At 44.2% G+C, this 72,089-nt stretch overlaps 1 protein-coding gene across 1 annotated transcript; it reads right to left on the bottom strand.

Annotated features, from left to right (window-relative positions):
* Positions 1 to 15,691: 15,691 nt before the first annotated feature.
* On the bottom strand, positions 15,692 to 54,927 carry SMAD1 (SMAD family member 1). The gene is made up of 7 exons (XM_083171155.1): positions 54,657 to 54,927; positions 43,750 to 44,303; positions 30,167 to 30,421; positions 26,177 to 26,293; positions 18,492 to 18,713; positions 17,643 to 17,899; positions 15,692 to 17,026 (listed from the first exon to the last, which is right to left on the bottom strand). Exons 2-7 carry the CDS (start codon positions 44,147 to 44,149, stop codon positions 16,883 to 16,885), a joined length of 1,395 nt encoding a protein of 464 aa, XP_083027281.1. The 5' UTR covers positions 44,150 to 44,303; positions 54,657 to 54,927; the 3' UTR covers positions 15,692 to 16,882.
* Between the last annotated feature and the right edge of the window lie 17,162 nt (positions 54,928 to 72,089).

Here is a 72,089-nt window from a genome sequence, read left to right as displayed (position 1 = left end):
CACGCTGGTTAGCCAATTGAACTGTTATTGTGGCAATTATAGTAATATGGCTGCTAGGAAAACGTACGAACTCATAAAAGACATGAAGGTCACATGATTCCCCGGATCACGGGGTGTTACTAGTAGAGAGGTCTCTTGTCTCCAATATAGGAGACAGTTGTGGTCTCCTTTCAAATGGCGGCAGTGCGGAAGTCAGACTTTATTTTAATTAATCTTTCTTTGCCACATACAGACTGCCTGTAAATTTAGTCTCCAGAAAGGCATACTGTGAGTCTAAAAATTACATTTTTAAACATATATTCAACGTTGCCCGTGAACAGGTATAGCAAAATGTGTTTCTATATTTAATTGGTGAATACATTATTTGTGGATAAAACCTGCTTAACAACACGAGGCTGAAGTTAGCTTCTTATTTACTTCTTATTCAAGCTCCGTCTTTTTATTCAGAATTTTGCAATGGTTAACTAACGCATTGCCCCAACATTTTTCATAGCTGCCTACACTCCTGCATTCTGCAGCAGACTCCCTGAAATAGCAGCATAGAGAGAGACTCCCTCTCTCTCTTATTAGTCTAGCAATCTCCCTCATTTCACCTAGCCCACACCATACCTCTCAACTGTCACAATTACAGGGGGACAGTCCCGCTGTCCCACCCACGGCAGGCATTGTTCCGCTGCGGGGGGTGGCAGTTGGGAGACCCCCCAATCTAATAGAATAGACGCGGCTAATTCAGGGTTGCCGACCCTCCCGGAATTTCTGGGAGTCTCCCGAAAATCGGGTCCCCCTCCCGGCCCCCCGGTAGGGTGGGCAACCCTCCTGGATTCAGGGGGGACCCCCGCTGACCCCCGGATCGCGGCATTAAAATGCCGCAATCCTCGGGTCTCAGAGGAGGGGGCAGAGCTAAAACGGCACAATCGCGTCATTTTAGCCCCGCCCCCTCCACCGAGATCCGCGAATTAGCTCATTTAACAGCATGGGCGGGGCTTAGTGATGTCACTCACAAGCACCGCCCACTGAGTGGCTGCTGAATCTCTCCTCTCCGGGCTTCTCCCGGAGAGGAGAATCTTAAAGTCGGCAACCCTGGGCTAATTAGCATAAGCCGCACCCTCATTTGCATACGCCCCGAGTGTCCCTATTTCCCCAACACAGAAGTTGGGAGGTATGCATTACACTGGTACATTTTTAGGGAAAACAGGAATAAGAGATAGATACCATTACATTAAATCATCAGCACCATTTCCCAGCACTTTAGCAAGTATAGTATCTCTTTCTAACTGCTTTGGGGCTCATCTACATTTGAATAGAAATCATTTAAAAAGATTCCTCTCAGATGTAATAGTACACACCCACGCTTCTAGAGCTGTGTACACACGGGGGCGATAGGGGCTGAAATCGCTGGAAATATGGTCGCTGGCAACCATATTGCCAGTGATTGGAGTGTGCCCTGGCACTAAATCGCCGGGTGCGCGCTCCCATTTTCAGCCCCGTTCTAATCGCTGGTCGCAGGAGCAAGCTCCTGCGACCAGCTGATTACCTCTGCGGCTCCACCGGCAGAGGTTCCTTTTCATCAGCGACCATCTGTGGTCGCTGATGAAAAGGAGAAACTGAGCAATATATTGCTCAGCCATATATTGCTAGCAATATATGACTGAGCAATGTATCTCCCCCCGTGTGTACGCACCTTAGGTGCAACATTCACAATCTCTCCATATATGGAAATGGACACGCCCTTAGGGTGGAGCATGACACACCCCCTCAATGGGGCGCTGTGCAAAATTCGGTACTTATGTATTATCTGGGCTGCCGATTTTTTGATTGTATGCCTTAACTTAAGGCATACAATCAGATGCGATGCGATATCGCATCGCATACGACCATATCGCATGCGATGACCCGATTTTTCCATAGGATTCAATGTTAAAATGGACTGAGTCCATTTTAAAATGGAATTCAATGGGAAAAAGGGGTCCTTTTCATACCCCTACTATCCAAGTGGGCATGGAGTTGGATATAAACTTGTGGCGAGCGAAGCGAGCCCCGCGAGGGGAATGTATTCTGTGACCGCTCGCCACGCTACGCTCGCCAACTCCATGCCCACTTGGATAGTAGGGGTATGAAAAGGACCCCTTTTCCCATTGAATTCCATGTTAAAATGGACTCAGTCCATTTTAACATTGAATCCTATGTAAAAATCGGGTCCATCGCATTTCAAAATCGGCAGCCCAGTTAGTACATAAGTACCCAAAATTCTATTTCCAACAATAATCTCCCTCAAACTAGTTTTCAAAAGTGGGCAAGTATGACATTTTTGTTCTAGAAATCCGAAAACTTGTGTGGCGTGGTCTATGGCATATGGTGTATGGCCTCGCAGGGATGCTGCGGCCGCAGTCCATGCCCCCATTTCCTGTCCTGCGTAGCTTTGTTTGGGGCGCCCCCCCGCCGTTAATGGGGGGGCGCCCCCCTCTCCCCCCGCCCGGCTGCCCGTGCCCCCCATGCCGCGTCCCGGCTCCCCTCCTGGCTTCAATTAATTCTATGCAGACAGACCACGATAAAATGGACGCCCCCATACCGCAGACAGTGTCAGTGAACAGTCTGCTTTATGGGGCGGCCATTTTATCGTGGTCCGTCTCCATAGCATTGATTGAAGCCAGGAGGGGAGCCAGGACGCGCGGACACTGGACAGGTTAGCCTGCGGGGGATGGGGGTGGGGGGATTACTATAGCACCGCAGCCCCCCCCGCGCCCCCATATGCACAGCGCCCCCCCCCCCCCCCGCGACCGCAGGGGCTGCGGTGCTATAGCTATGCCACTGCCCTACGCGGGCATGGCCAGCGCTGTGTAAGTTGCATAGACGCATGTACATCTATTCCCTGCTCTGTACTGCTGCTACAGCCAGTGTGTATTCAGTGTGTATTCCCAGCTGCCCAGCCCTCCAACGTACAATAAAGGCCCCGGGCAGGACGCGAGACCGTCCCAAATAAAAGGGACGGTCCCGCAAAAAGCGTGACAGTTGGGAGGTAAGGTTAATGAGTCTTGAGCCACAAACTTGACACCTTTTGACAAAACTGGCGATTTCATACCAAATTTCTAACTTTCTGATTCTCTGATATAGTGCAGAGTATGGGGGTATATAGTGTAGCGATGTAGTGTGGAGTATAGGGGTATATAATGTGGTGATGTAGTGTGAGATATAGGTGGTATATAGTGTAATGATGTAGTGCGGAGTATAGGAGGTATATAGTGTAGTGATGTAGTGTGGAGTATAGGGGGTATAAAGTGTAATGATGTAGTGCGGAGTATAGGAGGTATATAGTGTAGTGATGTAGTGTGGAGTATAGGGGGTATATAGTGTAATGATGTAGTGCGGAGTATAGGGGTATATAGTCTAGTGATGTAGTGCGGAGTATAGGGGGTATATAGTGTAGTGACATAGTGCAGAGTATAGAGGGTATATAGTGTAATGATGTAGTGCGGAGCATAGGAGGTATATAGTGTAGTGATGTAGTGCGGAGTATAGGAGGTATATAGTGTAGTAATGTAGTGTGAAGTATAGGGGGTATATAGTGTAGTGCGGAGTATAGGGGGGTATGTAGTTCAGGAATGTAGTGTGGAGAATAGGAGATATGTACTGTAGTGATATGGTGCTTAATACAAGAGGTATATAGTGTAGTAATGTAGTTAGGAGTATAGGGGATATATAGTGTAGTAATGTAGCATGGAGTATGGTGGATATATAGGGTAGTGATGTAGTGCGGAGTATAGGGGCTATATAATGTAGTGATGTAGAACGATGTATAGGGGTATATAGTGGCACACATTGAACCCCCCCCTAGATATGTCCATGTTATTAAAATTACATTTATCCAAGATATTCAATTTGCTAAAAGGTTACTATTATGTTTATATTTTATGGAAAGTTCACTGTTAAATAAGCTCACTTTGGACCGTATAACACAGATTATTTCCAAAAAGTTGTGTTTTTATCTTGTACAATGTTAGGCAATTTCAAAATATACATTTATATATAGTGCCGGATTATACAAGGGCGACAGGGGCAGTCGTCCCAGGCCCCCACACATTAGGGGCTCCCACAGACTGCTTTATAAATTGAAGCAGTCTCTTAAAAAGCAGTCTGTGGGGGCCCTCAGGGACAGGCAGCACACTCTCAGAGGGACCGGAAGGTCCCTCTGCCTCCCAGTGCTCTCTCCCAGCATTTGCCCTGCTGCCAATCATTTCTGATTGGTCAGCACGGCAGGACCCCTGTCTCAGCGGCTGCAGACAAAAGCAGCCACTGGGGAAGTGTAAATTAACCTCCCCCAAGTCCCCCCTATGTGGTCTGTACCATGATTGTATTGTGTACCTGCAGATTGCACATTTTAGCGAACTATACCCATTACACATGACGTAATGCCAATTACACATAATGCCGCACACGTGATGCCAGTTACACATTACGCCCCACACCACAATGCTAATTACACGATACACCGCACTCTGTGATGCTAATTACACATTATGCCGCACACCTTGATACCCATTACACACTGTGATGGCAATTACCCAATGCTCCCCACACCGTAATTCCCATTACGCCTCATACAATGATACCCATTACACCGCACAATGTGATGTCCATTAAACATATGCCCCCACAGTGCAAGACACATAAGCCCCCACAGTGCCAGATATGCCCCCACAGTGCCAGAAACACATATGCCCCACAGTGCCAGAATTTCCCACCAGCAACTCACCATTGTTGCTGTTTCCATCTGCTGCTGCTGGGTAGGGGGGGGGGGGTACATGCTCCTCCGGCCCACACCCCAGTCCGGTGTCTCCCTGGCCTGCTGTCCTGTCTCCTGCAGCCGCCACGCCGCTTCAGGGGGGGGGGGAGCGCTCAGCGCAGGGCGCATATCTCCTTCCCCCTCACTATGTCTATATGAGTCTTTCCCTGTCAGCCAATTATATCTTGTGGGCTGGCTCTTGATTGGCTGCCGGCCCGCAAGCTCTGATTGGCTCACGGTCCCGCAGCCAATCAGGAGCCGGCCTGCAAGCTCTGCTTGGCTGACGACCCAGACAGGGACAGACTCATAGACATAATGAAGGGGAAGGACTAGGAAATATGCGCTCCGTGCTGAGCGCTCTCCTCCCCTCCCCTCTGAAGTGGCGAATAGTGAGGGGAAGGAGAGATGCAAAATGCACTCTTCTCTCTCACGGTCACCTCTGCTGGAAGCGGCGGCGGGTGCGGCAGCACGGCTGATGTTGGTGTCACCCCCCGCACCTGCCTAGTGATGCCACTGCCCTGGCCTACCCCTCATAGTGAGCATGGATTTGGTCCCAACACTTCCTGCATACTTGAATGTGCTCCCCACTTTCTCACAAACACCTGTACTGCTCCCATGAGTAAATAATGATTCCTAAATGTTTCCCCTTTCACCAGTCCCCTGCAAAGGTGTTTCCATCATGTGCTATTCCTGTAATGTGTATCTCCGCAAATTTCACACCCTGCCAGCGGTGACCTATGCAGTATACCAAAGATGGTTTGGGCACAATGGGGCAGATGTATTAAGCTAGGCGAAGAGATAAACTGGACATAAAGTGGAAGGAGATAACACACCAGCCAATCAGCTATGTTTGAAATATGACAGTTGGGAGTTGATTGGCTGGTGCATTATCGCCTTCCACTTTATCTCCTCGCCAGGCTTAATACATCTGCCCCAATGTGCTTTATGTCCATGCAGGGTATATCACGTTACTACACAATCTGCTTTCCCATATCTGAGCAGTGAGCTAGTGGCACTCCGTTGTCCATGCACTGATACGTACTATGCCGTGTCAAAAACCTGTCAATCCTGTACTCCTTTCTCCTCCCTATTTCTGGGATGTATGGTTTAGGTGTGTTGCACGCTAAATGGGTATTTATAGGTGTCCTTGAGGATAAAGATTGGGATTATGGGGGTTATTCCGGTCCAACATTCGCACGGGGACCGATGATGGGCGTATGCGCAGGGTCATTTCTGTGTATGTGCATACGCTGGGTTTGTGCGGCCATGGTGAACAGACTGTTCGCTGAGTGCAAGCACCCAAAGCTGCAGCCGGGGGTCGCGGGGCAGCAGATAGTCGCACCCATGGGAACGCCCAGCATGTCTTAGGCTATATGTGAATAACCTACTTACTTTAGCCCGAATATGTATTGCACGTTCCTGGAGGAGTTCTGAACCACCCTCCTATTTATCATGGGCTGCTCTAGTTAACACCACCTCACATAAACGTTTTATGTATTGCATACGTAAATGTGCTAAAAAATGTGACAAAGTATGGGCTAAACTCACACCTCTCCCTTGATCAAGCCACTTAGGACCTTATTCTGGTCCATTAGCAGCGTTGCGTGTGGATGGAACCCCGACCGCTGCTCACACGGTCACCCTCCTCTCTCGCTCCGCACATTCCCCCACAAGGCTGCAAATAGATGTTAAGCATAAACATCCATTCACAGCCTTGGGTGCGGGGACCAAATCATTCGATGGTCGCCTGCCATCGAATGACTTGGAAGGTGCACACAAAACTAAGACTCTCTGGTGTCTTAGCTTTGAGTGTTCCCTCTACGGGAATAGGGCAGGCAGCTGACATCCAGTGATGTCAGCTGCACGCCCCCGTCAACAGAATCACTGCCTTATTTCCATAGGCACAGCCCGTCGCCGTCCCTGCATGCACAGACGCTCAACGTCGCTCCCCCGTGCGAATGTGCAAGCCGACCAAAATAAGGTCCTTAATATTTCCTTTGTCTATTGGCTCTGGAATCTCTCTTTCTATGCTCTCCAGGTGTATGTCCGCCCTTCCACATGCTCACCTTTATACTTCATATTCTCTTAATTATTTATGATGTAACTTAATTTTCATTTGAACATGTGTGTATCGGAGTTGAACTGTCATACTCAAATATGTCTGCAAAATGTAAAGTATGTGATATTGTTTAAGTACTACAGTATATTGATTGCTGTTTTCCTGTTATCAATACTGGGAAATGCAGTTACCACTTCTGATATAGGCCCTTATTCAGATCTGATCGCAGTACAAATGTATTCTCAAAATGGGCAAAACCATGTGCACTGCAGGTGGGGCAGATGTAACAGGTGCAGAGAGAGTTAGATTTGTGTGAGTTATTTTGTTTCTGTGCAGAGAACTGGCTACATTATTTTTACACTGCAATTTAGATTTCAGTTTCAACACACCCCACCCTCTCTCTCCACCCTCGCCCCACCTGCAGTGCACATGGTTTTGCCCATTTTGAGAACAAATTTGTGCTGCAATTAGATCTGAATAAGGGCCATAGTGTATTCTCTATGTGTTGTTGTTCTCTTGTGTTGTAATCTCAAAGAAAACAAAACAAAAAAAAAACAGACTACTTCTGCAATGTACTTTCCCTTTGAACTGTGATAGTTTTTAGCCCACAAACTCTCCGCCCCACCACCAGTCTGCTCCTACAATCTCTTTCTTCTCAGCTCCCTCTCTCTATAGCCAGCAAGTTTGCAACAGATGAGTGTCCCTGCTAAATTTTGCTTTTACCTTTTGGCAGGGCTGGCGTCACAAATACTTTACATACTTAGGGTGTAATTAAGACTTGCTCGCAAGGCTGCATATATCCGAAGCCTAGCGAGCAGGTTAAAGCCGCCCCGCTGAACACCCCCACCAGCCAGATCCCCTCGCTGCGCTGTGAGCAGATGTGCACGCTTACACATTCGCTCACACGCACCCACACAGAGAACAAATCATTCAATTTTTGCTCATCATCAAATTACTTTTCCTCTGCTCGCAGAAGAGTAGCCAAGGACTTTTCTGTTGCATGTTGATGTCCGAATTAAGGGTGAGCGCTGACGTCATCCACCCGCCTCGTACAGCCAGGGAAACTCCTGCACTCCCTGGGGCCCATCCAGCGTCCGCCGATGAAACACCCCGTGCTGGTCAGTCAGACAGTGAGCGTCCCGGGGAATGAAAACTTTGCCAAAGCCACTCGCTGTGGAATCCGCACATGTGCAATAACGCCTATGCCACCTGTCCCCTACCTTCGTGGACGGGGCTGATTTTGGACCTGTGTGAGCAGGTCTGACTCGGCTCCATAGGACACGTCTAATCACATTCATGTCCACAGTGCTACTAAGGTAGCCAACTATTTCTCCAATTCTAGAGATCACTACACCACTGCTTGATGCATTCATTCAAACAATATTAATGGCAATGAGTTGATACTGTTTTATTACAAAGGCTACTTTTAGAGGGAAATGTAATAACCTGCAATTTGCAGGCCTCGTCGAAATTCCAGCAAGTCTGCCCAGTGGTTTAAAGTGACAATCATTTGAAAGGCAAAAGCAGATGGCCAATATAATCCATTAATGCCAGCGGTGGGCTTCAGCTAGTTCCCCCCAGTTCTGCAGAACTGATACCTAATGTACTATTGGTTCTGCAGACCAAGGTAAAGGCGTGACAGGCGGACGGAGAGCTGTGCACTTCCAGGCTATATACACAATGCAGGTCCGCGGCTATTTTGAACTCTCTCGCTGGAACACGTTCCAATAGCCGCTCACGGTCTGGTAGCCAATCAGGAGCGCCAGCAGTGGCTCCTGATTGGCTGCCAAACCGCAAGCTCCTATTGGCTCATGGTGCAGCGGAAGAATTATCCTCCTCCCCCTAAGAAATGTGCAGGTTCTGTATGATGATATTTAATGCATGGATGGTATACTTAAAATGGGCATTAGGACATAGAACCTGTTCATTTATTTGCATCCCAGGGCTGATGATTTAACACCCTATGACGATCTAAAGAACATAATTTTAAGTAAAATGAGGAATTATGAAAGAAATTATATTTTGAAATCCATGTGTTGCAACTATAACATCTGATAAAGTGGAATCGGCACACATCTGGTCTCCCTTACTCAGCAATAAGCATTTGTACAGGATGTTTGCAGCAACACAGCATCTGGAGAACAAGTGTCACATAACACATGATGTGTGATGATCCTTCTGCTCAACTGACCTGTTTGCAACTAAACTCTGGACAGTCTTTATTTTTAGTAATTAATTTCCAACAATACCTAGTGGTGTTTGCTGTCAATTCAAGACCACCACGGTAAAGCAGCCATTGCTAAGGGCTATTGGCAGGAGGGAGCTTTTTTTTTTAAAGACATACTAGAAAACACTGCCAAGCAAGCCATTGGTACCAGTGATTATGGTGCTGCAGCTCCTACAGTGCCTTGCAAAAGTATTCACCACCAGGGAATGGGAAGATACAGGTACATACTACAATTAACAGGAAAGAAAATATATATATTTTTTATACTATAAATATACCAATTGAAGGCATTTCTCCCCTCTAACTCAGTCTCACCTGCAGCATCAGATTTGACTTTCAAGTTTTAGTAACTGACAGGCCAGGTCTGCCTGTTGAGGTGCAATAAAATGTGACACATGCATCCTAGGAGGAGTGTTTGTGCGCCTAATACTCATCAGGCTGTCGCATACTGCTCTAACTCCAAGTGTGCACATACAAGGGATGGCTGGATGCAGGGGTGTAACTAGAACTATGTAGGCCCCATAGCAACATTTTGAAAGAGACCTTTTTCTACAGAGATGAGAGGCAAAGGGTGACGCACACATGGGTAGAGTGGAGGTACAGGATGACAAACACAGGAGTAGGGGGTACAGAGGTATTCTTACAGGGGTATAGAGTTATAGGGTGTATTACACTCAGGGGTAGGGGGTCTCAGAGTGCTCACCCTATAGAATAATAATCTGTGGGGAAATGAAATGGGAGAGTTATAAATAGAGCAGTGCTACCAACCCAAGGTCAGATCCCTAGGCCCGAACTACTGTCTGAGTAATGCTGCCAGGCAGTGATTCACCTGCGTCTATGGCCTCATACCCAGCAGCTCAGTGATGTTCTATACGGCCAGATTCTGCTCCCACTCAGCCAGCCGGGTCACTGCCAGACTTAGCTCCTGTTCCAGGACACTCAGGGATGGACATCAGAAGAAAACCATCAAATGACTGTGCTGCCGCCATTGAATCTTTCGATGCGATAGTAAAGGACCATCCCATCAAAAGAATTCAATAGAAATGTTTTTATATGATTTGTGAATGCGCAAAAACCAGTACTTATGTATTATCTGGGCTCCCATGTTAAATGCACCCCATTTTTTCATACCCCTACTATCCAACTACGCATGGAGTTGATTTTATATAGTGTGGCGAGCGCAGCGAGCCCCGCGGTCTCATAAGAAATACGGGAGCCCAGATATTACATAAGTACCCGAAAACCTTTTTTGTGCATGCACAGAAGCATATGGGGGGGGGGTCGGGTGAGGGGGTAGAATTGTAAAAGTGCTACCATCAAAACAAAATCATCAATTGTGAAGATGCCACACAATGCAATGTTCATATGCAGAGTACTGCCAGACCCAACTTCCACTCCGCCTGACCCAGCTCCTGCTGTCAGAAATGCACACAGGTCTTGTGCTTTTTTCGAAAGCATTCTTAAGGTGCCCATTCATGGTACAATTAGAGCAGGGATGGCCAAACCTGTCCTCAAGATCTACCAACGGTGCAGGTTTTCCAGGCAACCTGCGGATCTATAGTAAGCCCCGTACACATGGGGGGATATATCGCTCAGTGTCCCGTTTGCATCAGCAACCAGAGATGGTCGCTGATGAAAAAAAACTGCCAGGGGAGCCTGGCAGTGGTAATCAGCTGGTCGCAGGAGCATGTTCCTGCGACCAGCGATCACTACAGGGGAGAAACCGGGAGCGTGCACCCGGTGCACACTCCCATCATGGGCAATATGGTCGCTCAGCGACCATATTGCCCGCGATATTACTCAAAATCACCCCCGTGTGTACACAGCCATAGGAATGAATGCAGCATGTTTTAAAATGTGACAGTAATGACTACAGCTGTGCACCAGCTAGGTAACCTGGAAAACGTGGACCGGTTTGGCCACCCCTGAATTAGAGGGTGCAATGAGATGCACACTCCAGTCATCCATCTCATTGCATGGCTCAAAAAGTATGTGCTGCACATACTTTTTGTACTAGATCTCCTCTCATTGCATAACCTATGCGATGCGATCTAGTCCAAATTGTGTACAATAATTGTACCGTGTACGGGCACCTTTACTCTGCCTTTTTCCCCCCACACCTGCTTAAAAAAAAACACTTTTGCTCAGTATTGTATGTGTAATGATGCAACACAGTTTGAGGAGTTATGGCTATCTTAATAAGGAAAACTAAATGTGCTATCTTTGGCCCTTATTCTGATCGGTGCGGAAATTCCCGCATGCGGACGGACCGCCGATGTTGATCGTCTGCGCATGTGCAGAGGTCACTCTGCGCATGTGCAGGCGATTTCGCCGCACGGATTCTTTATACGCCGCACAGGGGGCGTAGAGGGGCGTGAGGGGCTACTTAGCCTCATTACCCTATGCATACGCCCCGCGTTTCATGGGCGTTCCCATGCAAACGCGGGGCGTATGCATGGTAATGAGGCCGTGACGCGTGGGTACGGGGCGGGCATCTGACATCGCCGGATGTCAGCTGCCCACCCCTATACATGATTTCACACGGACAAGTGTCCGTGTGGTCTTGTGTTGCGGGACCTGGTGGAGCGTGCGGCCCTGCATTCGATGTTCGGCGACCATCGAATGCAGGGGCTGCTCCCACCATGGAGGAGGCGTATCCCCGTCCAATTTCATGCGGATCGCCACATATCCGCATACGGACGGCAGGTGGCGATCCGTATGGAAGGCGGGGATTCGCCTGCACGGTTGCGGCCGCATATTCTGATCGGGCCGCACCGATCAGAATAAGGGCCTTTGTGAGGTGACGAGAGTCTATATCTATATCCTTCGGACTAGACAGCACTGACAAGGTTGTAATCGCCCTGAAGGAAGCAACAGAAAAGAAATGAGAATACACATACTGTATATACCAGAGCAAGGGCAGAAAAACACATTGGGGTAAATTTATTAAGATGGGAGTTCTACTGAAGATAGGCTGTTGCCCAAAGCAACCAACAAGATTCTATCATTTTCTAAAAGATGCTAAAATAAGTAGAATCTGATGGTTGCTATGGGCAACACTATCTTCAAAAGATGCTGGACTGGTATACAGATAATTTGATAACCTGGATGGATCGGCCAGCTCAGAGTCCAGATCTTTTTCCCAGAGGTTCTCAGTGGGGTCAAGTGCGTTCTAGGCTGACTCCATCTTCAGTGTCACAGTTTGTCCAATACCTTCCGCTGTTGTCCAGGAACTTGTGCAAAGAAGGGTGTCTGCAGTAGTCACTGCACATGGTTGAGCTACAAAGTACTAATCGTCAATAAAATCTATTTGCAGTCTGTGCCCAATTACTTTTGGTTACGCAGTCATTGCAAATTTTTTATAGAAACTCGTATTGATACCCAGACATTGTATTGTCATCAATCTCAGACCGGACTTCCTTGATTACTGAGAACAAAAAGAGAAGGAAAAGTATGTCACAACATGGTGCACCTAATTGACTCATACGAATAAAAACTAATTGACTCATACGAATAAAAACTAACTTTTATTGATATCATTTAAGATAGCGAAATATAAAAAAAACAGACAAGACAACATAAATGGTGTGTTTAAAAAACGGTGTCTCACTAAATTCACACAATTAAAGACTGTTTCGGTATAGCTGTATACAGGAATTGATTGCTGACAATTGTATTACTATATATGTTTGTGTCTACTGGCTCAATTCCCCAGCACAAAGGTGCATGGAGATGTGTGTTTTAAACAACACAGGAGTGTCTGTACAGTATAATACAGTGGAGCAGTGCCCACCTGTTCTTTACAAAGTTAGTGTAGCACATTCACACTTTCTATAATTTCTACATTTCTAGTCATTTGCGAATACGTGAGCATCACCGCTAGCGGCGCGCGCTTCGCTCTCAGCTTTTTGAAGGCCTGGCCTTCAAAAAGCTGAGAGCGAAGCGCGCGCCGGCTAGCGGTGACGCTCACGTATTCCCACATGACTAGAAATGTATTTTGATCTGTATTTCCACTTACAGGGACCCCAGTAGTATGGGACATGGAGCTTGTGTGGTACAACGCAACAGAGTGACTACTACTACCACCAGAGTCTTAGGTCTTCTATACTATTGAGCCAGTGATAGCACTCTGTTACGTGCGGTCAGTTTGCTGGGGGCGGATATACATAAACGCCTACTACCTGGCATCTGCCGCTGAACACAGAAATAGGGGCATCATATAGGATGTTAATATGAACTCAGGGAACATTAAAGTTTGGCTAGATCTAGTACATTGCAATTTTGCAACTTTATAACTATTGTACCCGAATGCCTTAACACTAACCCCTGGAACCCGGGGGAGAGATCACCACTGATCTACGCGGATAGAGCTGATCCTCTGCACGAGGGGTTCATTTAACACTGACCCTGACTATATTATCGACATGACAGTCGACAGTCTATCTTTATAAGTGCTGGAAAAGACAGACACTGACTATCTAATACCGCCCTCTTGTACTATAAAGTATAGCTAGCACCCACACGTACGTGCAGCACTATACTGAACATAGGCTTTCTTTGTAAAATCATTTATTTAGCACCACGTGATGCAATATATTTTCTGTCATTGTTTCAAAGAAAAGCCACGTATGTTGTTGCCAAATTGATTATATTTCCATTACGGTAATTGCACAAGCAACTTAGCGACCTGCTGGGACCCTCTTGATAAAATAACCAAAGGGGGTTTCCTTATGCAACTACGTTGAGCAGTCAACATGGACCGACTTGCGTGTTGACCGGTTGACAAGATACAGAAAGCACACCAGCAGCGCTGTATCAGGTTCTTCCGCACAGCAGATGATACTTAAGAACAGCCGCTCAAGTATATAAAAACCTTATCGAGTCACAAACTTTTGTGGCAGCCCAACAATAAACGTGGGGATCGTGGATAGAATTAAAGGGGCAGCTCAGTCTCACATCATATGTGATAAATCTGATACTGGTCGACATTTATGTTGACTGTCCCGCAAAAGACCCTAGTTCATGCATGAAACGCCACACAACGCGATATCCCCATAAAATATATGTTAAATACGCCATATTTTATTATGGTAATCATTGGAGCAGCCCACTAACTTTCCGAGACCTCCAAGTGACTTAAAGGGGCAACACAGATCTATACTACATGTGACAGACTGACACCGGTGTTGACTCTCCAGTAGTAAATATAAGTTGTTATTGGTGCAACAAAATAACTATAGAAAGTGTGAATGTGCTACACTAACTTTGTAAAGAACAGGTGGGCACTGCTCCACTGTATTATACTGTACAGACACTCCTGTGTTGTTTAAAACACACATCTCCATGCACCTTTGTGCTGGGGAATTGAGCCAGTAGACACAAACATATATAGTAATACAATTGTCAGCAATCAATTCCTGTATACAGCTATACCGAAACAGTCTTTAATTGTGCGAATTTAGTGAGCCACCGTTTTTTAAACACACCATTTATGTTGTCCTGTCTGTTTTTTTATATTTCGCTATCTTAAATGATATCAATAAAAGTTAGTTTTTATTCGTATGAGTCAATTAGGTGCACCATGTTGTGGCATATTTTTCCTTCTCTTTTTGTTCTATGTACAATATAATTATGTCCTATGTTAGCACACCCTCTGTAGAAACAGAATAAGGAGCAACTTGTCCATACTGTTCATTAGGGGGTCCACCTGTCATCCTCCAAAACTAATGAGGGTCCTGTGCAAACAACATATCCCTTGTGTCTACATTTCCTTGGTTACTGTACAAAGTGAGCAAGAATTAATTGAAAAATGTACTTGTTTGTGATGAACATATAAATGAAAGGACACAACCTGAATAAACCAGATAAAAGGTTTTGGAAGGAATGCTGGAACTATAGAGAGAGGATCAAGAGGTTTCTGCTGAAAGTCCCTTCATAATCATTCACCTGCAAATTCTTAGAAAATGGTTATGCAATGATACAAGAAGCAGAATTAGGCACATTGGGCATATTCAGCGGCTTGAATATATTGAAGGTTTAACGATATTTTTTGACCAGTATCAAGTATTGATGATTTGTCAAATTCCTTTTAGTGGACACCTACATTCTTAAAATGACCCATTCTAGGAGAAATGGGTCCGATTTACATTTCACAACTGATTGCGGAAGAAGATTTTTTATTCGAAAACAAAATTCTAAAAAGATCTTCAATAATAGAAAGCAGACCCCAAAAAATGGGCAGCTTTTAATTTAGTTGCAAGAAAGCTTGTGCTTTGACCAAGTACCCATGGAGAAATCCACAGTAACTGGCTTGGGTGTCTTCATTTAGTAAGGATTTTTGTTTCCCCTTAGGGTGCAGACTTTCCATTTAATCCCACTAAAATAAAGTTGATCTATCCCACCCCATTTAATGTTTTTCCACTCATAAATCACATCTATATATCTATCTATCGTCCGTTAGTCTCCGATCTGATGGCAGACAGTGACACTACATCTATATACATGTACTCGTACTTTAGAATAGTGGCTTTGTAACTATTCTAAAATGTGATAGTATTCCACGGAGCAGGTCTTTTAGCGATTTCAGCAAAAAACTAAAATTAAGAATCCACAAGATCCATACAGGTAAGCAATAATGACCGTTTATTTAAACTTCTAGTAGAACTGTCCACTAGATTTGGAATAAAAGTACTTATGAGAAGTACTACAGCTTAACTGTGAATATAAAAGAAAAACAAAATTGTACAAAAAAAAGTAACATCATAAAAAAAAGGGAAACAAGTCTGTAAGTGAGTAAACCTTGGATTTTGTCATTTCTAATGAATCCAATTTCTAATCTCAGCAGAAGTTTTGTTCAAACTGTCTGGTACTAGAGGAGGTGCAGTATTTTAGTCCTGCCTCCCATTAGAATTTAATGCAGCGACACTAAGTGTTACTACAATACACGGGAGGACAACACATTGCAAGTCCTTCAGCAGACAGTGAAACCTATTAAGCTAGGAGATTATGATCAGGAATCTTGGGCTGGTACGTCAAAGAGGAAACAGACTTACACTTCAGTTTTCCAGACCTGCAAATAGCAGAAAAGTTCTTAGACGGCAGAAAGTATAAAATGAAAGGGGGGTGCTGGAAATAGTCAGATGGTCATAAGAGGTCCTCTAGGATGCGCTCAAATGTTAGTATTACACTATAGGACCTCCTGGAAACATCAAAGACCACCTAGTTAATCTGAACTATTCTTTAGGTTTCCAAATAGAAGGAAAGGGAGAGGCAGGATGATATATACGTATATAAAAACACTGTACAAATAGCAAGGAGCATCGACTAACATCTTTATAACAGATTGGTCAGCACAATTTAAGTAGCAACAAGTTAGTTTCATGGACAACTACTATTCAAATTGTGTTTTAATGTAGCTGAAAGCCAATTATGTTTTTACTTTAATATTCCCAGTATGGAAATAACAAGTGCTGATAATGTCACCAATCTAGATCAGCCTAGTTTGTACAAAAATCTCATGTCTAGTATACAGCCAGGAGAAAATCTGCTTCAGTTAATACTTTACACAGCACGGTTTAAATTACAACGCTATACCGTGAACGCCAAATAAAAAAAAAAAAATTAGCATTAGCTGCTGTGAAGGTTTAGCCATGTCTCATAAGGGACCATCTTCCCCTTTTCAGGTTAGATGTTGGTCACAAGTATTAGAGGCTCCCAAATAGAAAAAAAATGCCTCCTTTGCCAGTATGAGTGTCTGACAAATACATCCTTCAAGTACATGCATGGCTCCGTAACATCCAGAAATGTCCGCTTTCCATTAGGAGACAGAGGAGATGGGATTATGGGGGGAACCCATCTGAGTAAGTACTTTATCCAGCCACTGAAGTGGGCCATGCAAGTGAATTTCAATCCAGCAGGGGGTGCTTGTAACATCCTGGCGATGATACTCTGCGCCCCATCCCTACAACAAAGAAATATTTTGGTAAAATTTGGCAAAATTAGAAGGGAACAATATCAGATTGCAACCAGTGGCCACATAAACATAATATCCATTTCTATCTATATTAAAACATACATTTTAAAAATTGACATGGGTCTTCTTTCACTGTATTACACCCATAGTGTTCCCTCTAAGCTTCTTTTGCAGGGTGCCGCACCCTGCCCGTTTTTTAAAACTTCAAAATGCACGCTACCCTTTTTGTGTGTGGCACTGTGTGCCCTTATGCTGCTCACCACATCGCTGACATACTGCTGAAAACTTTGGTGTGGGCCATCACGTGTAACGGGCGTTGTGTGGTATAATGTGTAAGAGGCATTACAGTGTGTGCCATAATGTGTAATTGTCATTACGATAGAATATGTAATGGACATTTTTTTTTACTCTAATGTAAATTTCTAATATGAAATGAGCCCTTCCGATTGAAAAAAAAAAGTGCCCTGTCTGGTGGTCAGCGCCCTGCCCTAAAAAAAGCCTAGAGTACACTACATTACACCCACCCCACTAGCTGGAATAGAAAGCAGCTCATCATGATCAAGTGCATCAGTTCATATCAAGCCACCCTAAAGCTTTGAGTTACCTTGACAAAACTCATCCGGATAGTGCACATCTTTGTTAATTCATAAACAGTCTCAAAACCATGGTTCACAGACTGGGCTAGAAGCTGGGCAAACTCCTGGTTGTTGAAGATCTTCAGGCTGCAACCACTGGGAATTTTACAGACTGTGGTTGGGTGAAATCCGTGGTGATAATTACAATTCCGACTCTGAACAAAAATGCTGCTGTCACTCAGACACTCTGCATACACTTCTCCCCCGACGTAGTACAAGTGAACACCTAGAAGGCAGAAATATTACTACTGTAGAAAATATAGTATGTTCAGCAAAGTACACTTAAAGTATTTTGATCCTCCTAGGCATCCCACATATTTACAGTGGTTAAAATAATTTTTTAGGTACCGCAAGGCTCTTGCAGGGGTGCCTATGGGTGACAGATACATACAGTTTAATTTTTCCCCATAGTTTTTAAATCTTTCGAGTTTTGAAATGGCTGCGGCGGACCTTCAGACGCATACAGCCACTGGATGGATTGATGAACTCTGTCTGGCTGTTACAGACAGAATCAAACAAAATCTAGTTATTGCCTGGTGCGCTTGCTGTAACAGCCAGACCGAGTTAATCAATCCACCCAGCGGCTGTATGCATCTGAAGGTCCGCCGCGGCCATTTCAAAACTCGAGCAGGCATTCGGAGCCAATTTTTTGCGCTCGGCTTTGGTGTGCATTGTCTGGCTCCTACACTTTCATCTTGGCTCCTAGATTTTAAAGAAAAATTTCAAGCCCTATTCTAAAGATATAGCTCCTTAGGTCACTGCAATAAGATATTTGAAAACAAACTTAAAAAAATATATATACATTTTAAAGTAAATACCTTTGCCAATATGCCGCCTAGTGTTTTCAATAGTAGAGTTGCGGTTAACATTGGACAAGAGCCCCAGACAAAATCTGTTCCTGTTGTTTGAAGGATCGGTGAAGCCATCTACCAACACACTAGTGGAGGAGGCATGGAACGCTTCTCCTACTCTGTTGTTCAGCTCATAATACACAATAGAACACCAGTGTTTTGGCTCCTCATAAGCAACAGCTTGAACATCTGCAACAGAAAGATGGATAAAATCAGCTGCTATAGGCAGTGAATAATACTCACATAAAAAACAAACTTTGGGTATGTATCGAAGAACTTTTGTAATAAAGCCAGAATGAAAATGGTTTATTCGATAACTATATAGCATACAAAACAATAAAAAGGCCATTCTCATTTAATAAAAAAAAACTGGTATAAGCCATGTTTTATTCCACAAATGTTTAAGAGCTATGCATCTGCCCAATATTTTACAGTGACTAATTTACCCCTTGGGGTTATTCAACCATCTGGTAGCAGACAAAGTACAGAAACTTTTCCCTGAAGGAAAGAGTGGTCTTGTTTACACTGATCAAAAATCTATTTGATTTTGCTTATAGAAGCAAAAATCAAATAGAAAAATCGAATGGGCATCGAATGGTTTTTCTACCTTCAATGCACAGTCAATCCCAAAGCGCACTCCTGTGTAGTGTAAATAGAATCAGTCAGGCAAGACTATATAGTATAGTCAAATCGAATGCATTTTGCGTAATATTCGAATCGCAAGCAAAATGGCCCTGTGTGTACCCACCATTAGACCAAACAAAATTTTTGTGCCTACCAGTAAATCCTTTTTCAAAGGGAAAAGAGGCATGAATTTCATGTGTAACCAACATACACTAATATAATAATTCAAATATCCATATATAGGTGTTGGTGGTGCTCCCCAGAGCTATAATGATAATGAATAAAGAAAAAGAAAATCGCCCTTTGCTGGGGCACTACTTTCTATTAAAATACAATTTTATGGATATGCATTAAAATACGGTTCACTAACCTAACAGAACCAAGAAATTATATATATGAAAATATACAGAATAAGGGAAAAATAAAGTGAAAAAAAAAAATATCAGAAGATCAAAGAAAAAATTGTTTATATAAATAAAGCAAAGAGTGTCAATGTGTGATTATTATATATGTCACACAGATGTTCCTGTTCCATCAGTATACACCAAGTATATATGTATCAATGAGACCTTTTAATAATTTTGCACAAATATTCGGCTAGTAAGTGGGGTGATTATCTTGGTTAAACAAAAAAATAGATCAATCTGCTGATCAATTGACCAATTATTAGTTGATCAATTGGATTGTGTCAGCCTTAGTGATGAATGATCCCCACTTGGGGACCTTTTGGGATCCACTGGGTCATTTGGCTGAAATTAATGAAATCGTAACATTTTAGAAAGTGAAAAAAAACAAAAGACATAAGAATATTAAATAGTGATTTTTCAAACCAAAAGGTGAAAATATTGTAGATGATTGTGTTGGCCACATTAGGGATACCACAATTCCTGATGCAAAGTCAGTTAATACATATATAGGTAAAGCTAATGTTTACACATAATTTTCTACCACACTTATAGCATTATTTATGTTGGAGCAGAGTTGAGAATAAAGGTATATTCCCCTGGAGTCCCAACTGCTTCTCATCTGCCTGTGTGCCACATGGGCAGTGAACGGGACAGGAGGAAATGCAGGATAAGAGATTGCTAAACTGGGAATAACTGCCAAAAGATGACTGGGATCTGCTTTTGAGAGCTAACTCCGGGATCACCCCTGTTAGTAACCCAGTGCAGGGGATCACACTCCAGCTGCCCACAATGAGCATCCCATAAATAAGATTGCAGTTATAGTGTGTATGGGAGAGAAACATAACATGCAAAGCTTGATACTATGTTCTACTTAATGTATCTCTCTCACACACATATATAGCAACATGTATATCGGTTACAGAGGAAAACTTGTTTAAACAATCAGTTCCCTGTAGTTGTCCCAGGGGATCAGGGAATACAAATATTACCGCAATGAGTATACAATAATTAGGTACAGGGTTCTACTTAGCTTCTAAAATCTGCTTGTGCTAGAGTGTGCATAGATTAGGTTCCGTCCGTGGCCGCCATGACATCTTCCAGACACGCGTTTTGCCGTTAAACAGGCTTGTTCACAAGTGTGCTAACTTCCGTCCCTAGTTCCCTAATATAACATTATAGTAATTCTAAAATTCAAATAACCTGTCGAGAGGAGGAGGGGACAAGCACCTTGACCCATCATCTGTCTAGCCCCGTATAGGGCACTCTTCCAATCACCATTCGGGTACATACGCCGGCGCCAGGCAGTCACTGGACACACACGTGACATCACTGGACCCCAAACGGGCAGCGCGGCTGGTGGTGGGCGCATTAAGTGTAAGTCTTTTGTACTATTTATATGTGCGGTATTGTACTGCTTTTTCAGGTCTTGATAAAAGGGGTTAAACCCTCAAACTTTGATCAGAAAGGCTGTGGTCAGTGTATTCTTTTTTACAAATGACATCCTTCCCTGGACATATACATTTATATTTTGATGGGCACCGGAACATGATTTTTATATTTTGAGTGCCGGACTTTTGGACAAAACACTAACATATATGTGCCATTATTTGAAAGTGCTTGGGAACATCTACTCTAGTGTATGAAAAAGAAAGTTACTTTACTGTGGAGAACAAGCTGCATTCTGCATTTAAAGGGTACAAGGCACTTTGTCAGCAGAAGAAAGTTGATCATTTGATGCCCTTCCTTAATCCTGCAATCATGAATAAAATAGTAGAGCGGACATGCACAGACAGAACGATAGCACGTTAGGGATATGCCTGCTTTTGCTTTTCAACATTTGACCCGAAAAAAAATAAAAAATAAAAAGTTACTGAACATTTATCTACAAGTAGTTGCTACCTGCCCCTCTGCAATATGCCCACATACAGATCCAGCACCTGCGTCACCACTCCTGGGCAAAACAAATGACAAATACAGGTCGGATACAGAGTTAAATTGCCTTTTGGGGACCAGACAAACAAGTATTAAATTAATAACGGCATCAACTAGCGAGATCATATAGAGCAAGACCTTTACAGTACTGCCCTGTTTATGTTAAATAATTTAAAAAAAAAGAAGGTTTGGCAGAAAATAATTGAGGGCACGCACATACTAAACATATACATGGCTGAACATTAATCTGTTTACAATGTTTTAACCCTGCCACTAGTTTCCTGTTCCAGCTGCAACTTCATATGGTGGTCAGATGTCAAAGACAAAACACTCCCCCACCCCCCACCCACACACACTCTTCAAGCAGCTGGCATCACTGACCACATGGAAGCCAAAGGCCTGATACAAACTACTCCTCACATCATGCTGCTTTGTGAAGCACCCCGACGGCAGGCATAATTAAAACGCGCCTTTCTAGTTATAAAGAAAGGGTTATTTTCACACATCAGATACCAGTAACCATCAAGGATACAGCTTTCTCAAACTTTGTAAGAAAGCCTGCCAGCTGGCAATTCTTCTGGGATGAATCATCCCTCTCTCACAGATATCTCACACCACTTCCTTACGTTTGCTGTAAGTCATGCAGAGCAGGTGCGATGAGTCTCTGTTCCCAGCAAAGGCCAACAATGGAAATCACCCAGTTCTACCTACAGGATGCAGCTTGTTACATTACATATCACAGGACAGTCAAATCTCTTGCAGAAGTGTTCGACTGGGATTTAGCTTTGCTGTTCTGCAAGCTCACGCTTATAACTGCATGTAAGCATCCAGGGAACAGAACCACTAAAGGAGATTGGGTACACGTCTATGAAGAGCCTGATGCTGGACATACTGCAATATTTGCTACGGTACAGTGAATTGGCCTAACATTTGTGATACAAAAACAAGACCTCCATGCTCAAAGCTACACTGCTAAACAAGTACAGACTAGGACAGCTAAAGGACAATTTAATGGACTAAACAGATATCAGATTTATGTGGACGGCACAATCTAGCCAGGTATTGTGAATCAAATCTATAAGGCTATAGCTGGCCGTACCATGCAGCTTCAGCAATTCAAAAAAAAAAAAAAAAAAAAAAAAACACACTAGATGATCATTTTTGTGCATATTATTTAAAAATCTCATGTTAACGTTATCATGCATATCATTTAGCGTGTACGCACTATATTGTTAACAATGCGCACTCCAAAGGGTTGTTAATGCCCCCCGTCATCTGAACATGCAGTCAAATTTGACTATGGTAAACTAATGCATGTTCAGCGGGGGGGGGGCTGGGTGACGTCACTGGACAATATTATTAATGATATTGTTCTGATTGCATTTCCTAGATAGTTTGTCGGGGAGCACCGCTGATATGGTTAACAAAATCAGCGGTGGCGCAAATGGCATAGTAGTGTGTACCCAGCTTTAGGCTGGGTACATATAGCAATGTGTTCCTGGCCAGCATATCACGCTGTCTGTACACTGCACATTACAGCAGTATGATGGCATAATCAAACACGTCTTGCTGAATTTAGCTTCTGGTTGGGCGTGAGTGGTTACAGGTGCACACTAGACAATTTAGAAGTTTTGTTCAGATAAGGCAAAGCAATCTAGTGTGTATCCTAACTTATGCTGCCATACACACTTGCCAATGGCCCCGACCCGTCAGGCATCAGCAAGTGCATACACACTTGCCGATACTTGCTCAGAGGGGAATGCCGAAAGGGGTGGGCAGCGACTGCCTTGCTGGAGCATGGCAGTAGTTATCGAGGACCTCCCTGGTCCAGACATGCTGGCTGAGGGAGGGGGGGGGGGGTGGTCGTTAACATTGCACAGGAGTGAGTGCACATCGTTAACGACAGGGAGTGCACACACTAGGCATGTGGCTCGAAGCATGGTTAGCAGATAGCCATGCCAGAGTACATGCGACACTAATTGGGGCTCTATGTGCTCAAATGTAAACAGACACCTGGGAGAAAAGTCTGCACACTATAGCACACCCCAGGTCCTCCAGTAGGTGCACTAGAATTCTCCTCAACCTATTTGGGTTACTGGCGAATGGCATACCACCCTATTGGGGGCAGCCGGATGGGAGAGAACAGTGATGCCTGCGGTACCCTCCTCATTCTGATAAGTCTGGGCTGTTTAAACAGACAGAAATGTTTCAACACTGCACTGTGTGCTGGAGCAATAATGAATATTAAAGCATTAAACACAAATCACATTGCTGGGAGCCAGAACACGATTCATCACGACACCAGGTGCACTTTACGGTGGGCTGAATTCACTGAAAAGTGCAAACACCTCCATAGGGGTGCCAGCAAATTCAGCCCCGCGAAGGGTGCAGGGGTTGGGTTTTTAGCGTGAAAACGGCACCTGAATGGCAACTCGCACCCTCAGGGGTTAATAGGATCGACCCCCAAATCTTGCTTTCATTTCTTTCCCAATAGCATTTGCTTTCCACAATTTAACAATTCCTTTCCATCAATTAAATTATTGGCGACTACCTAATAAGTCTTGTTATACTGTTCTAAAGCTGTAATTAAAGTTGAACAATATATTTTTACACTTTGATAAACCTTCATGTCCGTTACTAAAGCCTGCATGTTTCTAGTCTTATACAGACATTAATATTTGCAACCACATTTATTCTTTGAATATTGCCACCAATAGGGAAGCATGGGGCACATCCCCTTTTGTGCCCTACATATCTGCTTTCATCGTGGTCCACTAAGCCCACCTCATCCCATCCAGGAGAGGAAACAATCCATTTGTGGTTTCCAGCATTTATTTATATAAAAACATATTCTCAAAAGAGGCGTTGGATATAAGATCAGGTGTACAAAGAACTTTTAGACCATTACAGTGCTGCCATGAAGTACAGTACACAGTGTTGGGTAGCCAAAAAAAAAAGCAGTTTCACTATCTAAAATGAGGGAGAGAATGTATCCATAATCTTGCTGCATTACATTCAGTATATGTTACTTCACGTGTAATGCTGCCCATACACTTGTGCGATTGCATTCGATGCGATCTTGGGTTAAATTTTCCTTAAAGCTCAGCATTCGATAATAAGAATGCTCCTCAAATGAGGATTGATGAGTGGGTGGTGGGATTAGTCACTTGGACCCATAGGCAGGTGGCTTCCGTGCCTCTCACTGTAGGTGCAGTGTGAGGGGGGGTGGATCCTGGCCTTATGGTCCTAGAGGTCCCCTGGTTGGGAGGAGACTGGTGTGGGGGCTTGTGGTGCCTGTAGTCTAACGCGTTTCGGCCGTGTGGCCTTTATCAAGGATCCTTGATTAAGGCCACAGGGAGTTGAGTGCACTGACGGACCAGTGACGCGGCCGGAAGCGCCCGACCACGCTGATCGGAGCACCACAGGAGTCAGTGGGGGCATCCGCAGACATTGCCAGACGAGGACGGCAACTTCGGCGAGCAGGGACCGGGCCGGACCAGTGAACTGCAGAAACAAGGGTAAAAGACAAGGAATGGGACGCCGCTCCTTGTCCCACGCACGCACATACCACCCCCCCCCCCCCCGCACAGCAGGCACCCGGGACACAGCCTGCACAGTACTCAAGACCCCGACCCCGCTGCACACAGGGGGAGACATAAGCACCCCTTGCATCTTATGGTAGAAGGGGGATCTGTTGATCAACCCCATCCCCACAAGGGCTCCCCCTGCACACAGCAGCGGTCCAACCACAACGGGACATTGTACCACAAAACTCTAGGACCATAAGGCCAGGATCCCCCCACCTCACACTGCACCTACAGCGAGAGGCACGGAAGCCACCTGCCTATGGGTCCAAGTGACTAATCCCACCACCCACTCATCAATCCTCATTTAAGGAGCATTCTTATTATTACCCTTGACAAAATAAAAACACGTTTTTTTTTCAGCACATATACCTGCCTCCCTGACTTTACTTATTACATCCCACCCTCAACCACGACACATACCCCACACTCCCAACCGAACCTGAGTGCGCAATCAATACACCTCAAACAGCAATCTCCCGGGGTCTCGGACAGACCCAGGATCTGCAGCACTGCCCAACCATCCCCAGTGGAGCGAGATACATCCCCCACCAATTCTCTTCAGCATTCGATAAATCGCATGATGCGGTCGAAATCGAAGGATTGTATACAAGATCTCACAAGTGTATGGGCAGCATAAAAGTCCACGGAACTTTATGGGAGTAATGTGTATTAACATGTTCACTCTTGCAGTTTGCCAGGCTTAGGAAATTCTGCTGTGAAGATTTGTAAGGGACTCGAAGGCCAAAAACAGGAAGGAGTGAAGGAAAAATCTCAGCTGGTTAAGATGTTGCAGTGCATATTTGTGCAGCTCTTACAGGAAAAGGAGGAACCGTAGGATTTTTATTTAACTCGTTACTTGTACAGTGTTATGTAAACAGGGAAATAGTTGGTATGGCAATTATTCTTTTAGCATTATTGCTTGAGCATAATTTAATATGGCAGGTATTTTCACAAAAAAAAAAAAAAAAACAAATTATGTTTTCTAGCCAATGAAAATTCTTGAACTATATGCTGTCTAGGTTTATGTGCTTTTTACGTAAGCAGCCAGTCTGCAGCCAACAAGCATGGATTGCATGATCAGTAAGAGGTTTGTTTTGCTCACCGGCTCGGTTTATTTCTTGAGGGATGGGAGGTGCCATCATGTTTGTGTCCATCGGTTGAGTGTTGTCCTGGGTCATCTGATCTTCTGGAGGCATATAAGCTGGAGGGGGGGTGTCCGCTAAAAAAAAAAAAACAATTGTAATGGTGAGAACACAACGTTATTCTTGTCCAAAATGTAAAATATATACATTTTTAGTTTTTCAACCACTCAATATGGTAAAATATGCAAAATTAGACAATACTAGAGATAGTGAACGTTGGATCAAATGCCAATACGGAGAGATTGCACTGAGCTCATTTTCCTTCCTAGGACACCTTTCTATTAAAATATGGGGACATACTAGGCAGTTTATTCCTGGGTCCAATTAGTTTTATGGTTTGTGTGAAATTTAAAAATAGCACTACCATTTGATGGTGGTGCAGTGACATACAGCAGCTTAAACTGCCCATACAGCATTCAAACTTAAAATAACTACATGGGCTTCCTAATGATCCATACAGTACCAGTCATAAAAGCAAGACGTAATAGGTAACAAAGTTTTTTTGTTTTGTTTTTTTAGCATGCTGGCGATAAGAGATAAGTTCTACACTGGAGACTAGGTTATAGCTATACTACTCTATGATGTAGTACATAGCTACCATATATAGATCAGTTACTGCAGGAACCAGAGACTCCTACTCTTCTGATTAGATTTGCAGCTGTAGACAGCATTGATAAGTGGGACCCAATTATTTATTTCCCAGTCATTTTAGGGATAACAAGAATTATAGTACAGATTCTCGAATGCTAATTATATATTGCTACAGTCTGAAATTAAAGTTTGCATCATGGAGTTTCAAAAACAAACACACTATCCCGCAACCAAATATAGGGGTCGATTCAATAGGGTGTGCAGTGAATAGTGCCGGTGCTATTCTCATCAGCACTCCGCTAACGCAGACTAGTGGATTTCTAGTAGAAACCTTCCTGAGGTGTGAGCAGAAAAGTGACACAACTAGAGCAGCGATGCTTGGTGTAAACAGCATCACTGCGGTGCACTGAAGTCAGAAAATGCCAGAACTCGAAACTTACCACCTACTATTATCAGTATTCTCTAACTTAACAGCGTGCTAATCACAATAGCTTCAGGAGCTCCCCCCCCGGCATTATTCACAGTGCACCAGATTAAAAATAGACCCCTTACAATGTGCTTTAAGCAGCAGTTTTCAGCTGTGCCTCTTGTGTGCTGCAGTGCATTTTTGGTGCTACTTCTGAGATGCTTCCCCAACTCTCAATGGGCATAAAGCAAGACACCATGATCCTCCAATCCCTACTCTATACCTTGCACATCCATGACTGACAGCCACGTCTCGAATACAGTGAATGGGCACCTCATGCCCTCTGTCATGCGGTGAAATACTCACTCCAAAAGTACCAGCCAACTGGAGGCTACAGAGAGGGACTAGTGCCATGTCCCCACTGAATGGTGCTTACTGAACTTTCTCACCATATACAGGCTTGCTAACTTCTACTCCCAAACCACCAACAACTACAGTTTCTGAATAGGAAGTTACACCTTCTTGAACCTTGGCCTCTAGTTCTAGACAGGAAGTTTAATTGGCCTTTAGCCATTGGTCTGGATTGCTCCTCCATATTTCCCCACTATGCTGCCACCTACATAACAAGTTGGTTGATATCTGGAGGTTTATGTCATCCCCAGGTTCAAGATTATACTCTTACCAAAACTACACACACGGCTAGATTTCCTAATTGTGTTCTCTCGCCTATTCCAGTGGCACAGCTGCATGGGGGTTAACCCTACAGTGCAAAGGCCACCATTAGTCATGTGATGTGGGGGTCAATGGCAACACACAAGAACCAATCTAATTTTCTGCCAAACATTTAAAATATCATACTGGTTCATTGGGACCAGGTGGATTATTTGGGGAGAGAAGCCAAAAAACAAGTTTATTGACTAGTTAATAGGGCGACTTGGTAATACTTTGCACAGTTATTCAGATGTGGCAAAAGCATTTTAAAGGGTGGAAAGGTGCACATTTTGGTGTTAAAGCATATTGGACTGTTTTCAGATGAATCTTGTCCTTTTACAGTTCTCCTTTGGCCAGTGTCAACTGTGCCCTCAAAACTTTTTGCCATTCATAATGGTACTAGACAGGGGTGACCTCTGTATGGAGGCTTTAGCAATCAGAGTGAACCTTGACATCCAAGGTCATTTGAGTAGGGAAACCGAACAGACACTACCTGCATCTTATCTCCTTGCTGCATTTTCTAATAACTTGATCTCTCTCCTAACTCTCCCGTTGGAATTCATGAGATTTAGTAACCTAGTCAGCTATAGCTTTAAAAATCTTCAATGCTTGTACATCCAATAGACACACACAAATATAATAATTCCATTTTAAGTAGACCCCTTCCCAATTCCATAGCCAAACCTGATCTCCACAAATGGTTGTAGTTATTCCAGCCCTGGTTGTAAAAATGAACATCCTCCTGAAGGTTTTGCATCTTTTCAAGCACTATCACCCTCTCCTTTATATGGGAGCTAAAGGGAATAGTGAGGTGGTTTGTTCGGGGGGCATCAAAAGGGAGAGACTCCACCTGAAGGTGCTCATTAAATGTTGATCATTGAGTGGTCTCCAACTGCTGAACTTCCTCAGTTATCATTGTTTCCACCTGGTTGAAAGGTCTCAAAAAAACTAACTCAAGACAGAAGTTGATGCTGTATATATCCATGCTTGGTCACAGGTGTCTTAATTAGTACCTCAATCATTAATTATCTGTGCTAAGCCATGGATAGTCTTAAAACCTGGACAGTTTGGGTGCCTTGAGGACTGTTTGACCATTACTTGACCATTGTTATAGGCAGAGGTTCCCACTAGCCATGTGTTGTCATGACTAGCCATGACCCCTAGATTAAAACTACCCTACTTTTGATTCCACATGGACTTGTATGAAATTTAAAAAAAAAGGGGGGGCGGGGAAGAGATTTATCTTTTTCAGTATACAATCACGGGCATTTTCACCCATTCTTGAGTATATTTTTCGCAGATGCCATTTCACTTTTCTTATTGGGTGAATTGGCATGGGAGAAAATGGCCGCAAATTTGCCTAAACCATGTAAAATCACGGCAAATACACACTTTATGCCCAGGCAAAAATCTGCACTGGGATTGAATAGTGGAATCAAATAAACATTAACTAAAATGAACATATAGCTATATAGGATTACACAGACCCGATCAGAAAGCATTAGACACGGAGGGGGTATTGAATTATTTTCTCAACCCGAAAGGTCAGCACCAGCAGCCAATTACACTGCTCTGTTGTGCAACATCTAGTAAGGCTGGCATTGGAAACAATTGAATATCGGCCTAAGAGCGTTAAAAGTCTAAGAGTCTGAAATATTCAAATACATGAATCAGCATATATTTTTTCAATCAATTGCACAAGCCACTTATCAAATCACAAACAATTCAATCAATGACCAGAGACATAGTGCTGTTGCAACCCTACTTGGTACCAATAGACTTAGTTGGGTATGCAGTCCCCCCCCCCCCCTCGCTATCATAGACAGGGGAAATTGCGATGGGTGCCTACTCAATGCGGTCTTTCCCGACAGCATTGAAAAAGGCATCTTGGCAGAACAAGCCGGACTATAAAAGCGGTTGGGCCCGTTCTGCCGAGAACGGATGTGGATTGTCGAGCTCACAGCCAATCGACGATTGAATCCCGCCTGCTGATTTACTGTTGAGCAAAACGTAAACAGCATCATGGCTGTAGGAACGGACTGACAGTCATTATCAGGGATTGCATACCCCCTTAAAGTTTAAATTTCAACATCGTTTTTTTGTAATTCCATAATGCAAAATGGTCTCTCCGATCAGGCCAGACCACATTGAAGTTAATAAAGCACAACGGAATTTTCTGTGCTATAACACTGTTAAATGATATTGTATTCACTGTATACACAGTTTTAGACTCTACACATACCTGGGATCTGGAAAGGACTTCCAGGGTCAGAGCTTGCTGGAGAGTGAGGATAAGTACTGCTACTGCCAGGAGAATTTGGATAACTGCTGTTGGGCGAATGAGGAAACGGGTGGCTGTTCGGCTGCTGGAAAGAATCTGGAAAAGTGGCGTTGTGTGGCATGTGTGGCTCACTGGGCTCCATGGTACGGAATTGAGCCAGAAGACTGTGTTGTGGGTTATACTCGCTGTGCCTTGGAACGAGGACTGGAGGAAGTACTACAGGAAGAGGAAAAAAAAAAAATAAAAAAAAAAGTCAGAAGTAATCTATGGTAAATTTATTCTCTTTAGGTTAGAACAGTATTAGTTTATCTTCCTTAAATGTAACAACCCTTTGGAGAGCCAAGTGAATTTGTCAAAATTGGTGTGAAAAAATGGCAAGCAAACATTTTTATTCACCATAATGACCTGTACGGTTTACTCTCTATTAGAAAATATTTTTATTTAACAATATATTTTTTTGCATTTATATAACAAATGTGAGGAATGCCAACATTGTTAGCTGATTTTACACATCTTACAGAGATGCTGGCATTTTTGGCAGATATTTTGCGCATCTGAGATGTTGAGACTCAAGGGTTAAAACTACTATATACATTTACTCTTAACGTCACGAACACTACTCCTTTCATATCATTCATCACTTTCTGTACATAGCTCCAGCTTCTTAACACTTTAGTTTTTTCCACTGAGATATTGCTTTTGGGGTGCTGCAACATGAACATATATATAGCTATAAAGGACCACCAACACTAAAGGGGTGTACACATGGAGCGATCCTTCTAAGCGATTTGGAGTACATAGTCAAAATTGCTGAGAAGGTTAGTAAAGATCTGTCAAGGTTAGACAAATCGTCCTAGAATATCGCTTCGTTAAAAAAATAAAATAAAAAAATAAAAAAGTTTGACAAGCAACAATATTTTGACTAGATCGCTGGATGTCTAGTCAAAAAAATAAAAAATAAAATAAAAACACGCTGGTATTTACTGCTGAGGGAGATATTCACTAGGCAATCTGCAATGAATACCAACCAAGTATGTTAATTCTAGTATAGTCAAAATCGCCCTTAAGGTGCCCATACACGTTACAATTATTGTATACATTTTCGCATCTCATTGCATCCCGGATCTGCGATGAGATGAGATCTAGTACAAAAAGTATGTGCAGCACATCTTTTTGTACTAGATCTCATAACAGATTCGATGAGATGCGATATTGTATACAATAATTGTACAGTGTATGGGCCCCTTTAGACTAGTCAAAATAGTTGGTGCATTTAGTCAAATCGCTTAGTTAAAGTCGCTCACTAGCAAATAAATCGCTCCGTGTGTACACCCCTTGAGAGGCCTTAACGATTGACTTGGGGGCTTCCCATATATTTGCAAACCAAGATCTCTGAATGATATTATAACGTAGATTTAAATCTGGTTACCGATAGCAGTGTGCTGGAAGAACCAAGTGTGCTTTTCTTTACACAAAACATTACACCTCCCTTGCAAGCACCTGTGTGGTATCACTTAACTAATTGAGCATCTGCCAGGATATAAGTTTATCTTTAGGTTTAGTGACTCTAAAGGCCCCCATACATTAGTCCGACTTGTCCTATGGACAAGTCAGACCTGATTTCCCCGGGACGATAACACACGATTAGGCACATGATGTGCCAAGTTTGGCATATGATAAATCATGCAATTTATCATATACAACTCCCAGGGAGCTGCAAGGTGGAGGAAGCAGGGGGGCGGTGGACATCGAGGTGGCGGGCGGGGAACGCTTTGAATAGGGCAGAGGCAGCAATTGGCTGAGAGCGCTCAGCCAATCACAGACTGGCCATTCATTGTACAGCTCCCTGCTCCCCTCGCCGACATCTGCCGCCTCTGTGTCCCCCGCCAGCCACCTCACAGCCCCTGCACATAAGATTTAGCAAATCTTATGTGCAGCCGGTCCGACCTCCTGACTCCGATCGAATCGCACAGGACTGCGCATCGGGTCGGACCGGGTGTCTAGACCTGCGATTTTTGGCCCGATCCATCCGAATCGGGTGAAAATCGGGACCAAATCGCATAGTGTATAAGGGCCTTAACACATCACAAAAAGCATCACAGTATATTACCAGACAGAACTCAAGCAAGTTCACGGTTGGGCCCTTGCAATGCAAGTCTGAGGACTAAAACAAAAGCATTATTTATTAGAAGTTTCTTATATAACGCATACGTATTCCCCAGCGCTTTACAGAGAATATTTGAACATCACTCCATGCCCCATTGGGGCTTACAATCTATATTCCCTACCACATGTACGCACACAGAAATTCTAGGGTAAATTTGTTGGGAGCCAATTAACCTACCAGGAAAACGGAGTACCCGGAGGAAACGCATGCAAGTACGGGGAGAATATACAAACTCCGCACAGATAGAGCCACGGTGTGAATCAAAACCATGACCTAAGTGCTGCGAGGCAGTAATACTAACCATTACACTATCCGTACTGCATTATAAACACCTGCAAGATCTAAAATGGATTATGACAGGCACCATATTTTATTGGTCCATATGTATGGTTGGTTATACAGTATAATTGAAATCATGAGTTTTGAAAATAAACCGTGAGAACTTAAAATTATTTTAATGCAACAAAACAGTAATTCCCCATTATTCCACCCTATTTAAATCAACAAGCCACCCAAAGTGGCCAGTACATAGCCAGAGAGCCCAGCATAAATTCAGGGCAGCAGAAGCATGTTTAGTGCAGCTGCTCTAAATCCCACCTCCTGGTCACTGAAATGAGAAGGGTTTTGTCTCTGCCAAGCCACTGAGGGGATTAAAAAGAACATAACGTGGGTGGGCAAGAATCAACGTGTGCTAAATGCTCCAGATTCCTACTTTTATACCTTCCCCACATCTAATTTTAGAGGAGATCCACAATTTCAGCTAGCAGCTGACTTATAATTGTCTAATTATACATATGGAACAGTCAGGCTACTTCACACACCAACAGTTGGGACGGCAGACTTATAAGCACAAAACAAATATATGTCACTAGTAGTAGTGGTGGTAGGGAGAGGATAAGTATACTTGGCAGACTACTGCAAGATAGGACAGATATATTAGGGGGAAATATACTAAGACGGGAGTTCTATTTCACAAGTCACAAAACAAAATCTACTTATTTAGCACCTTCTGCAAGATAGATAGTATCTGATTTGCTGCCCATATAAACATCCCATGTGCGATAGAACTCCCGTCTTGGTAAATTTCCCCCATAGTATGTATCCAGCTCCACTCTTCCAGCCTGGAAGCCACAGGGAGACTAGAGAGACAAAATACAATTGTTTGTGAAGAGTGCATTGTGCCATTGCCATAGTGTTTCACGGGTGGCGAGGGGGACCGGCGGTAGGCTCCGTTGCCACGGGGGGCATACGTATGTATGTCTCGCAGCAATGTATGGACACCCGATACCATGCGGGCCGCCCGGGACCTTCCCAGTGGTAGGGACGCATGTGATCAGTCACAATTTGATCGCATGCATCCCTGCTTCCGGCCCGTCTTGCCACTAGGAGGGAGGTACCAGGACAGGTGGTCATATGGCCAGCAGGTCCGACCACCTGCTCGGGTCCGATGCGCACGGGACCCGACCGCATGTCAGGGACAGCCGATTTGGTCCAATTTAACGGCCCGATTTCCCATTTCGAAAAACATTGGAGGCAATTCACAAAGCACAACGTAAAATCCCTGGTGCAGAGTAGGTCAGTTTCAATTACATGTGGCTCTTGCGAGTGATATTTATATTTTACTACATAGCACAGAGCAACAGAAAATCTGCTGGTCTGTTACAGCAGAAATATTGGCCCAATTAAAAATATCGGTGGAGACCTGAAGTCCAGGAGATTTTGTATGAAGGAAGATTCTTGGATCCGCACAAAGTGTTATGCTATGTCCACACTGAGATTTGCACAATATAGTCAAGAATCGCATAGCAGAGTGCAAATCGCACAGTGCTATGAAGCACCCGATACAGAGTCAATCCTGAAGCGCAGTCCCTGTCATCAGAATGGACTGTAGAACTAGACTGTTCTGCACAGTCTATTTATATTATCTTGGAATGAGGGCAATGTTGCTCAATGCAGCATGGCCCCTGCTCCCCCAGTCATGCCATCCCTCCCAGCTGCATTAGTTGACATCACCCACTCTTCCAAAAAAAAAAAAAAAGAGAAGGGGGTAAGGGGTTCCAAGAAGAAAACATGAGAAATAGGTTAGTTATTAAACCCAAGCTGTTAGGTTGCAGACCATCAGAAGACAAATACAGAAAAGCCTGACTGATGTCTAAGCATGCAAGTATTTTTACTCTACTACTTTTTAACAACCATACAGCATATTTTATAAAGCTAGTAGCTACTATTATTCTGGCTGTAATGACTCTTGCAGCCATAGTGGCGAGTACACAGTTGTAATCCCATACCCTTAACCTGGCCTCTACACAGTTGTTTGAATGTAGACAGATTTTATTGTGTGTTAAGCTTCCTTGAAATGTTTATATTATGTCTAGTTGTGTAAATTGGAGAAAATCCCAGAACGACCAAATTGTGTATTTGTTTCCAGGGATACTTACGCCACACCTATACATTGTGACATACATGCAAATCATTCCTCCTTGCCCACAGCAAGTTCTCTTCTAATCGGTTCAGACAACGAAATCAAGTTTAAAAAAAAAAAAAAGGAGCAGAATACTGCATAGTGTACCTCCTAATTACACAGTATATTGTTATTTTAGCGCAGTGCATATTTGTATTCCATTTTCTCAAGCACAAGTGAATCATGATGAGAGAAAAAAAAAAAAAAATACACACACACAAAAAACAGCCACTACCCACAGTATTTGGGAAAATCATAAAAAAAAAAAATTTCCACCATTCCCAGGTTCAGACAGTGAGCCTTTGCCATTTACATTCACGGAACAGTTTAATGGGGAGGAGTTGGCAAAGGTTTCAAAACCGATCTTCAAATGCTCACCTTAGCCTTTGGTGAATACAGTTAGTCATGCTGGGAAAATGTATTCAATGGAATAGTATCATCCCCATGCAGTAAGTCAGGGGTTAAAAATGCATTGAACCACGGAGGCCATGTAAACTATGGAACTAACGGGTTTTCCTGGTGCGTTAAACACCCGATGGTGCTTTTCCTCTGCAGCGCCTGAAAGCAGACCACCTAGTTATAGGGCTGCACTGGTATGTTATCGCAAACAGTATTCATTTATATAAAGTTTAAAAGCATTACAAACACTGAAAAAGCAAGACTGAAACAAAGCCCAATAAGGGATTCAGACTAACAAAAACAGACTAACAAAAACAGTCACAGAAGTTATTCCTGGTGGTTATATCTGCATATTACACAAATACATTTACTTGATCTCAGACTGCTGCAAGGTGTTAAAGTTCACACACACAGAACCATGGCTAAGCCACCATTATCTTAGTAAACATTCCTGTCTAACCCACACCTACCTACAAATGTGTTGGAGCCCAAACTATAAAGATTTAAAAAAAAAAAAAAACACACACCACACACAAACCTAAATATTTCAATAAAATCTGTACTAAAGGAAGAGGATTTAAAATCATACTAAGTTATAATAGCAAAGACACAGGATCGCGATGATCTGTGTATAAGAACCACCCCATCTCTGGAGTTTTTCTTAGGTCAGGGTGTTCTATGGTGATCAAGCAATTGCTACTGAAGTGGAACATCCCCATGCATCGCTATCGGTGGGAGACGTTGACCATAAATCTAGTCCGATCGTTTAGCAAGAGACTGCTAATCACCAGTGTAGCGGGCGATCAGCATTAATTTGCTGAACTTACATTTCCAATGCTAAATCGCTATGATTAATCGCTGGCACTTTCTGAGCAACTTAGATTCTGGGAAGCTCAAGGGGAATCTCTCATGCACAAATAATTACAGGTGTAGAAGGCCCCTTAAGATGTAGGCTTCCCAGAAAGTGATTTCTATTCCCCACATCTACAGATAGAGCCGGGCTCATCCTTGGCCAGCACTCTCCAGATCCCCTTCAGTGGCGAGCGCCGGCGGTTAGAGACTGGGACGCGCCTGCGTCTCAGTATCACGCCGGCTGAGCAGCGTCTCCCTGCCAGTCTCCGCTTCAGGGAGACGCTGGCCAGTTTTTTTTGGGGGGGGGAGGGGGGGGGGGGGGGAGCAGTGGGGACCCCCGCCAATCTGTTGCCACGGGGCACTTGAGTCTCGTGCGTGCGCCACTGGCGGTAGCGGCCATCCCCTGCAAGGCTGAGCCGGGTTACATCTGTATGAACAGCTCCATGTTTTCTGCAACCCAGTTTATTTTTTAGTGATCATACATAAGCAAAAAATTGGGCCAACCTTTCATTTAGGGACCCCCACCTCCCCAAGAATCCCTGGCCTGTGTCAACTAATTATGGTGGATCAATGCTTTAATAGTATTCCCTCTAGAAATGAGGGCGGGCAGGGCGCCGATGCATGGGGGCAGCGCAAGGGGTGCGGACCGGGCCCGCCGACGTCACAATTGTGGGTGGTCCCGGTTCACGAAAAGGGGCGGACCCGGCCGGCGCCGTCACTAAAGGAGGCGGGCCCGGCCCAGCCGAAGTTACCATGCTGCCGGGGAAGCGCCTTCTAAGGCGGCGCTGCGCTTCCCCGTGCACACAGCCAGGGAAGGCATCATGCTGTTTTAGCGGGGCGCTGCTAGCAGGGCAGGGCGCATTTTGCCCTGTGAAAAAAAAAAAAAAAAAAAAAAAAAAAAAAAAAAAAAAAAAAAAAAATCGGGCAGGGCGCAGCGCCCCGCTAAAACAGCCTAGCGGGAACACTACTTTAATCATGGGACCCCATCAAGTGCATCTCCTGGCTGTGTCATTACCACTCTGCTAGTCGAGTCGGGGGATGGTTCTTAAAATACAGAGGACCCTCCTCATTCTCCCATATTTTTAGAACCAGTAACAGTTCCAAGAGCCCTGGGCTGTTTATGCCTAGGAGGTGAGACCCAATCCATTTTTTTTTTTACCTTCTTTATAGCTATACCAACTGCTGCTTGCCCTTAACCCCCAGCTTTGTGCAATTCTGCAACTGCGAATAAATCAACTAGGTGACCAAAAAAAAAAAAAAAAAAAAAGGGGACCTGTTTGAGAACTCACAGGACATTGCGTAGCACCCATTAAGGAGCATACACTGATTTTCACAGGTGGTGAACCTCTTTCGACAGTAGGTGACTGTGGAAAGGGGCTCACTCAGCCGTTAGAACATGCCGATGAACAATGATCACCGCTCATCTCCCAGCCATACATACTGCAGGATTTTAGGCTCAAAAAGTTACAAGGGGAAACTAGACCATAATTAGCAATATTGCTCAAAAAGTCCATAATATTAGAACATGCATAAACATAAAGGGGTAGGCAGAACAGCTGGAAGGATGCACAGTTGGAAAACTCATATCATGGTCAAGAGACAAAGAAGCAGGAAGGAAGGGCAGGGGGAGTAGGTTTAAAGAGGAAAAAACTGGAAAAAAAAATGCATGTTACAAAGTGGTCTCTGCCTAATGTTAGTACGCGTGTGCATGAATCAGGTCTACTTCCAATGAAAAAAAAAACAACGTTTGGGAAAGTTATAATCCTTTTCCACTGACCTGAAAATACCAGGTTTTCACATGAACATGCACCTACCCCGGATTAATGTTAGTAAAAAATATCCCAGGTAAAAAGTGACCAGGAATTTTTATCCTGGTCACAAACAGGGTTTATAGTGGGTCTTTCCTGGTTGAGCTGCAGGGTAAAGCTACTCTAACTTATACCCCTTTTACATGAAAACGCCGGGTTGCACCCAGGTTTTTGGACCCAGCTTTAACCCGGCGACCTGGAGTTTGATACCTTTTACACTGGCGCAACCCTCCACCCGGCACAGGCAGTTCCTGATCCGCCGCTTTGAGATGACACCTCCAAGTGCCGATCGCTGCTGCTGGGCCCCGGACCGCTGCGGGCAAACCCATCACTGAGATAATCTCTCAGGTAAGGTAGTCAGCCCTCAACTGGGAGGGGAATGGATGCCGCACACAGGCAGCCATTCACCTCCTCCGCTGCTGCCTGCAAAGTATAGCAGACAGCAGCGGAGGCCTGCGTACGTTTCGGTCCGCAGGTTGGACGTCCCCCATAAACGGGAGCCGGGTCACATGACCCAAAGTCCCATGTAAAGGGACACAGCATGACCCATTTACACTGCCTTTGACCTGGGTTTTTTGCGGCGGTGTAAGAGGGGTATTAGTATTTTTACCCAGGAATTTCAGATCGGCTGCAGATGGATCCCTCCTGAGCTCTGGCAGCTGAGGTCATTGCTCAGGAACTAGAGGAGACGTTGGGAGAGACTGTTCTTATGCTGTTCGCTGCCAAGAGCTGGGCAGAGCTAGCACATACAGGCTTACCGATTGCTCCCAGGTGCCTGAGCACAGAAAGGGCGCTGGTCATACAGGGAGAAGGCAGTGGAAACGGTCTACCCTGGGATACAGTGCAAACAAAACTCGGAGAATGAGTCCCAACAAAATCCTGGGTAAAAAATCCCAGGCCTGACCCAGGATTTTGATGGAAGAGGCGCAGTAGTTGTGTTCTTTTAAAAACATATCCAGACAGTATAAGCACAGTGTTATTAGCAGTGCACACAATTTATAGAACTGCCAGACTGCAACGTATACCAATCAAACTAGTATGCTCGAAAAGAAAAAAAAAACACAAACTCTGGCAGGACCTGCTCAGTTCAGTGGATAGTTCCAAAGGAGTTGGGAGTACTACACTTTGCCACCCACCCCTATTATATACAAAAGTCAGACTAGCATAGCTTCAACCCCACCTGCTTAACATATTATATTACAACTTTAAAAGCCACGCTCATTGTTAACGAGTTAGATTCCGAACAGAACATAGGTGCTGCAATCAAGATCTTCGGGTTGGATACACACACACACGCACCCCCCCCCCCCCAGCAGCAGGAAATGGAGATTGCATGCAGATGCGCAGGTTGTGGATTGGATGCAACTTTTCAGAGGGGAGAAGCCACATAGTGTATGGGGGCCTTTAGTGTGCCTTGAGAACTGAGGTTTGGAATGCCAGCTATAGACAGGCACAAGAGCAGCAATTTCTCAAAACATCTGTTATGAGCATATGAAGAGCTCCATTACACAAAATGAATACAAGGAAATGGCTAAGGAACTAGAATAGTGATGTCTGGCAATGGTTACCCGGTACTGGTATACTTAATCTAGCCATAGCCAGGAAAAAAATAAAAAAAGCAGACTATGTAGGACAGCATGGGTTAAGATGAAGGACTTGGTTGAAAAGTACAGAATCTAGTTCCATTTGCAAATATATGGTGGTCTGGAAGGAGTTTCTAAACATGCCTCCGTTAGAACAGAAGGCAAACTCCGAGCTGTCCTCTGCCAATGTTGACATAATGCGGGTGGCAAGGGGAAGCTGCCAAAATGGGAAATGCTGCACATTACTGTTTCTTGGCTAGCCAACTACTGTCAATTCTTAAATAGTCTGAATAAAGCCAGACCCATCACTGTACGACACTAAACTGGGTGGTCCCTCAGAATTAATAATGTTGCAGAATGGGTACTGCATTTTTGGTGGTATGCAATAGTTTCTTCCCCTCTCCAAACCCATGCTTGCCTACTATCCAATTGTTTCTGCAGACAGACACGCAATCATCTCAGATCCCTTCCCCTGGAGATGGAGAGCTAAAATATGTGAGGAGTCACCCAAGACCGAACGTCACACCTTTTAGTTTGGTCGCGTTTAGGGACTAAGGGGGTATTCAATGTCAGTCGAGGGCTGTTAAAACAGTGTTTTTTGTTTCTCGGTCTGCTCGCCTTTTTTTTTTTCCCCTCGACTTGGCGAGGTCGCGGCTATTCAATGTGTCAATCACACTGTGTACCCTCCCGTCGAGGTTAGCCCATTGGTGCGAGCTGTGGGCGTACTTTCTCCGTTAATATAAACAAATGCGATTAGATATAAGTTGAATGCAATGAACTATAACGGTACCGCGTAACATAGGTGCTGTGCAGTGGACACCAAAATAGAGAAATAACAGCCCGGAACTGAGGAAGGGAAAGAGCAGCAACGGGACTCAAGCTGTTGGCATAGGGGGGGGGGGGTGTTGCGTGGGTAGAGTACCCGGCGAGCTTGTGCTGCACGCAGGACCCGGAAGAAGAAACCCTGGGGATCTGCATCAGGACAACAAGCTGACCCGGAGAAGAAGCCCAACTTCCAGCGCCGCGCGGTTAGGAACGGACTGCCCTGATGTATCAGGTACTCACGGCGGAAGGTGCACTGCGGCCGGGTCGGGATTTCAGCCCCACGCAACACCCCCCTGTGCCAACAGCTTGAGTCCCGTTGCTGCTCTCTTTCCCTTCCTCAGTTCCGGGCTGTTATTTCTCTATTTTGGTGTCCACTGCACAGCACCTATGTTACGCGGTACCGTTATAGTTCATTGCATTCAACTTATATGTAATCTCAATTGTATTTGCATTTGTTTATATTAGAAGTGCCATTACCAAATAAAAGTGAGTGTAAAAACCTTATTACGTGCAATTCAGTATGTAAATGACTTCTCCTATATTATTCAGCACACTGAAAGATTGGGGCTAAGAGCACGGACCAGATAAAAAATAAAAAAAAAAACAGGCAAAAAAGGACAACACAGCACGCCAACAGATGAAGTCGAGAATACACATTGTATCATATGCCCGAGTCCTGGGGAGCAAAAAAAAAAAAAAAAAAAAAAAAAAAAAAAATCAAAGCATTGAATAGAGTTGCCCTAAAGTCGAGCAAACAAACAGTGCAGTCTGCTCGACTAGGAGAGAAAACGAAATCTCGACTGGCGAGCAAAACAAAAAAACAAAATCACCAAGCGATAAATACACAACATTGAATATGCGAGCTAATAAATAATAACCGAATTCGGGCGAGCTATCCATCAAGCTCGACAAACAGCAAACCTCGACTGACATTGAATACCCCCCTATGTATGGCTAAACCAAACTATAATAAGAGCAATGTGTGGGAAATACAAAAAATAAAATGATCAATTGAATATTGGCAAGATACTTTAGGCGGGGGGGAATCTGTTGCAATATAACAAGTGAATACAGAGGTTTCAACTTTTAGTCTGACCAGGGCCATCACAGAAACCTTCAGGATTCATCCCACTGATTTAAAAAGAATTCTACAGCAACGCTGCTGGCAAGATCAAGGATAGCATAATAGTCTAAGTTAAACATGGTACAAACCTCTCTCTCGTCCAGCCCCAACCCCCAGTTATCTGAGTCATAACTAAATCATGAAGGAGCATTACATGTTATTTTTTAGTTTGAACTTCTAATCTTATTACAAAATCATTAATACAACACCTAACTTTATAAAAGCTCATCAATAGATCAGGTACAGAGCTGCAATAAATTGATATAAATTCACGCTCCAGATGTGGAATTACCATTCTACACCTGCTCAATTGCTATTCAAGGCCAAGCTTCTTTTTACTGGTATAGAAAAAAGTTCTTAGGTGGACATCTTGTCAACAGCGGTAAATTACGGTGGTTAAGGGATTCCCCAATGCTATCCATTTAGCCCTGTTAGCAGGAACAGACAGGTGATTAGGCTTAACAGAACCCATTGTGATATTGCTTGAAACTGGTCATTTACAGCACAATAAAAGGTGGCTATAATTGGATTGCCTAGTTGTTCCCATGCTGGGCCATGGCACCTTGGGGTGCTTCGGGACATTTTCAGGGGTGCCTCAACTGGTGGTCCAGGTCCAATTCATATATAATAAAGAAAAACATTGCTGGTGACTGCCAACCAAATTATGTGTACAAAGAAGCACATCCAGTCCCAAGGACAACATAAAAACAACTTATTTATATTTTTTTTCCTCTAAATTTTCATTGGCGTGCCCTGAAATATAGCATTAATGCTCTAGGGTGACGTTATTCAAATACATTTGGGAACCATTGTGATAGACCAATAAGGTTATGAGAAGCCCTTCTTTGCCATGCAGTACATGAACATTGGCAATTTGTATACCTTTTACAATTGACTGATATGCATTCAGATTATAGAAAGTCCCCTATTCTTCATTTATATTTAGGTTAGTGTAAACAGTTTCATGCTATGGCACAGTTTTGTTGAAGAATCATCGTCTTATCTGATATGCTTTGACATTATCTACTATTATTGTGCCATTTGCTTGATTTATTTTTCTCACAACAGCAGGGTGCCTGGTCACCAGGGCCCAATGCACAATCCTTTACCAATTACAGACAATATTGCATTATAAGGGCTACAGAGGAGAGTATTTAATAAAGGAGTAAAAACATTTTACGCTATATAAAATTGAAATTAAAATGTAGACACTAGTTCATATGTATTATACAAGTCAATCTACAAACTCCTTCTTCAGGGGCGATTCAATACTTAAGCGGAAATTTCGCACTTAGTTTGGGAGCCATTTAATTACTTCCTGCAACATCCACCATTTCCTACAATAGTGCACAGCAGTAGTTGTGTTAAGCTGCAGCTTCTGGGCTACGTGCCAGGTGCGATTCACCCTTTAAGTCAGGACTAGCTCAATGGGTTATTAATGCAAGGAAATTACCAAAAAAAAAAAACATGCATGTGGAAGGTCAAAATAAAAATGGCTGCCATGTTGGAATCATCAGTACTAGAGGCGGGGCACTAGGCAAGCTTTTTTTATTTATTTGACTAGATGACAAATTTTATGCATAAATTAGATATCATATTGGTCCTATTTAAATAACTAAACATGGAGCAGGTTTTATTTATAGGGTTGTAAAGATGGGTACATTATGTGACCAATTTCTTCATTACACAGCAGACAGAAAAAGGCTTACGGAAGCGAGCTTAACTATAGCTTATTTCTAGTCACATTTGTACATTAGGTTATGCATTTTACAGAATCATCCAATACATAAATTGTATAGGTCCTTAATAACTTCACTATTTTCCCACAGGTGCACAGAATTTTCTCTTCATTTAGTCAACTTTAGAATAAATATTGCTAGTGTGGATTTAAAATGTTCAAAACCTCCCACACTCTACAGCCCCCTCACTATAATAATGCACTTTTGGATACATAGCATGCACAGGACAGACTCCCTGGAGCTGTGGTAGGAGATCTCTACCATAACAGATGCAGCATGACTGGCGGATCCAATGCTAGACAAGTGGATAACCGTGCACAACTGCAGAATTTAACACATGTATGTTACAGATCAGTTTATAGGCAGAGGCATAACATTAGAATACCACATTTTAGACTGTTCACTTTATTAGTTTGGCCTTTGTAAAGTGGTTGTGTGGTTTAATGTGTGGATATACTTCGGTCGTGTAATGTGCAATACTCAGCACCCGCAAAGCTGGAGGAGAAAAAACGAAGACAAAAGTTGTGGTATGTCAGAGGAACTTCCTGGGCAGATGCTCAGGATGTTTTCCTACATTAGGGACTTACCAGGACTCTCCACTCGCTTGTAGTGGTAAGGGTTGATGCACACCTCTTTCTGTTTAGAGCCAAATGGATACTCGCAGCACTCCAAAGGTTTCAGTTCATGATGGCTCTGTAAGTCTGGCCAGCGCCACACTCGGCAGTAAATGACATGTGGGAGGCCCTTTCGGTGAGAGACTTGTAACCTGCCATCTAGTGAGCGGGGGATAGTGACACAGTTACTGGGTTGCCCAGGACAGCTGAGGGCTTTCTCCAACTCCTCCATGGCACCCTTCTTCTTCTTCAGCTTTTTCACCAATGCATCAACTGCCTTCTCAGCCCATTTTTCCTCCTCATCTCCCTGTTTCCAGCCAAGCAGCCGCTTCACTGCAGGGCTGGTGAAGGAGAATAAGCTGGTCACATTCATTGTGACTAGCACAGAATAGGTCACAGACGTGAAGAAGAAAACGGCCTGTTCCAAAGCTAGGAATATACTGGTCTTTCCTTTGCTTGCTTCTTAATTAGAAATGGTTTTCTGGAGCAGGAGTCACAGCCTGTAGTTCCCAGCAGACCAGCAGCATCTAAAGGGGAACAAAATATATATCAGTTAGGGAGGGGCTGAAGTCCAGATGTGAGGTTTCATCATCTGGCAGCATCCAAAAGCACAGAACATATTGGCTGCAGTACAACATACATCCACAGTGAACACACCACCCCCTTGAGAATGTGGTGACCTGTACTCATAGGTCAGCCGATTCCCCTCTATTTGTGCTATTTTAGCTTTGCTTACTTCATCATATCAATATGACACACAACATCAGATGCGCAATGGCATTATAGGAATCACAAACAGACGTGCATATGCAGCTTCTCTTGCACTCAGGAAGGAGACCGTCAGGGAGTATGCAACCTATGCTCAATCTGCTACTTCACACAGGTCTTGTGTAGTCAAGATGGCACAGCAGTGGAGGCTATTGGCTACACGGACTCCTTAGTAGGAATTCTCAGGAAACACATGGACTGGGGAGGGGGATTAAGTCGTGGTTAGGTTACTTTCCTAATAGGAGAAAGTACCATCAAATGACAGCACAACAGGCTGTGTAATCCAGTTATACTCATGGCAGCCATGACTATGGGTAACTCCAATCAGAGTAGCACGCCTTGGATCAGAGTCGGAGGAGAATAACATGGGATATGGCCACTTTTTATGCAATTCCTCGGATTCAGATGAAAACTTATCACAGTGGATGGGGCCTTAAAGCTGGGTACACACCTAAAAATCAGTCCAATCTGTCTGATAATGGTAATATATGGGAATAAATGACAAGCAACCATTTGCTCCCAAACACTGAAAAATTATACAGAGACATTATACAGATAAATCTTAGTGTGTACCCAGTTTAATAATCCGTAAATTATAGCAATCCAAACAGGACCCTTGTGGGTTTTTAACTCTACACGGTCAAGCAAAAAGTTTGGAGATTTTGGAGTATATTCAATTAAATTCGGATCCATTCCGACGTTCTTTTGTTGGAATGGATCAGACAGGCCTTATTGAGCGACCAAACCAGACTGTACGATAGATTTGTCCGTTCCTGTGCCCTTTGTGCTGCAGCTGTCAGCAGCTCCCTGTGTAAAATCACAGCAAGCTGCTGGAAGGAGATGCAGTGGCCAGGGAGCGCCAGCCCGTAACGCCAGGACGGGTGAGCACCAGCAGCTCAGGCGGCAGCTTGATGACATTGCCGGGTGAGCTGCTGCTCACCAGGCACCGTCCTCCCTGCCTCAATCTTACTTTAAAGTCGGAAACCCAGGCTATTCCCTCAGAAAAATTGAATAGACCTAAATGAGCCGAAAACTACCGTCTTTCCGACAAGACAATGCAATTGAGTATACCCTCTCTGTGCTCAAGGCATCCCATGAATCTTGCCAGACAGCCATTATTGGGTACAGGTGACTTAAGTGCCTCAGTCAATTTGATTCAACCATGGATATTACTAGACATACTGTGTAAAACACTGGAGCTATATTGGCCGGATATGTGGTTTCTGGAACATATTGGATATATCGCTCATTGAGTATGCCTAATATGCAATGTTAGATCAGGTGTATATATCTGTAGTTGGTGCATAAGCACTGCAGTTTGCTAAAAATAGTTCCCGTTATCAGATTGAACTGCATGCTGGACTAATCGGAAAACGGGATGAACAACTCACAAGATTGTGCTGTTGTGTGCTTAGGGCCTTAAGGCGGAAATAATTTTTGGCACCGGCATTATCAGCTGCCTACCTCATGAAGTGGCTGTGAATACGTGAACCATTTGGGTGCCCTAAAGGGACTTTGAGTAAGGTCTATTCTACTCGAGGATTGATTACAAAATGAACATTGGCAATTTACACTGGACTTTAGAGCACAGAAATACTGTCAAAAGTAATAGTAGTAGCCAATAAAGTTATCCGCTCTAATGTAAGACAAGCGCCTAAGAAAGAAGACAAATTATTTGAAACCCATGGCAAGATTAGCCATGTGTAGGTCGTTGATGTATTAGACAGCACAAAAATCGGAAACAAAATGACTCCTAAAATGCTATTGCACACCCATACTGATCAGAGGTGTTTGCTAACTGCTCAACCAAATGCGCTTAAAAGATATGAGGTTCTCTCAGCTTATTCATCTGCTAGTCATGGGCAAATTAATCATTCCGGGCACACATCCCAGGAACTTAAATGCATGTAGAATGGTTTCCCACCTTCCTTCATTAGGTGTACATAAATGCTCAATCAGCTGACTTACAACCAGAATCATCATATGCAGTCTCTATATGAAAATCTGCCAGACGGGAAGGGGTGGAATCAGCTGGCCTTTCTCTGGCTCAGACCATTCCTAACACCCAACCTAAATAATGGAGGAAGTGCTTGTTTAAAAGACACAAAAGAACAAAATTCCTTTTTCTTCCCAGTGGAGGGGTTCAACAATTGGGCGTGTGGAGCGGGACTGTGTGCTGCTCTGCAAAAGGATACAGCTTGGAAAGATGTTTCCTTTGATGCCTGAGGGCAGTATGGATGCCTTTCCGTTGCAGAGGACCCAGATTAAATTATGCAATTAGACAGCTCTATATATAGTGGCTATCCTGCTTTTGTACTTCTTGACATACACACCCACACAGATGTGCATTTTTTTGTCAAATACAACACCTGTTTTCCAGAGACAGTTCAAAAAGTCAGGGAGGGAGGAGGCCAACGTGTACACAATGTGGTAGGAAAGCCAGGACAGGATTTTCCATTAGATAGTCAACAACCCTATTAAACTGGGCACTCTCCACAGAAGATGGAAGTCGGCTGAAACTAAACCGATACACATGGGTGAGATGCTAAAATAGAATATTAGATTATAAAATGACAATGCATGGAACGAAGGGGACTGGGAAGCTTAAGTAGATGTATTACATTTACAGTGGTGTGAAAGGAGTTCACTCAGACCACAAAAAGTTGATTAATAGCCAACATTACTTCAGCCTTCTGAGAAAAGATATGCTGAAATCATCAAGTAAAATTTTATTCTTCGCCGTGTGTTAACCGGTATTGTCAAGAGTATGCACTTGCCAAAGCCATCAGTGATGTAGCGGGGTCAAGTGGTTTAGTGGGGTCCACGATGACCTCACATTGCAAGGTCTTTCATCATACCGCATGTACAGACAATGGAGGATGTTGCAAACTATGGACCTAATACAGTATCAGGTGCAGAGTAGTATAAATCACTATTAAGCAATTTTTGCCAATATGCGCATGGTCTCACATGGAATGAGCGGGTGCAGGGGGGGCGGACGACCCGCTCATTAAATATTTACTGCGCTGGGTCCTGCTCATTAGATATGCACAGAGCGGAACCAGCTCAGTGCTCTCTGCTGGCTCGGTCCTAAATACTATTGCAGACTGCAAAAAAAAAAAACGGTTAGGACCCTGCTTTTTTACGGTTTCCAAATACCGTTTTTGTGGAAAAGGTAAATTCACTCTGGACCTTTTAGACTGCACATATTACAGTTTTGAAATGGTAAAAAAAAAAAAAAAACAGACAAAATACTGGGTAATATGCGGTCTGAAAGAGGCATATGTCGGTTTGTTTTATCACAGTTTCCAAGAGTATTGCACAACGGAATATAATGTGCTATATAAGAAACTGTAAATAATTATTATCTATATCCCATAATCTAACCCAAAGTCAACGTTTACTTAACTATTTGTCTAAAACTGGGGTGTATCAAGCAAAAATAAAAAATAAATTGCTAGATGGGCCAAGTGTTTATTCTCTACAGTAAATTCTATGTAACCTTAATTTCTGCTTAATTACAAAATGGAACCGGTTGCACCTGACATAAGCGAGACCATAGGTCCTCCCCATATATTCCTCTATGGGGAAACCCCCCCCAAACAATTCACTCCCAATTCTACCTATATTTGCAAGTTAGGCACTACGCACAGTCAGTTGTTTTTAGTCCCCATTATTACAAAATCAAAACCAGAACTCAAATACACCACTGCCAAACAACCATTACAATACTGCCTGGATACTACATACATACATTTGCCCATAATGTTTGAGGTCAGCCTGGAAACTTAAGTGCCAGATGGGCCTCACCAATTATTAATAAGGTAGAAATCCAGAATATATTAATGCACTTCAAGTTGTTGTGTCATAGAAACATTTCTGTTCATGTATAGCCACACATCTTATATTATGAGCATTATACACTCCCTGAATTACTATCCCAAATTCATGTGAATACACCAATATGAACATACAAGCAAATAAACGGCAACATCCAAAGTCTTAAAACTTTGAGTGCCAACAATTCGATAAAAATGCCAGCATCGCTCCCATTTGTTATATAGATGAATAAAAAATAAAAAAAAGTGTTGTGTAAAAAAAATTAAATGCTAATTTCCTATATAAAAAGGAAACCTTACAGGTCATTATGATTAATAAAAATGCTTGCTTGGCAATTTTCATACCAATTTTGACAAATTCACTAAGCATCTAAAGCCCTGTACACACGAGGAGATATATTGCTGAGCAATATATTGCTCTGTGTCTCCTGTTCATCAGCGACCAGAGATGGTCGCTGATGAAAAAGAAACTGCCGGGGGGAGCCCGACAGTGGAAATACCAGCGATCACTACAGGGGTAAAAACGTGAGCGCGTACCCGGCGATATATATTGCCGGTGCACACTCCCATCACGGGCAATATGGTCGCTCAGCTCAGATATTACAAACAAAAATAAATAAAATCGCCCCCGTGTGTACGCACCTTAAAGGATTAAAATACTAATGAAAAATCAGCACAAAGCATTCGAGATCCACCATAGTGGTCCCCCAAATTCATATTTTTCAAAAAATAAAAACCACCACTTTTATGATCTTTAATTCGGATCATGTTTAAGGAAAGGGGATTTTAGATTATAACTATGAGATCTCATTGAAAAGCACATGTCCTATACAATTAGGAAAGGAGAAAGCATTATTCTACAGTTCTTGCTTTTAATGTGGCTTAAAAACGAGGATTACTGAACTAATAGGATCGCATAATACACTTTTTCAGAATGACCCTGTTCACCCTGATGGATCAGTTTGCACTAGATCAGTACTATAAATCAATCAAAGATCTGTAGCATCTTCAAAAGTCAGGTAATGATGCTTTTTCCTCACTCCCTAGAGTCTCTCCATTATGAACTGCTTACATTATTGATAAGGGCTAGTTGAGACTTCCATTAGCTGGATAAAGCTGCACAGATTGAGCAACTGTTTTACACACACCACTTGGACTTAAAATACGAGCTGTTTGAAAGCACTGAAGTTACAGAAAAATTATTTCAGAAACTTAAGAATGTCAATTAGTTTCTTATTAATTGTCCATAACACTCAAGAATACAACTTTATATACTACTATTACAGAATAGATCCACATGGTAACAGTGTTCGTTTAGAAGGCTTCAAACAAAGCCAATTGCTAAATGTAACACGATCTGAGTTTGCAGAGGTGGCAATGGTTTTTAAGATTTTAAAAGTAGCCGTTACTATTAGAGAAAAACAAACCAGGTTTTCCACAAAATTTAAAACAAACCGACCACATCACATCTGGCCTTTTAACCTACCCAATTCTGTCCCAAATACACAAGTCAGACAATGCTGATCAAGACCATGTAACTATTTCAGTTTGCATGTGGTGCACACAAAAGCCAACTTAAAGATGAGATACAAGGTTTACTTCTTCAAAAAGCAGTTTAATCAGGAATTCTTCAGACCCTTTCAAACAGGAATGGAGATTATTTTTTGGATGGATTTAACTGACCGCTAAAGAATGGTTTTACCAGATTAACCTCTGCCAAGAGAATGTTAAGGCCCTTATACACTGGGCGATGTAACTGCAATTTGGGCTCTTTGACCATGATTGCAGTCATTACAGGAAAAGAACCCAAATTGCAGATGACTGACAGCGGGTCCGATGCAATGTGCATGGTCCCGTGTGCATCGTACTGGACCCTCCGAGTTGCCTCTGCTGCAAAAGCAATCTACCGGATTGCTGATCAGCTGCGATAGATTGCATTAAGATGGACCGTATGTGATATCTCTCCGGATAAGGTCACGGGCGGCTCAAGGAAACACTGCATGAGACTTCGGAAGGGCAAAGTCGCTGCAGTGTATGGGGGCCTTGAGAGAAGACAATTTGGACTAAACCTTGAAGCAATACTGCTTCCCGTAGGGTGGACAAAGATTGTCTAATTCTTTTGTTTGGAACAAAAAGCTGGTAGTGTATGAGAGCAAATGCAAATTAACCATTTGCTCCTAAACACTAACAGACAAAAATGGCCGTTTAGATCAAATGGATTTAACCGATTTGCCGGAACGTCCATTTTTTGCCCAAATTTCTAGCCTTAGAGACCAAATGGTTGATGGTCATTTCACCGTCAATAGTTCCTTTCTAAAGTCAATGTTAATTTGCTTGCATCACTAATACCCCTTTCACACTGACAAATCTATCCCGTGTTATTGCACATGAACGTGGATCAACCCGGGATTTAGCTCAGTGTAAAAGGGTCTTAAAAGAATATTCCAGGATTCAACCACAGGTCCTGACCTGGGTTGATTCCAGAATCGACACAGGATGCGGTGCAGTGTGAGAAGTCCCTACCCAGAATTGGGTACCCGGACTTAAAAAAAAAAAAAGCTGCTGATTGGAGCTTTCTTGGGCTCACAAATGCTGATGTAATCTTTCAGAGACCTGGAAAGCTGGAAGAGAAGCCCTGGACAGGGCAGAACGGAGCAGACAGGCATCATGGCTACCTGGACTGACGAGGAAATTAGGGAGCTACTGAGCATAAGGGGTGAGGAGACAAAACGCCAGATCGCACATTGGAAGATGCAGTTGTTTATAAAAACATTGCAAAGCTGCTTGAAGCCAGAGGAATAATCCAGACAACAGCAAGTTGTGAATAAAAATGAGAAAGCAGTTCTTGAAGGTGCATGACAATCCTCGTAAAAAGAGTGGGGATGGCCGCATCGAGTGCCAATATTATGATATCTGCGCTTGATATTGTGACCTCGATGTGCATCAGAAAAATGTCCATTTCTAATGACATGCATATATATATTTGCAGGGATTTCCCGGGATCAGTGTGAATGGGGCTGTCCTGTGTCGATCTCAGGTCTGAGTGCAGTGTGAAAGGGGTATATTTAAAGGTGGTAGAATCCATGTTTAAACTTTTGGTTTTGACCAGTTCAGAAGTCTGTCCTCCTTAAATCTCTCTGCACATGTTACATTTGCCCAACATTGTTTTATTCATTTGAGAATAAAAATTATAATAAAGAAAGTGCTTTGCGATCAATTCTGTATTTCAGATCCTAATCTGCAACATGCCCTAGCTTGGTAAATACTTTGGGGTCGATTCAACACTGTGCACATTGAATAGTGCCAGGAAATAGCCCCCGAAGCTAATCGCCAATTCAGACTACTGGATTTCTGATTTCACTCGTCTTGGGGTGTGAGCAAAAATCCGACAGAACGAAGTCAGCAATGCCGATTTAAGCCTTAGTGCGGCACAAACAGCAACGCTGCAAGACACTTAATTTGGAAAATGCCGGTACTCGAGACTTAACACCTGCAGGTACTGCCATTTTCCAACGAAACAATGTGATTATTAGAATAGCCCCGACACCCCCGCGCTATTCACTGCACACTGTATTGAATATAAATTTGCAAGTACATCTGAAGGGCTGGATGATATATGGCTACTGTGTGTATGGCAGACATGCCGAGCAACCCATTAATGAAGAGATGACAATGACATCACAACTGGGTAGTCAACTTTATAAGCCCACAGTGTTGTGGTGTCTAGGCAGACCTATTGAGTGTCAAATTGATACTAATAGCTTTACCATTAAGTGTGTCTCAGTTGGCAAATCAGTAATTTAAACTAACATTTAAAAAGGAAGGATGGTCTACCTTTTGTACAACAATAGCTGGCATTTTGAATGCTCATATGATGTCAACTGCATTAACCAACACTCCTAAACTGGGGGGCATTCTTCATAAGGTTCAAAAACTGTTAAGTAACAGTCAAGCTTGTTATGCCAAGTCGCACAAATGCATGAAAGTCTCACATCCAACTCATTTAAAAAAAATAAAAAAATAACCGGAGGGCCTTCTGAATATACCATACAAAGATATCACAATTATATAAAAATAAATAATGAATTACCAAAAATAAAAACTACACTGTCACATAATGGAGATTTAACTACTGGCAAAGGGATTATTAATAATAAGTTTCCTCATAATGAATACAATGATCCAAACTGTAGAGACACCCCCAAAGTAACGAGCAGGTCAGCTAAAACGTTTTATCGTTAATTTATGCTTATAGGAAAGCTAGATTGTAAGCATTGCTGTGGCAAAGATATGCTCCTGAATAAAAATACAGCTATTCACTGCTGTATATAAATAGTATTGTACAACTAGATGTTGGAAATAGAGCAATTAGAGTCCCTCCCACAAAACACAGCCTAGTGGTCTCTGTTCAGCCTACAGACATGTACTAATGACTAGCAAGTGGCATGTACTTGGGACTATGACCTAACAGAATATTTACACTGCAGGATTACGGGATGTCGTTTTGTCATCATTCACATGAAACACTGCAGTTCCTTTAAGACTCAATTACAGCACGGCTTCATAACGGCATTACTTAACAGTTAATACTTTACTTTTTATTGAAGAACTCGATCCTTGCTTAACTCATCTGTTATCAAATTTATCTGCAAGGCCCCAGTAGAACGGGTCTTCCAAATTAGAAATTGATGTATTTTCAAGTTTATCTACCTACAGAAAAACACATTTAAAACCCTGAAGCATTTATAACAAAACTGATCCAAGACAAGTCTGCTAGAGCACCCACGATCTTTATTTAAGAATTATAGGGAAAATAAAAAAACACATAGCATTCAGCTTTTACATGTCTAAAATTCAAAGAAGTCAGACAGTCTGCGTCCTCAGGGGTAACCCTATACAACCTTTAAGTGATTGTCTCAGGAGACTGGCTCAGGATTACTAGACTAGTCTCACAAAGCAAAAGGCAAAAAATGAGTTCCACAGCAACCAACACGCTAGCAGCCAAGGAGCTCAAACATTTCCCCAAGGAGAAGCCGAAACAGCTTCCTGACTGATGCAACCAACGAGCAAACACATCTGTCCGGCAGGAAAATGGAGACTGCACTTTTGCATGTTCTGTACTCACTAAAGGTACTAAGAAATCCCACTAAGAAAGTAGCTCCAGCAGAATATGGGATGAGATGGTATTGGAGGAGGGGGGTTGCCACCTAATAATTTTTTAAACTTTTCAAACAAAAACTTTCCAAAAATAAGGGACAAAGTGATGTCCAAGCTGTGTGTGGCGTTCAAGAGAGTAGATGGGGGTTGTGAGGAAGAGGGTGCCCCTTTGGCCTGTGTGAAGGTGGTCTACCGCAAGGATCCCCCTCCTTGGTGGGGGTCACTGCATAGTGGGACAGAGGGGGGGGGGGGATCCAGGATGTGTTAACACTAGGCAGTGTGAAGGGGACAGGGCCACAGTATAGGTTCTAAGTAAGCAGTTCTGCGGGGACTGACAACAGTGTGAGAGGCTCTGTCTACATCAGGGGTGGGTAGGAGCAGAGCAACTGCATGATATATTATTATTATTATTTTTTGGGGGGGGGGGGGGGGGGGAATGGGGGTAGCACCGTGTGGTTCCGGGATATATGTGCGTGTTGAAGGAAGGGGGAAGGCCAGGCTGTGGGGGGCGCTGTCCTTGCCTATGTGAGGGGGACAGAGCGAGGTCCTGGGCTGTGTGTGTGTGGGTTGAGTAGGGCTTTGAGATGTGTGAGGGGCAGAAAGAGGTCCTCAGAGACAGGTTTCGGCCTGTGTGTGTGTGTGTGTGTGTGTGTGTGTGTGTGTGTGTGTGAGGGGTAACAGAGTGCGGCTCTGGCCTGGGAGAGGGGGGCAGAGTACAGGAGACAGCGGCGGGGGGAGAGCGCTGTGCTGCTTCTGGGACAGAGGGAGCCCCTTACACAAGGGCCTCTGTACGCTGCAGGCGCCATTACGCAGCCCCCCTCCCTCCGTCAGGAACCTGAGGTCCCCGCTGTCCCGGGCCTGGCTCACTGCAGGATGGATGGGGGAAGGTGTGGCGGGGGCCCCGTGTGGGTCCACCGGGTGGCCCCAGATCAGAGTTGCCCAGGTCCAGCTAGAACACGGGGACGTGGGGATAGTCCTGCCCCAAGCAGGAGTTCAGGGTGGGGGGGGAGCGGGTCACCGCCCGGCACATAGGCGGAGAGAAGCCACCCGATCCCTGCCCGGCGGGTAACATTACACGATGGCGGCGGCCGGAGACCCCCCCTTCAGCCCATTTACCTGCTGCCGTGCCGGACGCGCAGTCACGGGGTCGCCGCTGGTCGGTGGGGGACGCTGCAGCGAGCGGCTCGCATGCCTCCAGCAGCCCGGGATGTGAGGCGCCCTCCTCCTCCTCGCTCCCCGGCCGCCTGGATTGATCTGGTCTCACTGGCGTCAGGGAGTCGGAGCCGCCCCACTGCCAATAGCACACCCCGAGCAGGGAGCGTCTGCAAAGCGCAGCCTCCAGCACACGGCGCACAGCCGCCCAGGGACCCGGCTTAAAAGAGACTAGGGGGGAGGGGAGAGACACACACACAGTCTCTCACACACATACACACACGTCCTGTCCTGCCCTGGTTGCGGTACACACAAGAACTTTACACACATACACAGACATGCACACTGTAGACCCACATACTGTATATATATAAATATATATATATATCCTCCCTACACATAAGTATATATATATATATATATATATATATATATATATATATATATATATATATATATATATATATGCCGAGTTTAGCTTGTGACGTTTACTAAAATATAATGATAATTTGATACTTTTAATCGCAAATATGTACTAGGTTGTTATAAATCTGTTTCATTTTATATACCGGTATGTCTTTACTCTATTTTGAAATGCAGCTATAATTTTTTTATTTTCAATTTTAATCTTCCCCAAAATTCATAAACAATATATATTTTGGTACTCTTTACCTAGAACGGCGCCCACGATTGAAATCGCGGGCATCGCGGGTAAAATCGCGGTAATCGCGGGCATCGCGGGTAAATCGCGGGTACATCAAAATCGGGTACCCGCGATTACCGCGATTTTCCCATAGAGAACAATGTTAAAAAGCCAGATTGACCGCGATTTTAGCGTTAAATGCCTCAATGCCCGCGATTTTCCCATAGGAATCAATGTTAAATGGGCTACAGAGCCCAAATAGCCCCAATTAACCCTTAAATGTCCCCCCAATTTTTGTACGACACCCCACGATCCACGCCAACCCGAAGCGTGGCGAGCGCAGCGAGCCCGCGAGGGGCGGCGGTACGCGTCCTACGACCTTTTAATGCCCTACTATCCACGTCGACGTGGAGTTGAGAATAGAATAGTGTGGCGAGCGCAGCGAGCCACCGAGCCCGAAGCGTGGCGAGCGCAGCGAGCCCCGCGAGGGGACGCGGATACCTTCACAGTTATACGCGTCCCCTCGCGGGCTTCACAGGTGTCCGCGTGGCCACGGACACCTGTGAAGCCCGCGAGGGGACGCGCTTACCTGTGAAGGTATCCGCGTCCCCTCGCGGGGCTCGCTGCGCTCGCCACGCTTCGGGCTCGGTGGCTCGCTGCGCTCGCCACACTATTCTATTCTCACACCACGCCGACGTGGATAGTAGGGCATGAAAAGGTCGGAGGACGCGTACCGCCGCCCCTCGCGGGCTCGCTGCGCTCGCCACGCTTCGGGTTGGCGTTGATCGTGGGGTGGCGTTAAAAATTTGGGGGGTCATTTAAGGGTTAATGGGCTCATTGATTCCTATGGCCAAATCGGGTGGATTGAGGCATTTAACACTAAAATCGGGTCCATCGCGGCTTTTAACATTGCTTCCTATGGGAAATCGGGAGCATCGCGTCGCGGGCATCGCGGGTACGTTTATGGCCGGCCGCGACGCGACCGACGCGATTTTTCAGGTTTAACATGGTTTTCAATGGGAAAATCGCGGGCATCGCGTCGGTCGCGTCGCGGGCAGGCATAAATGTACCCGCGATGCCCGCGACGGGCGCCGTTCTAGGTAAAGAGTACCTATATTTTCATAGTTTGAGGCAGTTTGCCTTTGAATAAATCACATAGATCGACCTAAATTAATTGTTACTTGTTTCCTAGCACGGCGCCCGTCAGGTCCCATCGCAGACCCTACAGAGCCGATTTTCGGGTTTTAAAGACCTTCCCATACAATTTAAAAATCGGTTGCATCGCATGCCATTACAATGGCATGCGATGCGATGCGCCGCGACCGGCCCGATTTTACATTGTACCCAATGTTAAATGCCCCCCAGACCCGATTTTTTTATTGTATACCCACATGATGGTTAATTATTATGTCAAATGCCCCCCCTTTGTTAACGCAATGCCACGATAAACGTCAACCCGAAGCGTGGTGAGCGCAGCGGTACGCGTCCTCCGACCTTTTCATACCCCCACTATCCACGTCAGCGTGGAGTTGATTTTATATAGTGTGGCGAGGGGACGCGGAATACTTCACATGTATTCCTCGTCCGCTCGCCACGCTTCGGGCTCGGTGGCTCGCTGCGCTCGCCACACTATATAAAATCAACTCCACGCCGATGTGGATAGTGGGGGTATGAAATGGTCGGAGAACACGTACCGCCGCCCCTCGCGGGCTCGCTGCGCTCCCCACGCTTCGGGTTGGCGTTGATCTTGGCGTGGCGTTAATAATGGGGGGCATTTGACATAGTAAGTACCCATCAGGGTGGGTATACAATTAAAAATCGGGTCTGGGGGGGGGGGGGGGGCATTTAACATTGTAATCAGCCATCAGGGTGGCTGTACAATTCAAAATCGGATCGATTTGGTCGCATCGCATGCGATGCGATCTGACCGATTTTTCCGACCCGATGACATACAATAGAAATCGGTGGCATTGTGCTAGGAAACAAGTACCAATTAATTTAATCTGCCCCAGTGAGTTTTCTTAGCTACAGTCCAATGTCCCATGAATGGGGATTTACATATCATACCTCCCAACTGTCCCAATTAAACCTCACTATTTGGAGACTGTCCCAGGGGCAAACGCAGGATTTTCAGAAGGGGGTTTCCAGAGGGGCGGAGCAAAGCACGGAGATGGACACTTAGGTGACCCAGTATATGCCGAGTCAGTTAAAGTATTATAGATAGACCAAATGTATATACATAATTACATACATACATACATACATATATACATACAGGGGTGTCAACAGCAGTGTAGACCCCTGGGCATAGCAATGTATTGGGGCCCCTACCGATCCTCCAGCGGTAGGGGTGGGGGAAGCTTTGCTGTCCCGCGGGTGGTAGGGGGTATTATTTCAACCGCTCAGCATGTAGGGCCTGGATCAGTAATTTCCACTAATTACCCCTTTACTGCACAGATGGTGGGAGATGGGGTGGGAGAAGGGACATTGGGCTGAATGAAGGGGCCCTGATACATAACTTCCAGGGTGGTAGAGGATGTTTAATACGCAGAGGAGGGGTGTATAGTGGAGTGGGCTTATTATTCATAATTTTCAGCTTGCTTGACTGCAGATATCTCCAGTTCCCAGAAATAGATTTCTTAGATTTTAATGGAATTAAAAACTAGAGAATCCCACCTACCAAATGGTATTGGGGACTAGGGGATCAGAGTTCAGGAGGCAGAGTAATCCGCCAACTGCACTTTCTAAGCTCACAATCTCCCACTTCATGGTAAGGCTTCTGTCTCTTCCTCCTGGCAGCTACTCTCTGGTCCATTGCAATGTTTGAGAGTTCAGATCCACACATACAGTAAATGTGGTAGAAGAAGCTGGCACACTGGGCTCTGCTCTGTCCCTTAAACTGCATGATGTGCTGGCACTTGTAGTTCACCTGTATAAAGCAATGTGATGTATGATTGTTTTGACCCTATCAGGCCGATGTCCAATGGCCAGGGACACCGGTAACAGCCCCGGGCTTCAGCCCTGGATGGGTGAAGCCTGGGGGGATCCCTTTATTGGGGGGTCCCCACTACCCCAAGTACCCCGTCCAAGGCTGACCAGCCATGGTGCTCATGGTACGGCCGGGGGACCTTATGTAAAAAGTGTCCCCCGGCTGTGGCATGATACCACAGGCTATTGGAGCCCAGTGCTGGTTTCAAAATATGGGGGGACCCCCAGATTTTTTTTATCCCCCAAATTTTTGGAACCAGGATCGGTTCAAGAGTCCAGGGCTGGTTTCAGAAATACGGAGGACCCCTACGCTTTTTGTGCCCTGTATTTTTGGAACCAGGTCCGGCTCAATGAGTGCGGGGCTGGTTATGGTCAGGAGGGGGGACCTCACGCCATTTTTTTAAAATTAACTTTTACACATTTTTTAAGACAGGACCATGCACAGATCTCAATGACCCAGTGCATGGTTCTGGCAAATTCGCCTGTTCTGCAAATGTGGCGATTTTTTGTAACATTTTCCAGTTTTCGCATCTTATTAAATATGCGATTTGTATACTTTACAATGAGAAAACATCTGGATGCGAGTTTCGGTGATACTAAAAATCGCACCTTCAGAATTGTTGCAGTTTTTCGCATCTCATTAAATATGCAGTTTCGGAAAACCATGCGATTTTGGAAGTATTTTGCCTAAAAATCACACAAATCACATTTTCGCATCCTATTAAATGTCACCCTATACATTGTTAATGTGGTAAATGTGTTAAATATACTAGCTAACGTCTGTACAAACATCTGTTTTTTAATGGAATATCTACAGAGGTGTATAGAGGCCCATTTCCAGAAATTTCCAGAAACCATCACTCCAGTGCTCTAATGGTACATTGTGTTTGGAAATCGCGTTAGAAGACTAATGGACTATTATAAAACCCTTCAAAACCCTTGTGCAATAAAACTGGCCATCCTTTGAGCTAGTTGAGTATCTGGAGCATCACATTTGTGGGTTCAATTATACTCTCAAAATGCCCAGAAAAATAGAGTTAGAAAAAAAACTTTTATGTGAAACTTGACAATCTATTCTTGCTCTTAGAAATGAAGGCTATTCCATGCAAGAAATTTCCAAGAAACTGAACATTTCCTACAATGTTGTGTAATACTCCTTTCAGAGAACAGCACAAACAGGCTCTAACCAGAGTAGAAAAAGAAGTGGGAAGCCCCGGTATACAACTGAGCAAGAAGACAAGTACATTAGAGTCTCTAGTCATATCTGAAACTGGCCAATAATAGGAAAAGATTAATATTGGCAAAAGAACACAGACATTGGACAGAGGAAGATTGTAAAAAAAGTGTTATGGACAGACGAGTTTGAGGTGTTTGGATCACACAGAAGAACATTTGTGAGACGCGGAACAAGTGAAAAGATGCTGGAAGAGGGCCTGTCAAGCATGGTGAAGGTAATGTCATGGTCTGAGGCTGCTTTGGTGCTGGTAAACTGGGAGATTTGTACAAGGTAAAAGGGGATTTTGAATAAGGAAGGCTATAACTCCATTATGCAATGCTATGCCATATCATACCCTGTGGACAGCGCTTGTTTGGAGCCATATTCCTCCTACAACAGGACAATGACCCAAAGCACAGCTCCATATTATGCAATAACTATTTAGGGAAGAAGCAGGCAGCTGGTATTCTGTTTGTATGGGAGTGGCCAGCACAGTTACAAGATCTCGATCCCATTGAGCTGCTGTGGAAGCAGCTTGACCGTATGGTACATAAGAAGTGCTTATCAAGCCAATCCAACTTGTGCTTCAGGAAGTGTGGGGTGACATTTCTTCGGATTACCCCAACAAATTAACAGCTAGAATGCCAAAGGTCTGCAATGCTGTAATTGCTGCAAAAGGAGCATTCTTTGACAAAAGCAAAGTTTGAAGGACAAAATAATTATTTCAAATAAAAATAATTATTTCTAACCTTTGCAATGTCTTGACTATGTTCTATTCATTTTGCGACTCAATTGATAAATAAAAGAGAGTTTTTATGGAAAACACAACATTGTCTGGGTGACCCCAAACTTTAGAATGGTAGTGTATCGATAATACACACTGGCCAATGGTGCATTGATATATATCGGCCAGTGTGTATGCACCAGGCTTGGGAAAAGTTAAGTGCATTCAAATAAGATGGTACTTGACCCTTTAGGGGTATGAATCCAGATTTAGGTTAATAATTACAGAAGATCCAACATGAGCGCAGCGTGGACAAGCAAATTGTGGCTGTTTTTGTGGCCAAGACTGGTCATGTACTACAACCACAGCCTACTACAAGTGATGGATGCCATTTCCATATGTCATTTAAGAGCTCCTGCTCATGGTGCTCTTCTCAATAACAATGCACGTACCCACAAGTTCAGGAAAGTGGTGGATTTTCTGGCGCATCACCGGAAGCTGCTGTGGGGACCTTTATCCAGCATGTAGAAGACATACCTTGTTTGGAATTTTCCAGCTACTTCTCCAAGTGGTTTGCATGCAACTTTGTATAGACTTCTTTGGTGAACACATTAAAAAAATGTAGTTTACTTTGTAAATAAAACTTTGTAAATAAAAAATTTTCCTTTAACATAATTTCCTAGAGTTCTCGATGACCCTGATAAAAACTATTTGTTTCATCTATGTCTTACATATTGAATCTGTGAGAAAAACTGTATTTAAGACATCTCACCTTGTAAACACAACCAAAGGATGGAAGATTGTCCAACGCTATAGAGGATTATGATATCATAAAGATACTATATTTTGAGACTATCATCCTTGTATATGCTATGGGGGAAATCAACTGGGCAGGAAGTTTTCAAAGCAAAAACCCCTTGCACCAATTTTGCCCAATTTCTGATTACCGTGGGTATGCACGCTTCCAATACCTGCAGTATCCAATGTATGCACATAGCATTTTAATTTATAATATTCACTGGTCCAGTGCTTTCATTGGGGAGAGGGCTACTGGAAGAGGAGGGCAGGATGATGCAGTTCTCCCAGACACTTCCTTCGGAGGTGGTGGGGGAAGGGGGGGCTGTCGCACAAACATATGTGGAGGTGGTCCTCAAGCACACTGGGGGACAAATACGCATTCACACACACATGCACACACATACTCATTACATTCAGTCCGGATCCCGACCCTGGAGTATAAGATACTGCTGCAGAAGGTGTGTAAACATCCAATTGCGTAATTAGTCCTTGGGGGTTACTGCAAGGGTACCAGAGCAAAACAGGTGAATTTTTTTCTCTCCAAATAACAATTTTATGAAAAAAATCAGACTTGCTCTGGGGGTGTGTGTAAAAAGTTTAATTTCCTCTTTTTAATCGAACAGTAAAACACTGCTGTTACAGAAAAAAAACTGTGCCATGGTTTTTTTTTTTCTGCCCTCAATTTAATTCCCCTTTATTCCTACCCTCCTCTCCGCACAAAGTCCTCGTATCCAAAAGATAACGTCTTTTGTCACACAGCAGACACTGTGTGGGCAATTCCCTTTTTAACAATTATGGAAAAGCGCGGATTGCTTTAGGATGTCGGAACAATTAATTGATCTAAGGAAGTTAGCCATATCATTGAGTATCTTTTATTTGGCATCACACACAAACCAGAAACTGCGTATTTATAGAAATACGATTTTTGGAACTTACAAATTTCCTTCCTTTCGGTGTGTTACATTAGTAGTCATTGGCACCCGGGACATCTGTGCCAAATGTAATAGGGTGTGAGAATCAGAAAGTGAGAGATTTTGGGAGTGTTTTCCCATCTTTTTAAAGCTGCAATCATTTACATGGCAAAACTCGGTTTTGCAGTGTAAATGATTGCCGCTTTTAAAAAATGGGAAAACGTATCCACAATCTCTCTTTCTGATTCTCACACCCTATTACATTTGGCCCTTAGTATTCTTACTTTAGAGATAAATGCCCATTTCAGGGGCAAACGCAGGATTTTCAGAAGGGGGTTTCCAGAGGAGCGGAGCAAAGCACGGAGATGGACACTTAGGTGACCCAGTATATGCCGGGTCAGTTAAAGTATTATACATACAGGGGCGTCAACAGCAGTGTAGACCCCTGGGCATAGCAATGTATTGGGGCCCCTACCGATCCTCCAGCGGTAGGGGTGAGGGAAGCTTTGATGTCCCGCTCAGCATTTAGGGCCTGGATCAGTAATTTCCACTTATTACCCCTTTACTGCACAGATGGTGGGAGATGGGGTGGGAGAAGGAGGCATTGGGCTGAATGAAGGGGCCATGATACATAACTTCCAGGGTGGTAGAGGATGTTTAATACGCAGAGGAGGGGTGTATAGTGGAGTGGGCTTATTATTCATAATTTTCTGGTGGGAGGACAGCTTGCTTGACTGCAGATATCTCCAGTTCCCAGAAATAGATTTCTAAGATTTTAATGGAATTAAAAACTAGAGAATCACACCTACCAAATGGTATTGGGAACTAGGAGATTAGAGTTCAGGAGGCAGAGCAATATGCCAACGAGTATATAAAACTACATACCAGGTGTGTGGAGCTGGAGCAGTAACCAACTGCTGGAAGGCTGATATCTCTGGTTTTGGGAACAGGAGAGACAAGCTGCTAGTGTCCATCAAAGGGGGAGAGTCCCAGCTTTTGGAATATACCCTCAGAAAATCTCTAAGTCAGAGAGAACCTGAAATATCTGACTGAGAAGAGCAATTAACAGGCTTGGATGGGGACCACTGCTTTAAAGTCAGATATCTCCGGTTCCCAAGGGCCGATTTGTAAAATTCTTGTACCTATGGAAAGAGGGGACCCTCAACTTTTAGACTAGGGCCCTTAGACTCCAAAGGGGGGTTTCTGGATACTCAGAACCCCCCCCCCCTGCGTGCGCTACTGCATTTAGGCATTTACATTCAGTTCTCTCTCTCTCTGGGGGAAATGGGTACTTTGAGATGTATGTATTTTTTTTAGTACTCTCATGATCTGTTACAATAATTTTAATAATGTTTGTTATGAAAATCCATTGACCATAACTGCCACCATTGCTTATGAAAGTACTATATACAAAAAAATGTGACTGTATTTAATAGAAAGGGTCCTATTTTTCAAATACTGGGGCAGATGTATTAAGCCTGGTGAAGAGATAAAGTGGAGATAAAGTAGAAGGTGTTAACAAACCAGCCAATCAGCTATGTTTGAAAAATGACAGTTAAGAGTTGATTGGCTGGTGCGTTGTCACCTTCCACTTTGTTTCTTCACCAGACTTAACACATCTGCTCCAATATCTGCTAGATATCATCTGCAGCTTCACCTATCTGCTGATGTGACAATGGTTAATGGCGCTGAGCATTGGGAGTCGAGGCACACTGGATGCACAAGTGTGCAGTGCATTACCTGCTGCTGACTAAGGGCCTGATTGGCAATGGGGCATGGGTGGAACGAAGTGTGTTGGGGCTGGGCATTACCATGCATATGCGGGCGGAATGAAGTGTGTTGGGGCGGCTGACGTCATATCATCCGGTCTTCGTCCAGCTGTCCGCAAATATAAGTCAGTCTCTCCAGTGACATATTTGCAAGGGCAGGTGAAATCATTCGATGGTCACAAAATGATTTCTCCTGCTGTGGGCCATCAAATGATTTATCCTGCTGTGGGCCATCAAATGATTTCTCCTGCTGTGGGCCATCAAATGATTTCTCCTGCTGCGGGCACATGCGTACACATCCCCTAGGAAAGATGCGGCAGCTGGGGGGGATTGATAATACATGCTTCTCATGCCCGTGGAGGACAACAGTAGCAGCCTCATCATGGGTTTTTATCAAAGGCAGTGCTGAGATATATATATATATTCCCCTCCTGCAGTTACCCATTAACCATTGAGCCTTTAACCTGTGCCACTTATGGGCACTTCCCCATGAGAGCTTTCATATGATCAGCCTGTGTACTTTCTAGATCATGCAAGACCTCTAATACCAGCAAGTTTGTACGTACTCTCCAACGTAACTTTTCCCTATTCTTTCTGTCCACCTCCAGTCTTAGACTACTTATAGTATGGGCACAACTCTCTGATAATCCAGATGCCCTGGTTAGCACTCTTACCCATGGATTTTACATTTACTCTCCCAGCAACTTTACATGTACTCTCTTAGCACAATGTTCCTACTATACCGTTGCGTTATAACATGTCCTTGCATTTGAACTTGCCTCCTAGTTTATTTGAACTAGCCAGTGACAGTATACATATGTATGATCTACATGCAAGGCGGTGCTGATAATATTGCCACTTGCTTTTATCTGCTATTTTAGCAACTCTATGGTCTACAAGGGTGTATTGGGCCACCGGGATACCAGGAAAAATCCCGCTGCGCCGGACCTATTCCACCCTCTGCCGGGCCAGCTAGAAGTGAATACGGTGTATGGGGCTTAACCTATTTCCATATTTATATTGTTGATGTAAATTTATTTGCAAAAAAAAAAAGAATCAGTATTATGCATGGGGTTGTGCACCATGGGACAAATGTTTTAAGCCCGATACATGCTACACTATTTTTGTGTGCGAAACCATTTAAAACAACCCGTGTAGTTTATGCTCATTATCGTTAATTATTCATGCTCCAGTTAACAATTCTGCTCACTCTACAAACCCTGCCCCCATCCACAGACTCCGCCCCCATCAGGGCTGCTTCCTGAAATTTCCTGGGCTGGTTTTCCATCCCAATCCGCCCCTGATACTCTTTATGGTTATACTGCCTTTGCTCTGTGATTTGACAGTGTAATATTCTCCCATGCAGTTTGCAGCCAGTAATGACAAGAGGAAGAGGGCCACACTGACTAAAGTGACCAGCCCAGGTTTAAATTTATATAAATGTATTCAATTTATTCCTATACCCCACAAATAATGATTCTGCTGAGCAGAACAAATAGCAAACAGAAAGAAGTAATAGAAATAAAGAAGTAATAATGCCACTGTATAGGTCATTGGTACAACCTCATCTAGAGTATTGTGTTCAGTTCTGGAGGCCATATCTCCAGAAGGATATAAATACATTAGAGACTGTACAAAGAAGGGCAACTAAAATGGTGCATGGCCTGCATCACAAAACTTACCAGGAAAGACTAAAAGATCTTAATATGTATACTTTAGAGCAGAGAAGGGAAAGGGGGGACATGATAGAAACTTTCAAATATATCAAGGGTTTTAACAAGGTACAGGTGGGAGACATTCTTCACAGGAAGAGGAGCAGCAGAACACGAGGAAATGCACTGAAACTAGAGGGAGGAAGATTCAGGGGAAATTTGAGGAAGAATTACTTCACAGAAAGAGTAGTAGATAAGTGGAATAGCCTCCCATCAGAGGTGGTAGAGGCAAATACAGTAGTACAATTTAAACATGCTTGGGATAGGCATATTGATATCCTTACAAAAAAATAAGGATCAAATATGGTTTGAGGTAACATGTTTAAAAAAGGGGCAGACTAGATGGGCCAAGTGGTTTTTATCTGCCATCAAATTCTATGTTTCTATGTTTCTATGTTTAAACAGTGTTGCATTCGCAGTTCCATTTGCAAAAACTGAACAACCTAACAGGTTTTTTTTTTCATCTCTAGGGCTTCCACTAATCTGCAAAAGAACTAGGCTGGTAGTGGTCAACGCTGATGTCAGAGAAAATCCCCAAAACGACTGGACATGCCTGCTTTTACACAAACACACAGTGTTTCCAATTCTTTACACTAATTCTGGCAGAATATTGTGAATGCTTCGCATGTACAGTTGATCGATAATCAAATGGTTTGTGAAATCTCTAAGTAGCGATCCATGCTGAATTAGGCTGATTGAGCCACCGATTGGTAAGTGTATACTTTCCTGTAAATTGGACTTTATATTGATGTGACTTTGGGTCCACTGGCGTGTTATCATAGTGTGTACACAGCTTTGGGTTTATTGTCTACCCCTCCTCCAGGACCCCCCTTTATCCCACTTTTATTTAACCCTGTTATCTCTACTCTCTCGCCCATCACACAAGTTTACTGTGCCATGACCATCATTGACTCCTCCTCCCTCTCCTTCATCCTCCATATCCATCTCCCATACCTGTTTTTTGCATCTCCACCACATTTCTAGAATTATCCATGCATCACACGTTAGGCTACTACATTTCTTATTCATGTCTTTAGAATCCCTTGGGTGGACTATTGTAACCTCTGGTGATTTCCTTCTCTCTGACTCTTCCCTCTTACTGTAGCTCATTTTATATTTCCAGCACATAGTAATTTCACTTCTGTTCTCCTTTAACTCCTTCAGTGGCCCATATTCTCTTATACGCTTTTCACATCTCAAACCCGGGTTTAACCGTTCTTATAACTCAGATTGAAATGGTCGGTTGGCAGACCCGTGGTATTAGGTTTGGTGCATCAACACTGCATCTCGACTTATTTGGGGGGGGGGGGGGCTTTTAGACACATTTCCACTGCACTGCTGCCTGGGATATTACTGGATTGGCCCCGTTCACACTGTTTTGGGAACTAGCTGCATACACCCAAAGATACAAACATAACATTAATTAGGAAAAAAATTAAAACTGACCCCAAATAAAAACATATACCGTAAATTCAAGGGAGTGTAGTAGGGGTGTTGTCAGTGCTAGGGGGGTTTCGCCCTCTATATTCCAGGGCTTCTGGGTTTAGAGGGGCACTGATAGCAGTGCTGGTGGTAAAGGTAGTGGAAGTGCTGGGGTTATAGCTTGAAGCAGTGCTGGGGATGTAGCTAGTAGCAGTGCTGGGGGCATAGCTAGCAGCAGTGCTGGGGATGTAGCAAGTAGCAGTGCTGGGGGCGTAGCTAGTAGCAGTGCTGGAGGTGTAGCTAGTAGCAGTGCTGGAGGCGTGGCCTCTATATTCAGGATACTCTTGGTCTGGCTGGTGGTCAAACAAAGTGCTAATGGCGTATAGAGTTGGCCCTCTAATTGTTTCGCCATGTGGAGTATGTGGCGGATAATGTGTATAATGCATATACCCACAAAATAAATGTCTGCTCCAAGAAGGACATTTGGCCGTCCGACGTCCTTTATTTGTGCTAAAAAGACTGCGCATTTGTCTTTCATTGTCTAAAAATGTCATCCTCCTTGGCCTGCATCTCCGAGTCCATTTCCCGCAGTTGATCTACTACTACAGATGAGAAAGCTCTTGCTGCTAGCTTGGGCCTGCTTGGTCTTTCCTTCCTTGGCGGCACGTTGTAAACTGCAAGTGGGACAAACAAAAAACACTATTAATAAGATTAATTAAAATGAGCAGAGGTGTTTGCACCTCTCCCACTTGAACACTAGCAGCAGTCTGCAAGATATACCGTTTGGATAAGTGGATAAAATGTTTGTTAGAAGTTAGATTTTATTACTTTCTATTTGACCGCAGTAGTAGTGTTTGCTTTCGGGTTGCCTGTGACTCCCCCTCTACCATGGGCTGTGCGGTGTTAGATAGGACAGATAAATCAAGTCCACTGCAATTATTATCACCATCATCAGATATCAGGAGCTGTGATGATGGGCAGCACTGCAAAGTTGACATGGATGACTATGTGTCAAGTGCCTCCTGCCTACTCTCCATCTGGCTGGCCAATGAGGATGACAGTGCCACTGGATTTATCAGCACTGTGTTGCCGAATGCACTGCAGCACATTTGTAATGGACCCACTCGACGCGTGCGTCACTGCTCTTTTCCTGTTCTGGTCGTGGACCTTGGTGAACCCTGCCCCCTGTCCATCATTATGCTGCACCACCGCAAGCCACTGTGCACCATTATTGAAATAACAATATCCTGGATCTCTTGATAAGCAACAATGGGGACATTCTTACTAACATAAGGGAGACATTGGAGAACAGTAATCACAATATGATCACGTTTGATTTCAATGTTAACAAAGATAATTAGGTACTTGTTTCCTAGAACGGCCACAATCGTGAGTGATCGTGGCTCTTAATTAAGGGACACGATCCTCACGATGTGGCCGATTTTTTACAATTTTTTCACTTTGATTGACAGAAATCGGGTCAATCGGTCGGTCGCGACCAATTAAAATCGGCCGCGATGCGACCGACCGATTGACCCGATTTTTCCATAGACTTCAATGTTAAAAAATCTTTTAACATTGAAATCGGTCGGTCTTGTGCCATTATAATGGCACAAGATGAGATGGACTTGATTAAGTCCATCTCACATAGGGAAAAATGATAAAAAAGGTGAAATGGGCCAATATGACCCATTTCACATTTTTTATGTGCCCGCCATGACCCCACGATAGACGTGAACCCGAAGCGTGGCGAGCGCAGCGAGCCCGCGAGGGGCGGCGGTGCGCGTCCTCCGACCTTTTCATTCCCCTACTATCCACTAGGGCGTGGAGTGAGAATATAATAGTGTGGCGAGCGCAGCGAGCCACCGAGCCCGAAGCGTGGCGAGCGCAGCGAGCCCCGCGAGGGGACGCGTATACCTGTGAAGTTAGACGCGTCCCCTCGCGGGGCTCGCTGCGCTCGCCACGCTTCGGGCTCGGTGGCTCGCTGCGCTCGCCACACTATTATATTCTCACTCCACGCCCTAGTGGATAGTAGGGGAATGAAAAGGTCGGAGGACGCGCACCGCCGCCCCTCGCGGGCTCGCTGCGCTCGCCACGCTTCGGGTTCACGTCTATCGTGGGGTCTAGCACACTTATTAACATTTGGGGGGGCAATTTAAACAAATCTGGTGGAAAAAAAAAAAAAATCGGGTGAAAAATCGGTCGATCGGATCGGTCGCATCGTATGCGACCAAATCGCATGCGATGCGATCGATCCGATTTTTTATCTTACGACCACAACGATCTAAATCGTTGTGGCCGTTCTAGGAAACAAGTACCGATAATTATATTGGAGCAACTAGGCCAATTCACTTTATCTGGGAAAAGGGGTTCTCGGTGTGCCAGATGAATCGGTAGCATACACTGGTAGGGAGCGCTGGAAACCTTTGCTAATAATGGCGGGCTATCTTTAGGGGGTGGCGTACCTCCAGATGTATTTGGGCCTCGGATGAATGGAAGGACCAGAATGCTTCTCCTACTGATGGTGCAGAGGTTGTCTGTATTAGGCAGCAGTCCCACTGAGAATAGAGTTCTCCTTGCTGGAATGGTGCGGAATCCAAATAGAGTTCAGGAACTGTTGGTGGCAAATCTGTAGGGTGGTTAGGGTCACTTGTGTGCACCTATGCGTTTCGCTGCCCTCAGCAGCTTTTTCAAGGCCTTTAGGGGGTACGCCACCCCCTAAAGATAGCCCGGCATTATTAGCGAAGGTTTCCAGCGCTCCCTACCAGTGTATGCTACCGATTCATCTGGCACACCGAGAACCCCATTTCCCAGATAAAGTGAATTGGCCCCTCACTTTGCTGAGACACCAACTTCTCCTCCTGGAAATATTCCCTACACAGGAACAAATATTAAGGTGTGGATCCATCCTTATCCAATTCCAAAACGGATTACAATTTCAGGACTTATCAGATTTATCCATTGGACTGGACATTAACAAATCGAAGGGTGACTATACAGTACCAAGTGTCATTTATGTTTTTATTGTTTCATTTAATTCATGTCTAAATTTTAATAAATTGTAATAATTTTTGTACCATACACCTGACCTCCCAAAAATATTATTATTGTTCAATCACTCCTCCCCCCTTGTTTAGCGCAGTCGACCACTTTTTTCTTTAGTGATGTGGGAGGGGCTACAAAAGGGGCGGGGCATCAATCGGTGCATTACATGCAATTCCTCCAAACAGTGCCAATTACATAACAATCCCCAGCAGCAAAGTGGAGAATTCCCAAAAAACAGGGGTGTAGCCTCACTGCAAGGGGCACAGCATTGCAGGAAAAGACTACCTTATACCTCAGTTTTGCAACCTGCACGCCGAGAATTGGCCACCACAAGAAAAACCTTGATTCATGCCCATTACATTATGTAATTTTTCCTACTCATAGTAGTGCCCATTATACATGATGCCACACACCGTCATGTCCATTACATGTTATGCCAAACACCGTAATGTCCATTATATGTTCTGCCACACCTCGTAAAGTCCATTACATGTTATGCCCCACAGTGCAGATACACAAATGCCCCCCACAGTGCAGATACAGTGTCTGGCTATCGTGACCTTAGGCCATGCTCATGCATTAACAAATACTGTATAGAAGCATTAAAGATTGAACCCCATTTGAAAGCACTGCAGTACCCAGCTAGTTGTTAATCCTAGGACAGACATGAATGCACATACGAGCAGCAGGGAGCGGAAGAGGTGTGCGGAAGCTGTGGAAGCTGCGGCTGCTGCTACTGGCATGAGGACACAGAGATAGCACGATGAGACCACCTAGCTGGCATAGTACATCCCATACATGGAGCTGGCACTGACCTGAAGAGCAGCAACATTGTACAGCGGCGTCTCCGGCTTCCTTCCCACACCACTCTCCCGGGCAGGCGAAGCCGCCTGCTACACTCCCCGTGCCGCATCCCATTCATCACACCAACATGGTGCCCGTGATACAGGTAGAGGTGGCAGCATAAGTACAAGAGGCGATAGGAGCTCCAGTCCCCGGCATGCGCAGTGGATGCGCTCAGGTTTTTCTTATGGCGGTACGTCGTACCGCCACGGGGCTGCGAGTGCTAGGCCAGGAGGTTCCGCAACGCCGTTCCTGGTAACCTAATTGTTCAGGTCAGCTTCAGGAACGGCGTTCTGGACCGTTCCGTCACAAAAATAGCCCTGCTTATAACCAGTGCTGCCAAGAGAAATCCTGGGCCCCGGTACAACAACTTCTCAGGGCCCCCATATTGTGCACTGACTAGTGAGCCAATCGGAGCTTGCCCCCCTTCACAAAATCACCGCAGCTGCCGGTAAGCAACGAATGATTAGTTCAGGAGTCACACGGCACTTGAAATGGCTGAGAGCCATTGGAGGGGTGGGGGCAGTGTTCCCTCTAAGCTGTGCGCACGTGCGCGCGCACACAACTCTACGAGCGTGCGCACAGACATTACAACAGAGCGCACAAAGCAGCAGTGGTCCCTTTTTGCAGTTGTGGACTCAATTAATGTGTGTTTCACTCATTAACTACATTGTGTGCTGTGTTTTGAATGTTTAAATGTTTAAAATCATTTTGAAGTAAAGTTAACACAAATGCTGAACGTCATTTTCCAGTTATATAAGTGACGCACAAAAATTAAAATTTCATTCCAAAGTTGCACAGCCAAAATCTTTTGCCGCACACAGCCTTCGTAAAATTAAAGGGAACATTGGGTGGGAGAAGCCCTTAGGCGCAGTGTTCTGCTCAAATACACTCGCAGCTGTAGCAGTGGAGGCGCTGGGGGGCTGGGGGACACCGGAGGGCTGAGAGGGTAACTTTGGTACGCGTGCTTGGTCCGACGTTGTGACGTCTTCATTCCACTCGTGTTCCAGCCGGTGGTCCTCTTGACTCTGTGTGAGTGGTGCGGCGTCTTGGTCTGAGGTCCTTGGACTGTAGCTGAGCGGTGGTGGATCCCTACTACAGTTGTCCGGGCTGTGACGGTTACTTATTTGGCTAGCGCATATCTTTTAACCCCTGTGTACGTGAGCTTTATTATATGAGTAAAAGTTTGTTATATATCGCGCATTGGTGCGTCTTCTCATTTTTTGCAAGTATCTATCGTATGGATCATTGGCACGATCCTTGAAAAAGACACACTGGAAAGTTTGCCTTACACCAAGGACTTTGCACTGGGTATATTGTTTGTAT

Source organism: Crinia signifera, chromosome 1 (assembly GCF_055691185.1).
Source record: "Crinia signifera chromosome 1, ASM5569118v1, whole genome shotgun sequence".
Lineage (NCBI taxonomy): Eukaryota > Metazoa > Chordata > Amphibia > Anura > Myobatrachidae > Crinia > Crinia signifera.
This window is presented reverse-complemented; position numbering and strand designations above follow the sequence as displayed.

Coding starts and splice junctions, on each gene's coding strand:
- SMAD1 (XM_083171155.1), bottom strand. CDS start 44,149: ATGAATGTGACCAGCTTATTCTCCTTCACCAGCCCTGCAGTGAAGCGG. Junction 17,900..18,491: donor TAGGCGGCATATTGGCAAAG/GTATTTACTTTA, acceptor TCTGCCTTCTAG/GTGTTCACTTGTACTACGTC. Junction 17,027..17,642: donor TCCGGATGAGTTTTGTCAAG/GTAACTCAAAGC, acceptor TCTTTGTTGTAG/GGATGGGGCGCAGAGTATCA.